This window comes from Gastrolobium bilobum, unplaced genomic scaffold, assembly GCF_033153095.1.
Source record: "Gastrolobium bilobum isolate Gb01-03AN ecotype WA unplaced genomic scaffold, APGP_CSIRO_Gbil_v1 utg13825, whole genome shotgun sequence".
Taxonomy (NCBI): Eukaryota; Viridiplantae; Streptophyta; class Magnoliopsida; order Fabales; family Fabaceae; genus Gastrolobium; species Gastrolobium bilobum.
Genome location: NW_026899556.1, coordinates 13,001 through 85,089, shown reverse-complemented (window position 1 = coordinate 85,089; position 72,089 = coordinate 13,001). Strand labels below are relative to the sequence as shown.

The 72,089-nt window shown below is 36.7% G+C and overlaps 3 protein-coding genes, 1 long non-coding RNA gene and 1 pseudogene across 5 annotated transcripts; 3 read left to right on the top strand and 2 right to left on the bottom strand.

Annotated features, from left to right (window-relative positions):
• The first annotated feature begins 7,150 nt into the window (after positions 1-7,150).
• Positions 7,151-8,561, top strand: LOC133291456 (serine/threonine-protein kinase PEPKR2-like). Its single transcript, XM_061489717.1, has 3 exons — positions 7,151-7,190; positions 7,791-8,087; positions 8,266-8,561. Exons 1-3 carry the CDS (start codon positions 7,151-7,153, stop codon positions 8,559-8,561), a joined length of 633 nt encoding a protein of 210 aa, XP_061345701.1.
• Positions 8,562-21,832: 13,271 nt separating this feature from the next.
• On the bottom strand, positions 21,833-23,210 carry LOC133291452 (DNA-directed RNA polymerase subunit alpha-like; annotated as a pseudogene).
• A 13,060-nt stretch (positions 23,211-36,270) lies between these two features.
• On the top strand, positions 36,271-38,547 carry LOC133291454 (uncharacterized). Its single transcript, XM_061489716.1, has one exon. It carries the CDS (start codon positions 36,271-36,273, stop codon positions 38,545-38,547), a length of 2,277 nt encoding a protein of 758 aa, XP_061345700.1.
• A 1,506-nt stretch (positions 38,548-40,053) lies between these two features.
• On the top strand, positions 40,054-41,898 carry LOC133291458 (uncharacterized). Its single transcript, XR_009748799.1, has 4 exons — positions 40,054-40,381; positions 40,830-40,916; positions 41,217-41,277; positions 41,356-41,898. It is a non-coding gene; the product is annotated as an uncharacterized LOC133291458 (long non-coding RNA).
• A 14,527-nt stretch (positions 41,899-56,425) lies between these two features.
• On the bottom strand, positions 56,426-62,441 carry LOC133291457 (uncharacterized protein At5g43822). Of its 2 annotated transcripts, XR_009748798.1 has the most exons (8): positions 62,304-62,441; positions 61,514-61,750; positions 61,264-61,382; positions 60,730-60,909; positions 60,007-60,063; positions 57,933-57,997; positions 56,890-57,102; positions 56,426-56,640 (listed from the first exon to the last, which is right to left on the bottom strand). XR_009748798.1 is itself a non-coding variant. In XM_061489718.1 (7 exons), the coding sequence occupies exons 2-7, from the start codon at positions 61,643-61,645 to the stop codon at positions 57,062-57,064; spliced, it is 594 nt and encodes a 197-aa protein (XP_061345702.1). In that variant the 5' UTR covers positions 61,646-61,750; positions 62,304-62,441; the 3' UTR covers positions 56,710-57,061. The 2 variants fall into 2 exon arrangements, 1 of the variants encoding a protein (XP_061345702.1); XM_061489718.1 differs by lacking the exon at positions 56,426-56,640 and having other exon boundaries at positions 56,710-57,102.
• Positions 62,442-72,089: the final 9,648 nt, after the last annotated feature.

The following is a 72,089-nucleotide window of genomic DNA, read 5'->3' as shown; positions in this document are numbered from 1 at the left end:
TTATGTTTAAGGAGACACATTTTGCCTCTTTGAATTGCATTGCTGCTTCTTCTTGCATGGCTTTTTAATTTGGGCCCCATTTCTTTTGCGGTGCCTTTTTATCTGAACCCGACTTCTCGTGCCTCAGCCTTTCTTTCAGCTTGGCATTTTTCGCATAAGTCTTGTATTAGACTTTATCTTTAATTGAAGCCCGAATCATTGACCATTTTTTCCGTGACTCGACTTTCTAGCCAAATCTTATTTGAGTGGATCTCCACATCATTCGTTTGAGTATTCCTTGCAATAATAAATGCAGCATAATAAAGTATGGAGAAGGAAATTAGCAATAATATTGATTCAATCAGCAATCAATAATTATCCAAGTATAATCAGATAATAATTGCAATCAACAATTAATAATAATTGACTAGCATCAATCAATAATTAATACTAGTTGACTATAATTCATTCTATCAGATTTGATTGAGCATCCATCACGAAGGATCCATGCTCCCCAATTTTGTTGATCTTCATCTATGCTCCATGAAACTTAGGGAACGCGGCCTCATGGTGAAATCTGATACTCTTTTGTCATGATAATATTCAAAATATCTGCCGACCTGCTTTTGTCGACATATAATACTAGACAAATGCATAATTATACACTTTGTATATCAATGCTTGTTGAAATTTCACATCATATAAGAATTTGGTCCAACAAGATGTTTAGTAAAATCATGATAATAAATTCTGGGATATAAAAGTAAGGAAAAGAATATTTCCCTGTTATTTTGTAACCATCATGCTTGCAATAGAGAAGGATTCCTGTAGTTGGAGGAACATAAACCAATTCGGGTCTTTTTGATTTGGGCCCATTGGCATAGTTTCAACATATTATTCTCACTCCTATTGAAATCTGATCCTGTTTTAGGTCATGATGCAGAACATATTGCTGATGTGGAATATTTGAGAATTTTAAGTGCTCCTCCACATGTTATGCAGCCGACCTATTTGCAAAGGTTTTTAGCTTTTGCTCGAGAATCTCACCCATAAATAGAATAGAATTAGAATAAGAGAAACATTGACTATAGTGCCACAAGCTGCATACTTCAACGGATCTTCCCCCGAGGTGGTTATTGATTTCGTTGCATTTAATGGTCCAGATGTTCATAAAAAATGCAATTGTATGATGACGACATATGGTTTATGTGGGCACTATCCCAATCATCATTAAATATTTATGTTAATCAAGAATCTTTTATATGGCCTAACTATTGAATCATGGGGTTATTACCAAGTGGCCATATAAAATAGAATTATGCCAATCAAACAAATTATGCCAATCAAATGAAAAAGCGAGAATATGATATATGATTACCTCATACCATTGCCATTTGGGAGTTAATTAATGAAGTTAATTAATTAATTATATGAAATTAGAAAATAATTCTATAATTGACCCTAATAATTATGTTGAGGCTCTAATAATTATAGTAAGTGAGTAAGAATGCTGAAAGTCGCTTTTCGGAAGAAAAGTGCAGATACCGGTTCTGCTAGTCGGTATAAATGTGTACCGAAAAAGTATCCCGGAAAATTATAATAAGTACATGATAATTACTAAAATAATATGTAGGACTTGTAAACCGAGTTTCAAGTCAAGATAATGAGAATTGGTGCCAGAAACTGGTACTGGCTATGAAAAGCGCGTACCAGAAAGGTGCTCCGAAAATTATAAGAAAAATATGTTAATTCTTGTAAAATTGAGTAGGTTAAGAATCCAAAGTTTGGGATTAAAAGGCTAAGCGTAGCAATTAAAGTTAATACTGTGTGTTTAAATGTTAAGTGGCTATATATAGGCTTGTTAGCACAAAACTTAGGCCATAACACATTCTCTACGTGAGTTTGGGGCTGGCCAGCTGTTGAGTACTGTTCCATTATTTTTCCTCTTCCATTTCTTGAGCTTTGAGGCAACTTCCTTCACAAATCCTTCTCCTAAACACTTGGTGTGAGTGAGAGTAGCTTTGGGGCTGTGTTGTTGACCTTGTTCTGAGTTGGGGTTGCTGTTTGTGAGAGTTGGAGGGGATGTCCTCTTGAGTGGAGGTGGTGAGAGTCTTGTTCTTGGCTTGTGAAGCTCCAAGGAGCTCCCTTTGTGTTGAAAGGGCCAAGCTTTGGTAGCATTTTCGTGTACCCTTCAAGTCAGACTTGGAGAGGCAGTGTGTTGAGCTCCAAGAGCCTTTGCTTCTCTGTTTTGAACCTTTGGTAAGTTGTACCAACCTTGGTCTTGAGTTTTCTTGCTTAAAGATGAAGTCTTGGCATGATTAATGAATTAAACAAGTAACCAACTGTCATATGAACCTCAATGAACCTTAAGATGCATGTTTAAGCTTCTGGAAGTGTTAAAAATGGAACCTTGGAAGGATATCTTCGCGAAATGCAGAAACTGCATTCTGTCGCGAAATATCCAGATATTTGCCCGTGGAATATCCAGATATTGATATCCGGATATGGGAATCTAGATATCCGGATATTGCCAGAGTGATATCCGGATATTGGATATCCGGATATTGCCTGTGAGATATCCGGATATTGCATATCCGGCCCTAGTTTGAGGAAGTTGAACTTCTGTAATTAATTGATATAAGTCAGATTCATATGATTAAGGGCTTATGGCTTGTGAGAAGCCTTAAGACGTAAAACGTAATGGAAAGGCGTGTCTTAATATTGTATGCTTGCGGTGCATGTTTATTGATATATTATTGGTCCATAACAGATTGTGAATCTGCTGTGTTTGGACTTTGAGCTGTGGACTCTTGGCTTTGGGTGTTAGCTTGCAAGGTAAGCTTTTGTGTCCTCGTTTTAGCCATGTTGTGGTTCCACCATGTCCCATGGGGTATGGTTATATGCATGTTGTGTTACATGTTTTTGATATATGAAATGTTGTTGAGCTTTATGTGATAATGGCTTTTAATATGCATGTGTTGTTCCATCTTGACGGTAAGCCTGAGTATGTGGCATACAAGACGGTGATCCGGGGTGGATGCAAGTAGCATCTTGCACTATTTGTGGGTATTAGACGTATATAAATCCTGCATTTCTCTGGCCAGTATAATAGAATTGACACACATGACATGATTATCTGCTGCTTGCACTATTTTAGAAATGATATTGATGAACTGCTTTTCAACTTATATTGCACATGTAAGTGAGCTTCGGGTGGAAGATCCTTGAGGACCCCTTGTCTTACTGAGATTTCTTGTTTAGAGATCTCACCCCACGTTTGGGGAATTCTTATTTCAGGTTTAGGTAGTATGGTGACTGATGCCTCTGGCGGCAGGAGGCCAGAGCTTAGCTGATTATGATATTTATGTTGTATTGGTGTCATAACTGGATGGGATGCAGTTTATGTTTTCTTCTCTTTATGTTTTGAGTTGAGACTTATGTTGGGCTTTGTTGCCTTATTTGGGTGAGCATGGGAGTTGTCCATGCCATTATGTTGTTAGTACTTTTGAGTCGAGTTGTATAAACTGCTAGTTGGTTCGGTTTACGTGTTGTAGTTTCGTGACTAGAGACATATATTATGTTATTTTAATTAATGAGGTGTTTCAGTTAGCTGTTTTATTGCAATTGCATACATGCGATGTTTTATTAATTGATTAATAAGCAAGTTGGTAATGATAATGACTTCATAATTGAAAAGAAAAAGATATTCCACAATTTTTAATTAAGCGCAGCTTAATACGATAGTATGATAACATTACCGGATATATACGGGGTGTTACATTTATGGTATCAGAGCAATGGGTCGAGGGGAAAGCCTGTATGTATTGCAATAGCTAGGATGTTTTGCTGTGTCTGTCTTGTGTGTTTACTCCGTCGAATTTTATTAAGATAATGCATATGTAATCACATTGCATGGGCCTGATCAACTCATAATTTGTGTAACTTGTGTAGAGTCATGGTAAGGTCCGGGAGAACACGAGAGACTTCTGAGGATCAACCCGATCCTATCCTGACTGCATTGGCTGAGATGCAGGCGGATAGGTTAGCCGATCAGGAGGCCACTAGATTGGTCAACGCGGAAATGATGGATGCTGTTCGCAAGGCGAACCGGATAGCCGCAGAAGAGGTTCGTGAAGCGAACCGGAGGACCACTGAGGATGTCCTCGAGGCGAACAAGATGGCGAACATGATGATGATGAGAGTCATGTTGGAGGAGATGAGGGCTGGTCCTGCTGTAGGCCAGTTACCACCGCCACCACCGCCGTCGCCGCCGCCTCCACCTAGTGTTCAGGATGAGAGCCTGAGTCACATTGGCAGTGCTTCTCATGTCGCTGAGACAAGGGAGACTCTTGTAGAGCTTGCTGAGGATCGTGATGTGTTAGATCGCCGGCTGAATGCTTTCAGGAAGCATAAGCCACCTGTGTTTGAAGGGTCTTTGGATCCTATTGCTGCGGCGAGATGGCTGGAATCGCTGGACAAGATATTTCGGGTCATGCAGTGTACAGACCCACATAAGCTGATGTTCTCGACTTACATGCTGGAAGGCGATGCCCATGAGTGGTGGACGAACACCTCTCGTGCTTTTGAGATGGAGGGTCGTGTTTTGACGTGGCCATTCTTCGAGGAATGCTTCTTGGGCAGATACTTTCCCTACGATGCGCAGGAGAGGAAGCAGAGGGAGTTTGATCGATTGGTTCAGGGCTCGATGTCTGTTGACGAGTACCTGGTCAAGTTCAATGAACTGGTGAAGTTTGCGCACTTCCGGATGGTTCCTCCTACTCCGATGTTTCTGGCTGCTAAGTTCCGCAGAGGACTTAGTGAGGTGATTGCTGAGCATATTGCTGGAGCTGCTTCGGGGGATTTTGGCACACTGGTTCAGCAGTGTAAGGACATTGAGGATGTCTGCATAGCGAGCAAGGCCAATAGGGCCAAGGTCGACGAGACCAAGGGGACTGTTAGTTCACTCCTGCTCCTACTTCTTGGAAGGAAAAGAAGTTTACTGGGAAGGGCAAAGGTAAACAGTTGGCGACTAGGCAGGCGCCTGGTCAGTTCAAGAGGAATGCTTCACAGCAGGGGAGCTTTGCTAGGCCTCCTTCCACTCCAAGCTGTGCGGGGTGCGGCAAGGAGCATGCTGGTCGTTGTGCTTCAGGTCAGCTGATCTGTTTCCAGTGTGGACTCTAGAGACTGTCCATCGTCGACGGCGAGAGCTGCAGTTGTTCAGGCAGTTCCTTTGCAGATGGTTCTAATGGCTTCTACTTCGGCACCTGCGGTGCCACCTTCAGTTGGGCGTGTGTACACCTTGGATAGGCAGCAGTCGGACCGCGCTCCGAACCTTGTTAGAGGTACTGTGTCTATTGGTGGTATTGCTGTTGATGAATTGTTTGACTCCGGGGCTACGCATTCGTTTGTTGCTACCCCGATTGCTTTAGGGCTTGAGTTGCCCATGTATGTGCTTTCTCCACCGTTGCGGGTGACTACCGCCACCGGAGAAATTTGCGATTCTACCACTATACATCGCGACGTAGCGTTTCAGTGGGATGGCCGTGAATTCTCGGTGGATCTGATAGGATTGCCGATGGCCAACTTGGAGATTATTCTGGGCATGGATTGGTTGTTTAGAAACTATGCACTGATTGATTGTTGTGCAAAGCGCGTGGTGATGTCTCCGTGTGATTCCACAGCTAGTTCCTCGCCATATATTGCATTGCTGCAGGCTAGGAAGGCCTTGAGAGTAGGGGCATTCGGGTATGTCATGTTGGGAGGTTTGGTGAGTGTGACACATGAGGATATCACTGGCATTCCTGTGGTGGGGGAGTTCCTCGAGGTGTTTCCTGAGGAGATTCCTGAGTTTCCGCCACAGCGGGAGATAGAGTTCTCCATTGATTTATTGCCTGGTGTGGGGCCGATTTCATTGGCTCCATATCGGATGTCGCCACCGGAGTTGGCTGAGCTTAAGAAGCATATTGAGGATCTTTCAGCGAAAGATTTCATCCGGCCGAGTGTGTCTCCTTAGGGAGCACCGGTCATCTTTGTGAAGAAGAAGGACGGGACAATGCGATTGTGCACCGACTACAGGCAGTTCAACAAAGTGACGATCAAGAACAAGTATCCCCTTCCTTGGATTGATGATCTGTTGGATCTGCTCAGGGGTGCTTGCGTGTATTCCAAGATTGATCTCTGGTCCGGATACCATCAGATTCGGGTGAAGCCGGAGGATGTCCCTAAGACCGCGTTTCGTTCGAGATACGGTCACTTTGAGTATTTGGTGATTCCTTTTGGACTCACAAATGCGCCAGCAGTGTTCATAGATTACATGAACAAGATTTTCCAGCCGTATCTGGATCAGTTTGTGATCGTCTTTATTGATGGCATTCTGATTTACTCCAAGACTGAGGAGGAGCATGTGGAGCATCTGAGGATTGTTCTGCAAGTGCTGAAGGAGAAAAAGCTTTATGCTAAGCCTTCTAAGTGTGAGTTCTGGCTCAAATCAGTCAAGTTTCTGGGGCATGTGATTTCAACGGATGGAGTTGCAGTGGATCCCAACAAGATTGAGGCCGTGCTGGATTGGGAGAGGCCCAAGATAGTTAAGGAGGTGAGGAGCTTCTTAGGTTTGGCAGGTTATTATCGGAGGTTCATCAAAGGGTTTCTCCACGATGGTTCTCCCTTTGACTCGCCTTACTTGAAAGGAGACTCCATTTGTGTGGATTCACGAGTGTGAGGCGTGCTTCCAGATTCCCTGAGTCAAAACCAAATAACCAAATCAGCACCCAAATTTGTAAACGCAAGTGATATATAACTAGCAATATTGTATAATATATAATATCAGATATATCAGCCAATGCCCCCTGTAGAATTGCAATAATAAATTATTATTATTATATATATAACTGCAATATCCTTTTTTTCCTACGTAAAGAAGTTGCCATACAAATTAACAATTATGGTATCTGTATCTCAGAAATCCTGATTTTTTTATTTATTTTTATTTATTTTGTGTGGGTGGTTTGAGTAAATGGTTATTGTTTTATTAACAGAAACGTTACTCAGTTCCAGACCTCATAAAGGCAAACTTTCGTCGCCACCATTTATTTGTCTATTACATATAGATCTCAAATAGAGAATAAAAAATACAATAATAGTATTATATATTATTATTGTCACACCCTGTTACATGTATGCAAATGAAACTATGAAAGTAACTTGCGAAACAGGTATCAAGATGAGCATCAATAGTTCACACATTTATATACACATGGAAGTAGACCGAGGGGATATGTGATCTATCAGATAATGGGAGGAGGAAAACAAAAAGAGCAGATACAGTGAAAACCAGGCACACATGTTCACCTTAATAATATCTGAGCTAGTAAGACAATGTTCATTAAGATCACATGACGCAGAGAAAAAGAAACAGAAAGAGCAGAGAGAGCATTTGACCTTAATTACCAAGTTTGAAGAAGTTCATCATGATGAGCTTTCAACTGAATTGTACTTTACTAATGTTCTGTACATAGGAGTAAAAATTGGAGAGTTCAGATGGTCATCTCCCTTAAGTTTACTATGTTCAATATTCAATTAAATTTGCTAGCGGTCTAAGAATAAGAGGTCCTAGAGAAAATGCTTATAATAGTTTGAAGCTAACCATTCCTACTCTAAGGTCACTTTGTTTAATTTTTAAGCATTTAAAAATATCAGTAATTCAATTGACATATATATAAATACACACACATAAGTAAAAGATACATACATACATACATGAGTCATTTATGTTGTTTATGCATAGCCTCATTGTCTAGAAATTTGCATTGCAGGTCAGGACTTGACGGGTTTGGCTGGGAGCCCTGCATATGTTGCACCAGAAGTGTTGTTGGGTAGATACTCAGAAAAGGCGGATATATGGAGTGCTGGAGTGCTCCTGCATGCTCTGTTGGTTGGTGTTCTTCCATTTAAAGGGGATTCACAAGAAGCAGTTTTTGAGGCTATTAAGAATTCCAAGCTAGATTTCCAAACCGGGATGTGGGAATCAATATCTAAACCTGCACGAGATCTTGTTGGGAGAATGCTGACAAGGGATATTTCAGCAAGGATAACAGCTGATGAAGTACTTAGTAAGTTTATGATAGATTATTAATGTTTTGTAGCGTGCTTTATCTCTCTTCCTCAATGATGAATACACCAAAGACTAGTTGTATTTGGTCTGATTTTTTGTTTTTTAATCTTGAAATAATTAAAATTAGAAATTTCCAAGTTTTGTTGAAAAGTATCTTTGCCTTTCACATGAATCAGGACATCCATGGATATCTTTCTACACAGAACGTACATTGAAGATCCTGCCCGTTGAATCAAAGTTGAAGCACCAAAATGGAGCTGCTTCCCACAACTTTGTTGCTGCACCTGAACCTAGGTTAGGAAAAAACAGGATGGATGATGGGTTCCTTAATGAGGTTTCAAAGTTGAAGCACCAAAATGGAGCTGCTTGCCACAACTTTGTTGCTGCACCTGAACCTAGGTTAGGAAGAAACAAGATGGATGATGGGTTCCTTAATGAGGTTTCAAGCCTTTCAATGCTTTTTCTTATATAATTTGACGATATTCATTTTTTTTTCTTACTATTATTAAAAAATAAAAGGTATGTGTAATTATGATAAATGTTTGACATGTCAAATTTTTTGCCCCAACTAAAGTTAAATTCTGGCTCCGCCATTGTGTGGAGCCATTCTTTTGGACGTTAGACGGTTTTTTTTTGTTTTCTTGCCCATCAGTGGCGGAACCACATTATGCAAAAAGTTTTTTTTTTAATATTGCTCTTAACTTTGATCAATCTGATACCGCCAATCCCATGGGAATAACAAATTACATGTTATGGAATAAAAAAATCAACATGGTCAAATTAGGTAAGAAAAATAATGAACTAGTAAGAAAAAAAAATGAATATCGTCAAATTATATAAGAAAAAGCATTGAAAGGCTTGAAACCTCATTAAGGAACCCATCATCCATCCTGTTTCTTCCTAACCTAGGTTCAGGTGCAGCAACAAAGTTGTGGGAAGCAGCTCCATTTTGGTGCTTCAACTTTGATTCAACGGGCAGGATCTTCAATGTACGTTCTGTGTAGAAAGATATCCATGGATGTCCTGAAATTGAACCACATAATATTAATTTAACATGCAAACAATCGAACAGTTCTTAAAACTTAAAAGTACTGTCATTTTATTTCCTGTTTAAAAACATTAGGGAGAAAAAGAGAGCCTCAACCACATAGAAGAACACATAATAAAAACTAACAAAAGTAAGTGAGAATTAACAGATTCCCACTGTTATCCCAACCAAAACAAGGCAATCCTTCTAATTATTAAGAATTCATGTGAAAGGCAAAGATACTTTTCAACAAAACTTGGAAATTTCTAATTTTAATTATTTCAAGATTAAAAAACAAAAAATCAGACCAAATACAACTAGTCTTTGGTGTATTCATCATTGAGGAAGAGAGATAAAGCACGCTACAAAACATTAATAATCTATCATAAACTTACTAAGTACTTCATCAGCTGTTATCCTTGCTGAAATATCCCTTGTCAGCATTCTCCCAACAAGATCTCGTGCAGGTTTAGATATTGATTCCCACATCCCGGTTTGGAAATCTAGCTTGGAATTCTTAATAGCCTCAAAAACTGCTTCTTGTGAATCCCCTTTAAATGGAAGAACACCAACCAACAGAGCATGCAGGAGCACTCCAGCACTCCATATATCCGCCTTTTCTGAGTATCTACCCAACAACACTTCTGGTGCAACATATGCAGGGCTCCCAGCCAAACCCGTCAAGTCCTGACCTGCAATGCAAATTTCTAGACAATGAGGCTATGCATAAACAACATAAATGACTCATGTATGTATGTATGTATCTTTTACTTATGTGTGTGTATTTATATATATGTCAATTGAATTACTGATATTTTTAAATGCTTAAAAATTAAACAAAGTGACCTTAGAGTAGGAATGGTTAGCTTCAAACTATTATAAGCATTTTCTCTAGGACCTCTTATTCTTAGACCGCTAGCAAATTTAATTGAATATTGAACATAGTAAACTTAAGGGAGATGACCATCTGAACTCTCCAATTTTTACTCCTATGTACAGGGTAACATTAGTAAAGTACAATTCAGTTGAAAGCTCATCATGATGAACTTCTTCAAACTTGGTAATTAAGGTCAAATGCTCTCTCTGCTCTTTCTGTTTCTTTTTCTCTGCGTCATGTGATCTTAATGAACATTGTCTTACTAGCTCAGATATTATTAAGGTGAACATGTGTGCCTGGTTTTCACTGTATCTGCTCTTTTTGTTTTCCTCCTCCCATTATCTGATAGATCACATATCCCCTCGGTCTACTTCCATGTGTATATAAATGTGTGAACTATTGATGCTCATCTTGATACCTGTTTCGCAAGTTACTTTCATAGTTTCATTTGCATACATGTAACAGGGTGTGACAATAATAATATATAATACTATTATTGTATTTTTTATTCTCTATTTGAGATCTATATGTAATAGACAAATAAATGGTGGCGACGAAAGTTTGCCTTTATGAGGTCTGGAACTGAGTAACGTTTCTGTTAATAAAACAATAACCATTTACTCAAACCACCCACACAAAATAAATAAAAATAAATAAAAAAATCAGGATTTCTGAGATACAGATACCATAATTGTTAATTTGTATGGCAACTTCTTTACGTAGGAAAAAAAGGATATTGCAGTTATATATATAATAATAATAATTTATTATTGCAATTCTACAGGGGGCATTGGCTGATATATCTGATATTATATATTATACAATATTGCTAGTTATATATCACTTGCGTTTACAAATTTGGGTGCTGATTTGGTTATTTGGTTTTGACTCAGGGAATCTGGAAGCACGCCTCACACTCGTGAATCCACACAAATGGAGTCTCCTTTCAAGTAAGGCGAGTCAAAGGGAGAACCATCGTGGAGAAACCCTTTGATGAACCTCCGATAATAACCTGCCAAACCTAAGAAGCTCCTCACCTCCTTAACTATCTTGGGCCTCTCCCAATCCAGCACGGCCTCAATCTTGTTGGGATCCACTGCAACTCCATCCGTTGAAATCACATGCCCCAGAAACTTGACTGATTTGAGCCAGAACTCACACTTAGAAGGCTTAGCATAAAGCTTTTTCTCCTTCAGCACTTGCAGAACAATCCTCAGATGCTCCACATGCTCCTCCTCAGTCTTGGAGTAAATCAGAATGCCATCAATAAAGACGATCACAAACTGATCCAGATACGGCTGGAAAATCTTGTTCATGTAATCTATGAACACTGCTGGCGCATTTGTGAGTCCAAAAGGAATCACCAAATACTCAAAGTGACCGTATCTCGAACGAAACGCGGTCTTAGGGACATCCTCCGGCTTCACCCGAATCTGATGGTATCCGGACCAGAGATCAATCTTGGAATACACGCAAGCACCCCTGAGCAGATCCAACAGATCATCAATCCAAGGAAGGGGATACTTGTTCTTGATCGTCACTTTGTTGAACTGCCTGTAGTCGGTGCACAATCGCATTGTCCCGTCCTTCTTCTTCACAAAGATGACCGGTGCTCCCTAAGGAGACACACTCGGCCGGATGAAATCTTTCGCTGAAAGATCCTCAATATGCTTCTTAAGCTCAGCCAACTCCGGTGGCGACATCCGATATGGAGCCAATGAAATCGGCCCCACACCAGGCAATAAATCAATGGAGAACTCTATCTCCCGCTGTGGCGGAAACTCAGGAATCTCCTCAGGAAACACCTCGAGGAACTCCCCCACCACAGGAATGCCAGTGATATCCTCATGTGTCACACTCACCAAACCTCCCAACATGACATACCCGAATGCCCCTACTCTCAAGGCCTTCCTAGCCTGCAGCAATGAAATATATGGCGAGGAACTAGCTGTGGAATCACACGGAGACATCACCACGCGCTTTGCACAACAATCAATCAGTGCATAGTTTCTAGACAACCAATCCATGCCCAGAATAATCTCCAAGTTGGCCATCGGCAATCCTATCAGATCCACCGAGAATTCACGGCCATCCCACTGAAACGCTACGTCGCGATGTATAGTGGTAGAATCACAATTTCTCCGGTGGCGGTAGTCACCCGCAACGGTGGAGAAAGCACATACATGGGCAACTCAAGCCCTAAAGCAATCGGGGTAGCAACAAACGAATGCGTAGCCCCGGAGTCAAACAATTCATCAACAGCAATACCACCAATAGACACAGTACCTCTAACAAGGTTCGGAGCGCGGTCCGACTGCTGCCTATCCAAGGTGTACACACGCCCAACTGAAGGTGGCACCGCAGGTGCCGAAGTAGAAGCCATCAGAACCATCTGCAAAGGAACTGCCTGAACAACTGCAGCTCTCGCCGTCGACGATGGACAGTCTCTAGAGTCCACACTGGAAACAGATCAGCTGACCTGAAGCACAACGACCAGCATGCTCCTTGCCGCACCCCGCACAGCTTGGAGTGGAAGGAGGCCTAGCAAAGCTCCCCTGCTGTGAAGCATTCCTCTTGAACTGACCAGGCGCCTGCCTAGTCGCCAACTGTTTACCTTTGCCCTTCCCAGCAAACTTCTTTTCCTTCCAAGAAGTAGGAGCAGGAGTGAACTAACAGTCCCCTTGGTCTCGTCGACCTTGGCCCTATTGGCCTTGCTCGCTATGCAGACATCCTCAATGTCCTTACACTGCTGAACCAGTGTGCCAAAATCCCCCGAAGCAGCTCCAGCAATATGCTCAGCAATCACCTCACTAAGTCCTCTGCGGAACTTAGCAGCCAGAAACATCGGAGTAGGAGGAACCATCCGGAAGTGCGCAAACTTCACCAGTTCATTGAACTTGACCAGGTACTCGTCAACAGACATCGAGCCCTGAACCAATCGATCAAACTCCCTCTGCTTCCTCTCCTGCGCATCGTAGGGAAAGTATCTGCCCAAGAAGCATTCCTCGAAGAATGGCCACGTCAAAACACGACCCTCCATCTCAAAAGCACGAGAGGTGTTCGTCCACCACTCATGGGCATCGCCTTCCAGCATGTAAGTCGAGAACATCAGCTTATGTGGGTCTGTACACTGCATGACCCGAAATATCTTGTCCAGCGATTCCAGCCATCTCGCCGCAGCAATAGGATCCAAAGACCCTTCAAACACAGGTGGCTTATGCTTCCTGAAAGCATTCAGCCGGCGATCTAACACATCACGATCCTCAGCAAGCTCTACAAGAGTCTCCCTTGTCTCAGCGACATGAGAAGCACTGCCAATGTGACTCAGGCTCTCATCCTGAACACTAGGTGGAGGCGGCGGCGACGGCGGTGGTGGCGGTGGTAACTGGCCTACAGCAGGACCAGCCCTCATCTCCTCCAACATGACTCTCATCATCATCATGTTCGCCATCTTGTTCGCCTCGAGGACATCCTCAGTGGTCCTCCGGTTCGCTTCACGAACCTCTTCTGCGGCTATCCGGTTCGCCTTGCGAACAGCATCCATCATTTCCGCGTTGACCAATCTAGTGGCCTCCTGATCGGCTAACCTAGCCGCCTGCATCTCAGCCAATGCAGTCAGGATAGGATCGGGTTGATCCTCAGAAGTCTCTCGTGTTCTCCCGGACCTTACCATGACTCTACACAAGTTACACAAATTATGAGTTGATCAGGCCCATGCAATGTGATTACATATGCATTATCTTAATAAAATTCGACGGAGTAAACACACAAGACAGACACAGCAAAACATCCTAGCTATTGCAATACATACAGGCTTTCCCCTCGACCCATTGCTCTGATACCATAAATGTAACACCCCGTATATATCCGGTAATGTTATCATACTATCGTATTAAGCTGCGCTTAATTAAAAATTGTGGAATATCTTTTTCTTTTCAATTATGAAGTCATTATCATTACCAACTTGCTTATTAATCAATTAATAAAACATCGCATGTATGCAATTGCAATAAAACAGCTAACTGAAACACCTCATTAATTAAAATAACATAATATATGTCTCTAGTCACGAAACTACAACACGTAAACCGGACCAACTAGCAGTTTATACAACTCGACTCAAAAGTACTAACAACATAATGGCATGGACAACTCCCATGCTCACCCAAATAAGGCAACAAAGCCCAACATAAGTCTCAACTCAAAACATAAAGAGAAGAAAACATAAACTGCATCCCATCCAGTTATGACACCAATACAACATAAATATCATAATCAGCTAAGCTCTGGCCTCCTGCCGCCAGAGGCATCAGTCACCATACTACCTAAACCTGAAATAAGAATTCCCCAAACGTGGGGTGAGATCTCTAAACAAGAAATCTCAGTAAGACAAGGGGTCCTCAAGGATCTTCCACCCGAAGCTCACTTACATGTGCAATATAAGTTGAAAAGCAGTTCATCAATATCATTTCTAAAATAGTGCAAGCAGCAGATAATCATGTCATGTGTGTCAATTCTATTATACTGGCCAGAGAAATGCAGGATTTATATACGTCTAATACCCACAAATAGTGCAAGATGCTACTTGCATCCACCCCGGATCACCGTCTTGTATGACGCTACATACTCAGGCTTACCGTCAAGATGGAACAACACATGCATATTAAAAGCCATTATCACATAAAGCTCAACAACATTTCATATATCAAAAACATGTAACACAACATGCATATAACCATACCCCCATGGGACATGGTGGAACCACAACATGGCTAAAACGAGGACACGAAAGCTTACCTTGCAAGCTAACACCCAAAGCCAAGAGTCCACAGCTCAAAGTCCAAACACAGCAGATTCACAATCTGTTATGGACCAATAATATATCAATAAACATGCACCGCAAGCATACAATATTAAGACACGCCTTTCCATTACGTTTTACGTCTTAAGGCTTCTCACAAGCCATAAGCCCTTAATCATATGAATCTGACTTATATCAATTAATTACAGAAGTTCAACTTCCTCAAACTAGGGTCCACAAACCCATAGATCAGTTCTGGATGAACAGTACGTTACTGTTCCTCGCAAACCCAGAATATCCGGATATTCCTCGGGGACATATCCGGATATGCAATATCCGGATATCTCACAGGCAATATCCGGATATCCAATATCCGGATATCACTCTGGCAATATCCGGATATCTAGATTCCCATATCCGGATATCAATATCTGGATATTCCACGGGCAAATATCTGGATATTTCGCGACAGAATGCAGTTTCTGCATTTCGCGAAGATATCCTTCCAAGGTTCCATTTTTAACACTTCCAGAAGCTTAAACATGCATCTTAAGGTTCATTGAGGTTCATATGACAGTTGGTTACTTGTTTAATTCATTAATCATGCCAAGACTTCATCTTTAAGCAAGAAAACTCAAGACCAAGGTTGGTACAACTTACCAAAGGTTCAAAACAGAGAAGCAAAGGCTCTTGGAGCTCAACACACTGCCTCTCCAAGTCTGACTTGAAGGGTACACGAAAATGCTACCAAAGCTTGGCCCTTTCAACACAAAGGGAGCTCCTTGGAGCTTCACAAGCCAAGAACAAGACTCTCACCACCTCCACTCAAGAGGACATCCCCTCCAACTCTCACAAACAGCAACCCCAACTCAGAACAAGGTCAACAACACAGCCCCAAAGCTACTCTCACTCACACCAAGTGTTTAGGAGAAGGATTTGTGAAGGAAGTTGCCTCAAAGCTCAAGAAATGGAAGAGGAAAAATAATGGAACAGTACTCAGCAGCTGGCCAGCCCCAAACTCACGTAGAGAATGTGTTATGGCCTAAGTTTTGTGCTAACAAGCCTATATATAGCCACTTAACATTTAAACACACAGTATTAACTTTAATTGCTACGCTTAGCCTTTTAATCCCAAACTTTGGATTCTTAACCTACTCAATTTTACAAGAATTAACATATTTTTCTTATAATTTTCGGAGCACCTTTCTGGTACGCGCTTTTCATAGCCAGTACCAGTTTCTGGCACCAGTTCTCATTATCTTGACTTGAAACTCGTTTTACAAGTCCTACATATTATTTTAGTAATTATCATGTACTTATTATAATTTTCCGGTATACTTTTTTGGTACGCATTTATACCGACTAGCAGAACCGGTATCTGCACTTTTCTTCCGAAAAGCGACTTTCAGCATTCTTACTCACTTACTATAATTATTAGAGCCTCAACATAATTATTAGGGTCAATTATAGAATTATTTTCTAATTTCACATAATTAATTAATTAACTTCATTAATTAACTCCCAAATGGCAATGGTATGAGGTAATCATATATCATATTCTCGCTTTTTCATTTGATTGGCATAATTTGTTTGATTGGCATAATTCTATTTTATATGGCCACTTGGTAATAACCCCATGATTCAATAGTTAGGCCATATAAAAGATTCTTGATTAACATAAATATTTAATGATGATTGGGATAGTGCCCACATAAACCATATGTCGTCATCATACAATTGCATTTTTTATGAACATCTGGACCATTAAATGCAACGAAATCAATAACCACCTCGGGGGAAGATCCGTTGAAGTATGCAGCTTGTGGCACTATAGTCAATTTTCTTATTCTAATTCTATTCTATTTATGGGTGAGATTCTCGAGCAAAAGCTAAAAACCTTTGCAAATAGGTCGGCTGCATAACATGTGGAGGAGCACTTAAAATTCTCAAATATTCCACATCAGCAATATGTTCTGCATCATGACCTAAAACAGGATCAGATTTCAATAGGAGTGAGAATAATATGTTGAAACTATGCCAATGGGCCCAAATCAAAAAGACCCGAATTGGTTTATGTTCCTCCAACTACAGGAATCCTTCTCTATTGCAAGCATGATGGTTACAAAATAACAGGGAAATATTCTTTTCCTTACTTTTATATCCCAGAATTTATTATCATGATTTTACTAAACATCTTGTTGGACCAAATTCTTATATGATGTGAAATTTCAACAAGCATTGATATACAAAGTGTATAATTATGCATTTGTCTAGTATTATATGTCGACAAAAGCAGGTCGGCAGATATTTTGAATATTATCATGACAAAAGAGTATCAGATTTCACCATGAGGCCGCGTTCCCTAAGTTTCATGGAGCATAGATGAAGATCAACAAAATTGGGGAGCATGGATCCTTCGTGATGGATGCTCAATCAAATCTGATAGAATGAATTATAGTCAACTAGTATTAATTATTGATTGATGCTAGTCAATTATTATTAATTGTTGATTGCAATTATTATCTGATTATACTTGGATAATTATTGATTGCTGATTGAATCAATATTATTGCTAATTTCCTTCTCCATACTTTATTATGCTGCATTTATTATTGCAAGGAATACTCAAACGAATGATGTGGAGATCCACTCAAATAAGATTTGGCTAGAAAGTCGAGTCACGGAAAAAATGGTCAATGATTCGGGCTTCAATTAAAGATAAAGTCTAATACAAGACTTATGCGAAAAATGCCAAGCTGAAAGAAAGGCTGAGGCACGAGAAGTCGGGTTCAGATAAAAAGGCACCGCAAAAGAAATGGGGCCCAAATTAAAAAGCCATTCAAGAAGAAGCAGCAATGCAATTCAAAGAGGCAAAATGTGTCTCCTTAAACATAACGCTTCAACAAAAGAAGCCAAGTCAGAATGAAGACCGGCCCTTCGGGATATAAATGGTTTATTAAATGGAGTCAATCCATCATAAAAGTTGAAGACGGATATGGCGAGATCCAATCCGGGATAGAAATAAAGATCCAAGATGCAAATTGGAAATAAAATGAAGATGGATATGGTGAGATCCAATCCGGGACAGAAATAAAGATCCGAGATGCAAATCGAAAATAAAATGAAGACGGATATGGCGAGATCCAATGCGGGATAGAAATAAAGATCCGAGATGCAAATCAAAAATAAAATGAAGACGGATATGGCGAGATCCAATCCGGGATAGATGCAAATCCAGGATATAAAATGGAAGACGGATCCAAATTCGGGTTCAAATAAAAGAATAATGCATGCATGCAACATCAAGCCTGGCTCAGGGAAAACGGGAGGACGCTTTCGTAATCCAAACCAAACTAAGATTCAAGAGGGCAGATTGAAGCAAGTCATCATGATGCCTTCGAAATTGAAACTCAGGAAAAAAGCCGAGTTGAATATTATGAAACCACGATATACAAATCTGGGTTAAAGTAAAACGAGGGAACAAGTAAATACCTTCGTAAATATGGATCCTTGTGTTTATGATGCATCAACATAAATTTTGAGATACAAGCGCAATTTGTCATGCTGACTCTGATCAAGTCGAAATGCTCCGTACTAAGGTCGAAAGACCCAAGTGGGACATGTGACAATACTGCCTTTATCTTGGATAGTACCGGGTTATGAAACCCAGGTCATGATTGAAGGCGACAATGATCACCTTCATCAATGCTGACTTAACAAAACATTAAGTTAAAACAAACATGCGGCACAGAGAGTGACAAAAAGCGAAATTCGTATAATGCTTTGACCTCGGCCAGGTCAATATACCGAAACTCGTAAAATGCACGAGTTGCGAAAATAAGAATTTATTCGAGTTATAAAAATAACCCGTCTCAGATGAGGAACAACTCGAGTAAGGTTTGATATTCCTAGATAACAAGGATACAAGCTTGTTTATCAAAATCAAGAGAATGCTAAGTCCTTAGAAGTATTTAACGAATACTTCAGGCAACTCTGGAATCTGATGAACCTCGAATACTTAGAAAAATATATCTGAGTTATCAGGGAGGCATTAAACTCAAGATGTGAGTATAAATGCAAAATCATCCAAAGGCGTGAAATGGATGGAAAGCCTTAGAAACATAAGATAAGAAGAACTAGATAAGAACCCGGCAATAGTAATTATAAAGAAAATCGACATCCCGGCCCTGCATTCAGCGGGAGTCTCACCCTGTTCTATCTGAACGTCACGACAATGTAAGCCGAACTCAAAAAGGTGAATGATGTTGATCAAGTCAAAATCTGTGAAAGACACGGTATGCACAACCGGGTTGAAATAGAAGACGATATCAATACGAGATTCTGGAAAAGTCAATCTCAAACAAATAAAGCTACAGTATATAAAACTGGGCTAATTATAGCAAGGAGAAACTTAACTCTGCAAACCAAACATGCAAAGAACCGGGAACAAAACCCCGCAACATCAGTGAAAAGGGATCTCGAATATCCTCAAATAAGCAAAAAAGGCAAATAACAAAAGCAAGTAAGTATTTCGACATAAAGATACTTTGATTTAAGTAATACAACCCGACAACCCGGATATCCCGACTAGCGAACTGGGGGGAAAGTGCAGGAATGCAACCAAAATTAAAAGAGAAAAGCAGCAATCCTCATACTTTAAGATCTCAGTAAGACAGTCAAAAAGACTGGTCAACTAGTCCGAGCTACGTACCTCGGCCAAAAAGATTGAGGGAGCAATGTTGAAACAACATACATGATACCCGGCTTATGCACCCCAGACATCCAGACTACCGGATTTGGAGAGATGTGGTCCTGAAAAAAAAAGGATCACATCCCAATCCGGGATAAAGACCCAAGATAGAAATCCGGGATAAAAAATGAAGACGGATTTGGCGAGATGGGATCCTAGTAAAAGGATCACACCCCAATCCAGGATAAAGTGAAGACGGGTTTGGAGAGATGTGGTCTTGGAAAAAAGGATCGTACCCCAAATCCGCGATTACTGACAGGAAATTGGTAAGGAGAACTGAAAACTCACATCCGGGATCCAAGAAATGGACACCTGGACACAACTATATTAAGCCGAGTTACAAGGATGATGCGCTTGGGGACAACTCGCCAGTTCGATCCGAACAACTCAAGCTCACTCATCACCCGGTTATATGGAATGTACGCAGTATCTTGTCGGGTTCAAGCTCAACCCGTCGAGATAAGGGGCAGTGAAGTACCATTCCCTGTTCCAAAAATTCAAAGCCTAAAATGCATGGGAAAGTAAAAATAAGCCAAAGTCAAAAAATGACACTCTGACAAGAAGCCGAGTTAAATATTATAAAGCCAGGGTATTGGAAACCTACGGCTAGCAACATGCAAGAACCTGGATAGAAAACGGGTTAAAAATAAAAAGCACACTGCAGGACTGTGACTTCTAGCCGAGGCATAGGAAAACGGAAGGACGCTTCTGAATCCTAAATGTTGTCAAAATAAACAACATGTGTACAAGCTGTGATAAATAAAATTTGGCTTGAAAAATAAGGGGCAGATTGGTACGACCTTGATCAAGTCACCATGACACCTCAAATTTGAAAACCTAATTAAGAAAATTGGGTTAAAAGACGGAATCCGCATGAAATACCTTTGGCTTGGTCATTCTGTTCAGTTAACACTGAAAAGCTAAATCTGAATCAATAAAGCCACAGTGCAAGAAGTTGGGCTCAAAGCGAAAATCTCAGAAGGAGAAGCCGAGCTCGAGGTTAATAGAAGGCAAACGTTGCCTCACCGAAGCACCATCTCAGCCAAAAAAGGTTGAGGGAGAAATATGGAAACAACATATTCAAATACTCGGTTCACTAAAATTGGCTGAATGAATGACAGAAATAATATCTGCAATCGCTGACCTAATTAAGTCGGCCAAAAAAAGTTCCAACCCAAAGAAAATTGCTTCAATAAAGATGCCAAGTCAAAGCAAGAATTTGAATGTTAACTTGAATAAAATATGCAAAGGAAATTCAAATGCTGAGATTACTGCTATTTCATCTTGGCAGCCTGAACAACCAAACTACCGGGCTGGGGGCAACTTTTAGCCGGGTTACATGGATGAGGCTTGTGGGCAACTCGTCAGTTGGATCCCAACAACTCAAGGTCGTCCGTTCCCCGATTACACATGTGAAGTATCTTGTCGGGCTCATGCATAATCCGCCCATGTAAGGAGCCAGGGAAAATCGTTCCCGGATTCAGAAGAAAGCTACAAACTCAGAACCGGTGCATAAGGGATTATGCTTGGGGGGAACTCACCAGTTGAATACAAACTACTTAAGCTCATCCCTAACTCGGTGTAGGGAGTACATCAGATATCTTCCCAGGTTTATCTTTAGCCCGCCGAGATAAGGGGAAATAAGGACTCCGGTTGAAAAATCCTAAAGATATAAGGAGCATATATGCAAAGAGTTATGCAAAGAGTTTAAAAAACTCAAACGCTCTCAGCTCGGCAGAAAACCTAAAGCAGAATATAAAGAAATTCACCCCAGCAACCCGGATACCCAGGTAGCCTGGATGAGGGGAAACTGTTATGGACATGACAAAGGCCTATGTTCTAGAAGGTCCAATAAAGGACAGCACAAACAGGGAGGGAATCTTCTATTAATGACGATCTTATCCGAACAACTAAGCAGCCCATATTCTAGAAGGCCCAAATAAGGCTAACTGCTAAGGGGAAATTAAGGAAATATTCCTTAATTATACTAATCCTACTACGGCAGCAATGGATCAACAATTGGACCCCCAATACTCCTAAGAGGCCAAAAAATCTGCTCCTGCCAGGTAACCCATCTATAAATAAAGGGTTAAACCAATAAGGTACACACACTCTAAACCCTTTCTCTTAGCTTGTCACTGTGCACACACCCCACGCCTTGACTATGTCATTATATTATAGTGCACAGTGATCCGCTTATCTTTAGGGTACCTCTCCTATAGGTACCTGAGGGAGGGCAAACAGATCATATATTAACATACCAATCTCTGATTGGATATATCGATCTATCATATCGTAACAACATCTATAATATAACTTTTGTCTTGAAATTTTTTTAGTGTTTTTATACGATATCCGCGATTCCTATCCATTTTTAATCCAATATACAAATGGATTGGTTCTGTTACGTTAGCTATATGTTGTGTATTATCAACGAGTTCTACAGAAGGTGGTAAAATGATATCTGAAACAAATAGACGCCTCCCGAGTTCCATAGAGCTGACTTTTTAATACAATTTCTTTCAAATTCTTTAAAATATCATGTACTGATTCTTGAATACCCGCTATGGTAGAATATTCATGTGGTATCTTCTCAGATTTTGCACTTGTGATACACGTCCCCTCTATTTCTCTGAGCAAAACTCTTCGCATCGCAATGCCTATTATATCGGCTTGGCCTTTCATAAGTGGAGACAGAATAAAACGTCCATAATAAAGACGCTTACTGTCTACTCTTGATTCAACACACTTCCACTATAGTGTCCGAGTAAATACTCTTACTTTCTCTCGAACCATAGTAATATATTTTCTTATCATCAACCCTTTCAAAAAAAAATTTCTCTTGAATTTGAAATCTCTTCGATGTTTATTTTTAGTTTTACACACCTTTTTTTTGGAGATCTACATCCATTATGTGGCATAGGGGTTACATCTCGTATAAAATTTAAGACTATACCACTTCTACGAATAGCTCTTAATGTCGCATCTCTTCTGAGACCGGGACCTTTTATCATGACTTCTGCTCATTGCATGTCTTGATCCGCTACCATTCTAATAGCATTTCCTGCTGCGATTTGAGCTGCAAATGGCGTTCCCCTCTGTGTACCTTTGAATCCACAAGTACCGGCAGAGGACCAAGAAATCACCTGACCCTGAATATCTGTAACAATCACAGTGGTATTGTTGAAACTAGCTTGAACATGAATAACCCCCTTTGGTATTTTACGAGCATGCTTATGCGAACCAATACGTCCATTTTTACGCGAACCAATTTTTTGTATAGGTTTAGCCATATTTTTTATGATTTCTTATTGAAATTTATACTATTTTTTCTTTAATCTAAATTTATTTTATTTGTGCATCTGGTTTTTAAAAATAAAAGTCCTCTTTTTGTGGAAATATTATCCTTGTCTTTGTTTATGTCTCGGATTTGAACAAGTTACTATAACGTGTCCCCGCCTGCGGATCAATCGACATTTTTCACAAATTTTATGAGCAAAGGCCCTTATTATCATATTTATCATTCCTTTACTTAATCGCAAATCTATTTAATGAAAGAAAATAATGTTTATTTATTACATTTTCCATTTTGAATTTCAAATTGTACCCCCTCCTTAAAAAAAACGAATAGAAGGTTCTCGTATAATTCGTATATCAGAAAAATTACCATATATAACATAAAATTTCTTCGCCGATTCTTTCTAATCGAGTCTCTCGATCTGTCATTATACCCCTAGAAGTAGAAAGAATTACAATCCTCATCCCTCCCAAAATTCTAAGAATTCGTTGATAATTCAAATAGATTCGTAGACTGGGTGTACTGATTCGTTTTAAATTTAAAATAGTTTTATATGACCCTTTCCTATTTCTTCTATATCGTAAAGTTAAAACTAAAAAATATTTGTTGCTTTCCCTATGTTTTCTGACGTTTTCAACAAAACCCTCCCGTAAAAGTATTTTCACAGTGTTTTCGGTAATGTTAGTAAATGGTATTTGAATCGTTCCTTTTTTATTCATGTCAGCATTTCGTACAGAGGTTATTATGTCAGCAATGATATCCTTACCCATGATAAACGAAAATTATGGTCGCCCTTGACTTTCCATATCATCAACATGCTCTTTTCTCTATGTTTTTTCTTATTCCATTTTTTATTGGGTTTTTATGAAATATTAAATAATATTAATATAGATATATCTATCTATCATAGTCTCATTTTTTTATAATACTTCGGGTGCCAGTGAAACTATTTTAGTGAAATTTAACTATTTCAATTCACGGGCGATTGCACAAAAAATTCGTGTTCCTTTAGGATTTCCCTCTTGGTCAATAACAACCGCAACATTATCATCATAGTGTATTATTATACCGTTACTACGTTTGAGTTCTTTACAAGTACGTACAATTACAGCTGCGATCACTTCTGATCTTTCTAAGGACGTATTTGGTACTGCTTCCTTTACTACAGCAACAACAATATCACCAAAAGAAGCATATCGTTTATTATTAGCTCCTATAATTCGAAGACACATCAATTCTCGGGCTCCACTATTATCCGTTACATTCAAACGGGTTTGAGGTTGAATCATATTATTTTTGGGTTTGTTCTTTCCAGTTCAAAGGTTGAAGTGACAAAAATGATAGAACCCGGTACACCGAAGTGAAAAAGAACAAATTTTAATTTTTTTTTAACCTTGAATAAAATTCATTAAACCAGTAATGAAAAAGAATTGAAGTGAGTAAACATAAACAGAAAAACCAAAATCATGGAGGATGCCAATTTCGCAAACTATGTAGTATACACACCTGGAATGGAATCTAGGTTGGTTCTGCTTATGCTGTATTTAGTGTTAAAAAGATATAAAATTATTAATATAAATCACCTAGTGCCTTAAAGTTTTGGGTTAAAAAGATTTTTTACCATTAATGTTGCATTATGTAGGTTAGGTTCTGTGTTAACAGTATTGAGCTTGGAAAATTTCACACGGCAAAATAATGTATCGATTATGTATAAATTATAATCTATATATATTTGTTAGTTGTGGTTATGATGACTGAAGTTACTGTTTAGACCATATAATTACTTCTTCATGAATCGTGATATTTTTTAATTAAAGTGGCATGGACAAACCCCATGCCACTTTAACTGATAGTTTATACAACTCAGATAACTTAAACATAACAGAAATCAAAGTGGCATGGACAAACCTCATGCTCACCCAAATAAGACAACAAGCCCAACAGAAGTCTCAACAACAGCAACATACTAAAAGTAAGCTAAAAACATAACATCAGCAGATATATCCAGCATCCAAACATGACAGCATATAAACAGCAATAATCATCAACTGAGCTCCGACCTCCCTCTGCCAGAGGCATCAGCCCCCAAGTTACCTGAACCTGAAATAAGCGTCCCCAAACGTGGGGTGAGATCTCTAAACAAGAAATCTCAGTAAGACAAGGGGTCCTCAAGGATCTTCCACCCCAAGCTCACTTACACGTGCAATATCAGTTCAAAAGCATTTAACAGTATAAGTTCCAAAACTCAATGCAGTGCAACAGATATTCATGCCATGTGTGTTATAACTATTCTCCTGGCCAGAGAAATGCAGGAATACGTCTATTACCTACAGTTAGTACAAGGAACATCGCTTGCACCTCACCCACAGCCTCACCCTCTTATATGTACCACATACTCAGGCTTACCGTATAGGTGGAACACCACATGCATATCATAAAGGCACTCGCATATGACAGCTCAACAGCATTTCAACAAATCAATATATCATGAAAACAACATCATGCATATAACCATACCCCCATGGGACATGGTGAAACCAACAATGACTAAACCGAGGACACGAAAGCTTACCTTGCAAGCTAACAATCTAAGCCAAGAGTCCAACCAATCTCAAAGCCCAAACACAGCAGAATCACAATCTGTTTTGGACCAACAATCATATCAAAATCATACTCAACAAGTATAAGACGCAAGGACAACGTCTTTCCTTTACATTTCATGTCTTAAGGCTTCTCACAAAGCCACAAGCCCTTAATCACTTAGATTCTGACTTAACTAATCAATACAGAAGCTCAACTTAACCAGTCTAGGGTCCACAAACCCCAAACATCATTCTGTATGAACAGTGCAGCTACTGTTCTTCGAAAACCCAGAATATCTGGATATTTGTCGGGGGCATATCCGGATATCAATATCCGGATATTTCGCGACAGAATGCAGTTCTGAATTTCGCGAGATATCCTTCTAAAGATTGGGTTTTTAACTTATTCCAATGTCCAAGCATGCATTTTTACACTTCTTTAGGTTCATATACTGGGTGGTTACTTGTTTAATTCATTAAACATGCTAAGACATCTCTTTTAATCATTAAAACTCAAGATCAAAGATTGGTAACACTTACCCAAGCTCAAAACAGAGCAACAATGGCTCTTGGAGCTCTCCAAACTGTCTCAAAGGTTCTGACTTAGAAGGTGCACGGAAATGGCACACCATAATGGTTCTCTCTTCACAAAGGTTGCTCCTTGAAGCTTCCACAACCAAGGAAAATGGCTCCTAAAACCCAAGCAAGGAACTCAGCCCAAAGAACCTCCCAAAACAGCAACCCCAACTCAGAATGGAGCTCACCACACACTCCTCATGATAGTTCCCACTCACCCAAGGTGTTTAAGTGAAGAAGCAACCAAGAGAATGATCAGTTGGTTGAGTTTTTGGTCAAGAAAAATGGAAGAGAGCAATGGAACAGTAGCAAACTGATCAGCCACCCCAACAAGTCACGTAGGAATGCAAGGTGCCTAGTGTTTTGGGCCAAGTTATGTATTTATAGAGGTTTAAGTCATTAAGCACACAATATTAGCATTAATTGCTACGCTTAGCATTTTAATCCCAAACTTAGGATTCTGAACCTACTCATTTTTCTAAGATTTATCATATTTTTATTTTATTTTTCGCAGCACCTTTCCGGTACGCGCTTTTCCATAGCCAGTATTAGTTCTGGCACCAGTTCTCATTATTTTCACTTGAAACTTGTTTTACAAGTCTTATATATTATTCTAGTGACATATACACACTTTTTATAATTTTTTGGGATACTTCATCGGTACGCAATTATACCGAGTAGCAGAACCGGTATCTGCATTTTTTCGTCCGAAAAGCGACTTTCAACATTCTTAATCACTTTCTATATTTATTTAAGCCTTCTTATAATTATTAAGGTCAATTATGGAATTATTTCCTAATTTCACACATTTAATTAATTATTTTCCTTAATTAACGGTGCAGGTTCTTACATTCACCCCACATTTTTAAGGATTTTGTCCTCAAAATCAGAAACATACCTGTCTCGGAAGTCGGGATACTGCCGGAGAAGCTCGTCCTCTCGCTCCCAAGTTCACTCCTCAGGAGTTCTTCCGGTCCACTGCACTTTGACCATCGGAATGATCTTGCTCCTCAGTTGCTTCTCGCCACGATCGAGAATCTTGAGTGGTCCGACGGGAGTCTTTAGGTTCTCCCGAACCTCCACATCATCCGGTTGCACCACGTGCGAAGGATCCGCTACATACTTGCGAAGCTGAGACACGTGAAACACGTCGTGGATGTTGGCCAAGTTCGGAGGCAAGGCAAGCCGGTGGACAACAGGTCCTACTCTACCAAGTATCTGGTATGGCCCAATGAACCTCGGGCTCAGCTTCCTCACTCCAAGTGCCCGACCAACACCGGTGACAGGTGAAAGTCTCACAAACACGTGCTCATCCTCACTGAACTCCAGTGGACGATGCCGCATGTAAGAACCTGCACCGTTAATTAAGGAAATTAATTAATTATATATGAGAATTAGGAAATAATTCCATAATTGACCCTAATAATTATTATGAGTCTCTAATAATTATAGTAAGTGATTAAGAATGTTGAAAGTCATTTTTCGGAAGAAAAGTGCCGATACCGGTTCCGCTAGTCGGTATAAATGCGTACCGATAAAGTATCCCAGAAAATTATAATAAGTGCATGATAATTCCTAGAATAATATATAGGACTTGTAAAACGAGTTTCAAGTTAAAATAATGAGAACTGGTGCCATAAACTGATACTGGCTATGAAAAGCGCGTACCGGAAAGGTGCTCCGAAAAATAAAATAAAAATATGATAATTCTTGTAAAATTGAGTAGGTTAAGAATCCAAAGTTTGGGATTAAAATGCTAAGCGTAGCAATTAAAGTTAATACTGTGTGTTTAAGTGTTAAACCACCTATATATACTAAGGGCACTAAACCCTAGGATGATACTCAGCCTTCCTACATGACCCTTGTGCCTCCCATTGCTGACTTGGTGCTTTCTTGACTTGTCTTCACCATTTCTTCATGAGAAACCACCAAATAATCATATTTTCTCTTGTTTCTTCCTTGAGATCACCTTGTGGTTGTGTTGGGTTGGGTGAGAAGTTTGGGTTCTGAGTTGGTGAGCTACTCTTGGGTGTTTCTTGGGCTGTCTTCTCTGGTTGTGGGGTTTAGAGCCTTGTTCTTTGGTTGTGTGGCTTCAAGAAGCAACCTCTCGGGAGAAAGAGCCAAGCCTTGTTTGGTATTTTCGTTTTCTATCCAAGGCAGAACCTTGAGGAGCTGGTTGTGAGCTCCAAGAGCAACCTTTGGTTCATCTTTAAGCCTGGTATGCATACTCAACCTTTGATCATGAGTTATTGGTTAAAAGTGGAACCTTGATGCATGTATTGAGCTAAAGATGATAACCTAACGTTCGGTAATGCTTAACACACTTAGAAATGCCTGTTTAAGCTTCTGTAATCGGTAAAAGTTGGACCTTTGGTTTGGATTTTCGCGAGATGCAGAATCTGGGTTCTGTCGCGAAACATCCGAATATTTTGTTGTGAATATCCGGATATTGATATCCGGATATAGGTATCCGGATATGCGGATCTGAATATCCGGATATGGATATCCGGATATTGGAAGAGAGATATCCGGATATTGATATCCGGATATGCCCCCGACGAATATCCGGATATTTTGGGATTTCGCAGAACAGTAGCTGCACTGTTCATACAGTAGGCTAGTGCAGCTATTGGGGGTTTGTGAACCCTAGATTGATGAAGTTGAACTTCTGTTTTAATTGAACTAAGTCAGAATCAAGTGGTTAAAGGCTTATGACTTTGCGTGAAGCCTTAAGACATAAATCGTAAGAGGAAAACGTAGTCTTTATGTTTATGCTTATAAGCTATGAGTGTTGATATGCTTACTGGTCCTAATCAGGTTGTGATCTGCTGTGTGTTGGACTTGAGCTGTGTGGACTCTTGGCATTGGATAGTGAGCTTGCAAGGTAAGCTTTTGTGTCTTCGGTTTAGCCATGTTGTGGTTCCACCATATCCCATGGGGGTATGGTTATATGCTTGCTGTGTTACATGCTTTTGATGTTTTGGAAATTCTATTGAGCTGTTATATGCTAGTGCCTTTATGATATGCATGTGGTGTTCCACCTATACGGTAAGCCTGAGTATGTGGTACATACAATATGGTGAGGCTGTGGGTGAGGTGCAAGCGGTGTTCCTTGTACTATCTGTAGGTAATAGACGTATTCCTGCATTTCTCTTGCCAGTAGAGTAGTTTAAACACACATGGCATGAATATCTGTTGCACTGCATTGAGTTTTGGAACTTATATTGAATTACTGCCTTTGGAACTTATATTGCACATGTAAGTGAGCTTGGGGTGGAAGATCCTTGAGGACCCCTTGTCTTACTGAGATTTCTGGTTTAGAGATCTCACCCCATGTTTGGGGAATGCTTATTTCAGGTTCAGGTAATGCGGGGGTTGAGACCTCTAGTGGCAGGAGGCCAGAGCTTAGCTGATAGATGTTACATGTTTATGCTGCTTATGTTGATATGCTGTTATGATTGGATGTTGAATCCTATTTACTGTCTTATGCTTTTAGCTTCAGTTTATGGATTTCTCTGTTGAGACTCTGTTGGTTATGCTGTTGATTTAGTGAGCATGGGGATTGTCCATGCCACATAGACTTGATTATGTCTTGTTTTATGTTGGAGTTGTATTAATGTATCAGGATTATTGTCCGGACTACGTGTTGTAGATCTGTGACATAGATACTCGCTTTATCTATATTATGAGGTATTTCAGTTAGATGTCTTTTTGCAATTTACATACAGGCGATATTTTATGAAATTGATTAAGTAATCAACTTGGCTAAGTATAACAACGTCATAATTGAAAAGAAAAAGATATTCCGCATTTTTAATTAAGTGCAGCTTAATACGATGATATGTTAACAAACCGGGTATACTCGGGGTGTTACACCGCACATCGTAGTAACTCTTCTGGCGATTCTGCGCCTGCTTCAACTTTTCCCTGATCAATTTGATCTGCATAGTGGTATCTTGGACAAAGTCCAAGCCAAACAGCTCCTTGTCTCCAACCTCAGACCAGCAGGTAGGAGTCCGACACCTCTTACCATACAACGCCTCGTAGGGTGCCATGCCAAGGCTAGCATGGAAACTGTTGTTGTACAAAAATTCAACCAATGGCAGGTACCTATCCCATGTTGAACCCTTCTCCAAAGTGCAAGCCCTCAACATGTCCTCGAATGTCTGGATGGTCCGCTCAGTCTGTCCGTCAGTCTGAGGGTGATAGGTGTTACTCAGTCTCAACTGCGTACCAAAAGCCTCCTGCAGCGCCTCCCAGAACCGAAAACTGTTAAAGAGAAAATTCAATGAAGATATATATATATATATATATGGAGTATGAAAATTTCCCCATTAATAAATTCTTTGTTTTTTTTGTATTTTTAAAAAAATTTAAATATTAAAATATTGATTAAATGATTTATGTGGATCCAATGTCATTTAAATGATTTTAGACATTTATCGCTGATTGTTCCATCTTTCTTTTTAATTGTGAAGTTTGCTCTGTCCCTCTATATTCATGTTCTTCACAAGTTACGACTAGGGGTGTAAATGGGACATGTTAAGCCTACAGGCTTTGGCTTTAATAGCCTAAGCTTAGGGGTGTTCATCAACCGATCCAAACCGATTCAAACCGCGAAAACCGAACCGAAAAATCGATAACCGAATAAACCAAAAACCGAAAAATCGGAAACCGAAAGCAAACCGCAAATTATAATTGGATTGGATCGGTTTTCGGATGGTTTGATGAAAACCTATCAAATCCAAACCGATCCAATATATTAATTATCCTCTACCTACTTGTCATTTCTCTAATCATAGCCCAAAAATTTCTAAACTCAAGACCCATTAACTCATCAACTAAACCAAAAAAAAAACTTAGTCACGTCTCATCAACTATAGTATTGTTTAGTGATATTTTTGTATTTCAAATTTTTTTTTTATAAAGCCAATATGTACAAAAGATGTTATTTGTACAATAATCATGAAACTAATTTTAGGATATTCAAAAAACCGAAAACCGATTGACACGAGTTGTCGAACTCACACAAATTAAAAATTAATTCTTTAGTTAGGGTTCAGAAAATTTGCAGTAAAGTGGAAACCCTATGTCGTCTCTCAAGGAAATTGTTTTGGTTAAAATCGCTTATGAGAACAGAAAATTAAAAAGGGGGGTTTTGGATTTTGATTCAATAATTAAAAAGGCAGAGTATAAATTTGGAATAAAAATTCGTAATTAAAAATTAACCAACCTAAGGTTTGGGATCCATGGACGTCTTTCCTAGGATAAGAAAATATCAGAATCGTGATTGATTTTTCAATCGGATCAGAATCCTTATTTCCAATTGACAACCCTCTCTAAGCGATCGCTTAGCATTTGATCAAAGACAATGCTTCTACTCATACAATCGCAGAGTATCAGCTCGCTTGATTTAAGGTCATAGGGTTAATCAACCTAATCATCAAATCTGATGATTAATCCCTTTCCATAATCGCAATCGCGAACCTCAGATTGAATATCCACGATCGCACGATATCAATCTGAGTTGGGAAGGGAAACAAAACTGATTTGAAATAAACGCAGATCCTCAAGACCAATCCATGGAATCCATTACCCTTAGGTTGATTAAAAGGTTCTTAGCCTCGTATGGCTAAGGTAAACATAATTGAAATAAAAAGAAGAAGAAGAAAAAAGATGAAGAACGCAATTGAATAAAAACTCAGAGAGAACTTCTCTGTTGTAAAAACTGACTACCAAGGGTTTCCTAGAGTCCCCTTTAAATAGCCGTCACGCAGGACGGCTAGGGTTTCATCGCTTCAGCCCAAACATAAAATAAAAAACCGAATAAAATAAAATGAAACAATAAAACTTGGCTTTGGGCCACTTAAGTAATTGGGTTTTAATTTAAATTACAAGCCCAATAGTCAAACAAAACTTCAGCAAAACGCGTCCAACTTGGTGTCCAAAATCGACCAGCTTCTAGTCCGAATTGGGCTTAGAGCTCTGCATAAGAATTGTAGCTCTCTGTGTTATCTGAAAAACCCAATAAGAACGGAGTCAATCCGACAACTATGGACCGAGATATGGCCAAAATACAGAAGTAACGTAAAGCTGAAAAATTCTGACGAAAATAAATTAAACCCAATTAAAAACTAAAAACCTAAATTAACTCTAACAATCATTATTTTATTCAAATAAATCCTAAAAATACTAATCAAGAGTAACAAATAAGTGTAACAAAATATGTGTTATCAAATTCCCCCACACTTATCTTTTTGCACTCCTGGGCAAAAACTAAAATTGAAAGTAAAATACTAAGATCAACCAATCCTTTCTAACAATTACCAAGCATACAGAAAATATACAAAGATCACAAGTCTTCTACAGATAAATCAATCAGGACAGAAATTCCCTAATCTCAAATCACAAGACCTGCTAACTTCAACTGCAACTGCTAACTGCATAAAAATGGTTCCTCACAAGATGCTCTCAATTTTTCTCTCAAGTGTATCAGTTAATTCAGTATATCACTCAAATCAACTCAAGAAAATCATCCTACCATAGGCTTGCTCAAGTTCTACTTCTCCACTGCTCATAACACATGCATGCACAAATCAAGAGGGCTTTATGCAGGGTTGTAATGGGGCTGAGGTAAAGGTATGGATGAATATGGAAGAGAAAGCTAAACACCCCAGAATTTTACAAAGAGCAAAAGTTAAGAACTAAACTAAGAACATAAAACAAAGATACTGAAAAGATAAACACTTTTTTTTTCTTTTTTTTTTTTTTTTTTTTTTTTTTTTTTCTTTTTTTTTTTTTTTTTTTTTTTTTTTTTTTTTTTTTTTTTTTTTTTTGTTTTTGTTTTGAAGAAGTAAAACCACATAGAAGAAATGAATCAGATGGTCACCCCCCACACTTAAACTTTTGTCCGTCTCGGGCAAACCCCCACACTTAAACACAACATCACAATGAAACCAATGCTCAGTAAAACTCCAGGGTGTGGAATTAATTGGTTTTTCACTTAGGCTTGTAATGCGGCTTAAGAAATAAAAGATATAAAGGCTCAAAGGGGCTCACCAAGGGATAATAATATAAGGGACGACTATCTGGCTAAAGTGGGTACAGAAAAGAAAGAATGCCTCAATCATGTTCATGCATGCAAGTGAAAAATACAGTTTCAAAAAGAACAAGAGCAAGTTCTAGAGGACAACAATCAAGAGCAGAAACACACAAGAAAGAAAGCATGGCCAGAAGATATGCCATGTATGCAGGCTCAAAACCTCACAAGGGTAAACCAAGTCATGCAATCAACAGCACAAAATCAATCAATAGGTAGTTGTAATCCAAGAATCGAGATCAAAGCCCAACAGATTTATGCTATCAAACACTGTGATCTATGTCTACTCTATGTACCACTCAATAATTACCAGAAAGAAAAGGAAAATCTACCTATGAAAAAATCATAAACTAAAAGAAAGAAAGGAAAAGAAAAATAAAAATGCAAATAACAGAAAGAAAAGAAAAAGTCAAAAACTAAAAGAAAGAAAGGAAAAGAAAAATAAAAATGCAAATAACAGAAAGAAAAGAAAAAGAGGGAAGAGAACTCCCTGAACTCCCTAAGGAGAATAAACAGCATCAAACAGCCTGATTTCTGCCTCACTGGTTTAACACCTTCAAGTAAAATGCGGTGCATGCACATGGAAGGGCTGATTCCCACATTATCTGCTAAAGTCCATCCAATTGCCTTTTTATTTTCTTTCAGCAATGTCAGAAGCTTTACCTCCTGCTCAGGTAGAAGGTTCTTGGCCACTATCACAGGTAACTGCTCATTTTCCTCAAGAAATGCATATTTCAAGTGGTCGGGCAGAACCTTCAACTCCAATTTCGGAGGCTGCTCACTGGATGGAAGAGGTGTAGTTGGTGGTGCAAATTCTGCAGAAAACAAGTCAGCAGCAATGCCTGTAAACAAATTCTCAGAAACAGAATTAGGATCATCAATAATATCAGCAGGCAATTCAGAAAGTGCAGATTCACACTCAGAATCAGATTCATCAATAAGTGCATCGTTAAAACCAGAAAATGTGATGCTATTTCAGCACACACAATGCACTCTTGACTATCACTACAATCACAGAAATCAGAACCATGAATAGATGAAAAATCAGTAAGGAATTCAGGAGAAAAATCCTCAACAACTTCATCTATCACATCAATGCAGAAAACAAGATGATCAGATGTATCAGTGCTCTGCTTCTTGGAGCTAGTGTCACTTCCCTTAGATGACTCAGCAGCAGTGTGGTTTGGCTCCTCCATATGCTTGCCAGACCGCAGAGTAATAGCACTCACATTTCCGCTTCCTTTTGGATTTGGAACTGTTTGGGATGGAAGGGAGCTGCCACTTGCTTGTTGATTTTGACTCATTGACGTTGCAAGCTGGCCAATCTGTGTTTGCAGATTCTGGAGGGAATACTCAGTAATCTGCTGGAACTGCAGATTGATAGTTGCCATCTGCTTCACTAAATCCTCCAAAGAAGGACCATCGCTACTGGCTTGCTGCTGCATTGGCTGTGGAGGTGCAAATTGTTGAAAATTTTGCCTCTGTTGAGAAGGTGCAAACTGCTGCCTCTGTTGGAATGGTGCACTTTGCTGGTTCTGATTCCAATTGAGATTTGGATGATTTTTCCAGCCATGATTATATGCATTAGAGAAAGGATTGTTTTGCTGCTGCTGCTGCATCTGCTGGTATTGTGGCTTTGCAGGAAAAACTGCAGCAACAGACTGATCAACTTGGAAACCGCTGTCAATTTTCAGAGCGATCAGAGCAAGTTGAACAAGTTCAGAAATACCCGATACATCCTGGAACCAATCGCTCAAACTGAAGTTTTACCGATTTCCCCAAATTTTTTTTTTTATTGGTTTTTTTTTTTTTTTTTTTGCTTTATTTTACAAAAACGAAAATTAAAGAAAAAGAATATGGAGATGAAAAAGAAAATGATCAAGAATCAGAAAACGATTTAGACCGATGCAATTTCCCCGGCAACGGCGCCAAATTTGACACGAGCTGTCGAACTCGCGCAAATTAAAAATTAATTCTTTAGTTAGGGTTCAGAAAATTTGCAGTAAAGTGGAAATCCTAAGTCGTCTCTCAAGGAAATTGTTTTGGTTAAAATCGCTTATGAGAACAGAAAATTAAAAAGGGGGGTTTTGGATTTTGATTCAATAATTAAAAAGGCAGAATATAAATTTGGAATAAAAATTCGTAATTAAAAATAACCAACCTAAGGTTTGGGTTCCATGGACGTCTTTCCTCGGATAAGAAGATATCAGAATCGTGATTGATTTGTCAATCAGATCAGAATCCTTATTTCCAATTGACAACCCTCTCTAAGCGATCGCTTAGCATTTGATCAAAGACGATGTTTCTACTCATACAATCGCAGAGTATCAGCCCGCTTGATTTAAGGTCATAGGGTCAATCAACCTAATCATCAAATCTGATGATTAATCCCTTTCCATAATCGCAATCGCGAACCTCAGATTGAATATCCACGATCGCACGATATCAATCTGAGTTGGGAAGGGAAACAAAACTGATTTGAAATAAACGCAGATCCTCAAGACCAATCCATGGAATCCATTACCCTTAGGTTGATTAAAAGGTTCTTAGCCTCGCATGGCTAAGGTAAACATAATTGAAATAAAAAGAAGAAGAAGAAAAAAGATGAAGAACGCAATTGAATAAAAACTCATAGAGAACTTCTCTGTTGTAAAAACTGACTACCAAGGGTTTCCTAGAGTCCCCTTTAAATAGCCGTCACGCAGGACGGCTAGGGTTTCATCGCTCCAGCCCAAACATAAAATAAAAAACCGAATAAAATAAAATGAAACAATAAAACTTGGCTTTGGGCCACTTAAGTAATTGGGTTTTAATTTAAATTACAAGCCCAATAGTCAAACAAAACTTCAACAAAACGCGTCCAACTTGGTGTCCGAAATCGACCAGCTTCTAGTCCGAATTGGGCTTAGAGCTATGCATAAGAATTGTAGCTCTCTGTGTTATCTGAAAAACCCAACAAGAACGGAGTCAATCCGACAACTATGGACCGAGATATGGCCAAAATACAGAAGTAACGTAAAGCTGAAAAATTCTGACGAAAATAAATTAAACCCAATTAAAAACTAAAAACCTAAATTAACTCTAACAATCATTATTTTATTCAAATAAATCCTAAAAATACTAATCAAGAGTAACAAATAAGTGTAACAAAATATGTGTTATCAGTCACCAATGGGTTCTGATGATCGAGGATCTCTGCGTTTTATGAAGATGGAGATCCCTTCCTTTGAGGGTCAAGACCCTAACAATTGGATCTTCAAATCCGAATTGTTTTTTCGTCTCCAACAGACTCCGGATCATCTCAAGGTTCAGATCGCAGGGTTGAAGATGAACAGCGCCGCCGGAGATTGGTTTCAATGGATCTTTAATAGCGGTACTGTACAGACATGGGAGGAGTTCACTACGACTGTGCGACAACGCTTTGGTTCGTCACATTACAGAGATGTCCGAGGAGTTCTTGCCAAATTGACCCAAAATGGTTCCTTGGCAGATTATATGCGTGAATTTCAACGATTGCTGAATCAGGTACATGATCTCAGTGATAATCTTTTAATGGTTCTTTTCATTTCGGGATTGCAACCTGATCTCCAGGGAGCAATTCAGTTGCATTGGCCCACTAGTTTGCATCAAGCTATGCAATTAGCATTAGCTTATGATACCCATCATTCTGATCTTCGTTCATCGTTCACAAATCATACAAATCATACCAAGAAACCATTTCATCGTCCCCACTCACCAATTAAAATTGACAAACCTACTCCTTTAGCTATTCAATCATCCCACACACTTGCTTTACCAGCACCACCTACAGTACCTGTTCGAAAGCTGTCCCCTGAGGAAATTCGACAGAAAAGAGAACTGGGTATATGCTTCACATGTGATGAAAAGTGGACGGCTAAACATCGATGCAAGGCCAAGATGATGCTTCTTATAGGTGAAGTAGAAGATTCGGGTGAAGAGCAAGAAGAAGAGATAGTTTGGGGTTTAGAAGAAACCAAGGGAACTAGAATTGATGCAACCTTGCATTCTCTGTCAGGGAGTAATAATCCGAGATCAATACAGTTGAAGGCCAGTATTGCGAATCAAGTAGTTAATGTGTTAGTAGACTCTGGAAGCTCTTATAACTTCATTAGAAGAAAGCTTGCTGAGGAACTTCAACTGCCTATGACCAAGTCTTCCAAGATGAGAGTCTTTATGGGAAGTGGAGAATTTCTTCTTTGTGACAGAAAGTGTCCTAATGTCAAACTCCAAATTCAAGGCCATGGATTCATCACTAACCTGTGGGTTATTGAGTTGAGTGACCTGAATGTAATTCTAGGAATGCATTGGTTAACTCAGCTAGGCAAGGTCACACATGACTACAATAATTTGTCTATGGTATTCATATGGCAGGGCATACCAATCAAATTGAGTGGCTGTCAACAACAAGGAGAAGAGTCATTAACAGCAAGGATGCAAGGTGATTGTCATACTCTATCACTGCAACCGATTGAGGAGGCTCAAGCAAAGGAGATAGCCTATCTGGGCCATGTAGTGACTGTTTCTGGTGTGAAGGCTGATCCAAGGAAGCTATCTGCAATAACAGACTGGCCTATACCTCATTCCATCAAGCAACTAAGGGCTTTTCTTGGTTTAACAGGATATTATAGGAGGTTTGTACAACATTATGCTTCAATAGCCCATTCACTAACTGAACTGTTGAAACAGGACAAATTTTCATGGACTCCTGAAGCTGATGTATCCTTCCAAAAGTTGAAAGTGGCCATGTCCACCACACCTGTTTTAAATCTTCCAGATTTTAGTTCTTCTTTTGTCATTGAGTCGGATGCATCAAATTCTGGAGTAGGGGCTGTTTTGTTACAAAAGGGAAAGCCTATTTCATTTTTTAGTAAGAAATTGGGGGTGAAAATAGCAGTAGCTTCTACCTATGTCCGAGAGTTATATGCACTAACTGAGGTTGTCAAGAGGTGGAGACATTACCTCCTAGGTTCTCATTTTGTGATAAGGACAGATCATCAAAGCTTGAGACAATTGCCCACCCAAACAATTCAGACTCCTGAACAACAAAAGTACATGTCTAAGCTTCTTGGTTATAGTTTCAGCATTGAGTATAAAACAGGACTTTCCAATGTGGTGGCAGACTCTTTATCAAGACAACATGATGACATGGTGCAAGGTACGGTTCTAGCTTTGGTATCTGAACCAAAATTTGATTTAATTAATCAAATTAAGTCCGAAAATTTGTCAGACCAAGACCTATTGACTATACATCAGTCATTGGTTAATGGTACAAACAAGGACCCCTTCATCACATGTAAAGATGACATTCTGTTTCACAAGGACAGATTCATGTTGGGCACACAATCCCAACTTAAGGCCATTCTGATTACTGAAGCCCATTGCACACCATTGGGAGGCCATGCAGGTGTCTTGAGGACTTTCCTTTGACTCTCAGCTTCCTTCTTTTGGAAGAACATGCGCAAGGAAGTCCAGGATTTCATCACTTTATGCACCATTTGTCAACAGGTGAAGACTTCTACCCAAGCTCCATTGGGATTGTTAAATCCATTGCCCATTCCCGAAGCTGTCTTTGATGATTTAACTTTGGATTTTATTACGACCTTACCAAAGTCACAAGGATTTACCACCATGTTAGTTGTGGTTGATAGACTCTCGAAATATGGACATTTTGGTCCATTACCTACTTCTTACACTGCTGCAACAGTGGCTCATCTGTTTTGTAACATGATTGTGAAACTTCATGGATTTCCTAGATCCGTAGTTTCTGATCGTGATCCAGTATTTTTGAGCAATTTTTGGAGGAAATTATTTCAGTTGAGTGGTACAAAACTCCACGCAACCTCAGCTTATCATCCTCAATCAGACGGCCAAACTGAGGTGACCAACAGATATATTGAACAGTACCTTAGAGCTTTTTGTTCAGAACAGAATCATGTTTGGTCTTCCTATCTTTGCTGGGAAGAGTTGCATTATAATACCTCTTTTCACTCTTCCATCAATACTTCACCATTTCAGGCTTTGTATGGGAGAGCACCAGTGATGTTCCCTATGTATCCAAGAGGCTTGATCAAAATAGAGGCTTTGGACTCTTTACTTCAGAAGAGAGATGAAGTCTTAGCAAGTCTCAAGCTCAACTTGCAACGTGCTCAACATCGCATGAAGCTTCAAGCAGATAGGCACCGTAGAGATCACACTTTTCAAGTAGGTGATCTGGTTCTAGTGCGTCTTCAACCCTATAGACAATTATCAGTCGCAAGGAGAGCAAACCACAAGCTTGCTAAGAGATATTTTGGCCCCTTTCCAATTCAGAAAGTCATTGGCTCTGTTGCTTATCAGCTGAAGTTACCTGAAGGTAGTCAAATCCATCCTACCTTCCACATTTCAAGCTTGAAACCTTTTCATGGTTCATCAACTCTTAGTGCCTCACCTCTGCCTTTTGAGAGCGTGGAGAACAAACCTGTCCAAGTTCCCATTGCAGTATTGAATTCTCGAACAGTACCCATCAGAGGCAGAAATCAGCAGCAAGTCTTGGTCCAGTGGTCTCAAACAGTTCCTGAAGATGCATCATGGGAATCCGTGAGAGAGCTTCAAAAAGTTTACCCTTCCCTACACCTTGAGGACAAGGTTACTTTTGAAGATGGGGCTGTTGTTACATGTGAAGATAGCAGGCCTATAAGGAAGAGAAAGGAACCTATATGGACAAAAGACTATGTTGTATAGAGTTAGTGAAAGGTCCATTTTAATAGTTGATTCTATTGTATACTGTTAGTTAGCATAACCTGATGTATAGTGTTTCATTCAAGTGGGTATTGACCACTATATAATACAATGACTGTACACACAATGGCCATCATGAATAAAGAATTGTTTTCTGTTTCCTGTTAATTCTCTCTCTCGGGTCAGATACAATTTCGCGTATTGTATCAAAGTCTCTCTTACTTCTCTATATATCTTTCGTTGTCCAAATCTTAAGAAACTAGACTACAAGGGTCTCTGCCACCTATCCTCTCTTACAAAATTGTGTCTTGGTTACTGCTCCAGACTCCAATGCTTACCAGAGGAGGGTTTGCCCAAATCCATTTCAAGTCTATATATTCAGGGCAATTGTGGGTCACTCAATCAGCGTTGCCAGAAACCCAATGGCAAAGATTGGGGGAAGATTTCTCACATTGAATGCATAAGGATTGGTGGTAACATAATCACATAATCCATTTCTGAAAGAGTCGTGGACAGATTCTCATATTGTCTAACTTTTGATCAGGTACCTACTCTCAGCACGTAAATTTGTTTTTGAACTTCAAATCCAATATTCTTTGAGCTTTCGAAATACTAGGCTATATATTCATCCCTATACTACAATTTTGTTTATTGGAAATATTTCACTCTCTAGTCAGCGAACAAAAGAATTTACACCTAAATTTTTTAATATTTGTTGAACAAGGATGGCTCAACGTACATAAATCAAATGACTATGAATAATACTCTATCAAGTTCCATATATGCTATTGATATATCTCAACTCAACCATAGACAGATTTAGACTAGAATAATATTTACTTTATCTTGTATCTGCATCTAGTCACACATCAATATTTTTTTTATATTTGGTTTTATATCCAACAATTTCTGTTATCCTTATGCCACTGTTCTAGTTGAATTCCAACCAAATATGTTTCTCATATTTGGTATTCATGTTTGGTGAGGATTAGGACGCCAGTAAAATGGTGAAGGTGGTGACGGGCTCTCTTCAAACAGACAAATCCTTTGTGGTTCTATAGGTCTGAGCTGTTTCGTGGGTAAGATATATCACAGTTGAATTATAACCCTTTACATGGAATTAATTGTGCCCTTGGTAACTTGTTTCAAGTATATTGTTGAACAGTTTGAAGAGTTGATTTCTTAAACAATATTTGTTGTTTGATTTCTCTCATGTTAAAAAGGTTTAATGTAGTTAAAAAATGACTTAACCTAGAATTTCACTTGCAAGTGTCCGGCTGCATTCTGAGCAAGATGGAATTTAATTTGTTGCATCATTGTGAGTTTGAACTGTGCTGTTTCATTGTTGATACATACCCCATTTGATTTTCACAATACAGGTTGGAAGGTCATTCGTGTGAAACTTTGGGATGCTAGAACAGGGTGAGAGCTTTGCTCATTGTGAGTATAAAAATAGGTGTTATTGTCTAATGTTTCATTTCCTGTTTCTGTTTATAGATTAATACTTGTGTCATGCAGCCACGGGCACAAAAATATTGTGTTGTGAGATCTTCAACATAGAAAGAAATTGTCCGTTTACATGGCGTTCCAAAGTCGATTGTTTCGGACAGAGACCATGTGTTTATGAGCATGTTTTGGAAAGTGTTATTCCGGATGTCAGGAACTAAGCTACGTTTTAGTAGTTCTTATCATCCACAAACGGACGGACAATCCGAGGTGGTGAATAGAACGGTTGAGACGTATCTGCGGTGTTTTATTAATGGTCATCCTCGTGACTGGGCTAAGTGGGTTCCTTGGGCAGAATTCTGGTTCAACACCTCTTATAATAGATCAATTGGCATGACACTATTTAAGGCTGTGTACGGGTAGGATCCCCCATCCTTGTTTTGTTTTGAAAAAGGAGGAACTCAAGTAGATGCATTGGACCAATGGCTGGCTGCTAGGGATGCAGTGGTGACTAATTTAAGACAAAATCTGAATAGGGCTCAGCAATGTATGAAATTCCAAGCCGATCAGAAAAGAAGAGATGTTCAGTTTGCCATTGGTGACAGTGTGTTCTTAAAGATTCAACCTTATAAGATGCGTTCGTTAGCTAAAAGGATGAACCAAAAATTAAGTCCACTTTTTTATGGGCCTTTTAAGGTAATAGCACGTGTGGGAGCAGTGGCTTATCGTTTAGAGCTACCTTCATATTCAAAGGTACACCCTGTATTTTATATTTCTCAACTTAAACTTGCTGTTCAGTTGGTGTTGCCTATATTGCCATTACCAAGTTGTTTGAATGATACATTGGAGCTGGATGTTCAACCTATGGCAATTCGGGATTCTAGAAGGTTGTTGAATGGGAAAACAGAAGTGTTGGTGCAATGGGAGACTCTCCCTGACTGTGACTGCACATGGGAGGACTTGGAGATACTCAAGCAACAATTTCCTTCTTTTCACCTCGAGGACAAGGTGATTTTTCCAGGGGGGGAGTATTGATGGAGCCCTAAGGCCTTTTAACAAATATTATACACGCAGGAGAACAAAGGCCCAAAGAAAAAGATAAACTCAACAGGCCCAAGTTGGTGACAAGAGCCCAAGAGAAGGAGGAAGCAATAAGGCAGAGCAAGGAAGCAACAAACACCTGCAATTGCAATCAGTTATAAACAAGGCCACGTGGAGCGCTGTGAATGGAGAGGGTCACGTGGGAGAGGGAGCTGTGGTGAATGGGAATAATATAGACGGTTAGAGGAAAGAAGGAGGTCATTCTGGATGTTGAGAGTAGTGGTAGCACCTGGACTTGGTGGTTCAGAGTGGTGAGTAAGGGTAGAAGGTTATGTAATCGGATGAGTATGAGTGAGATATGCTTGGAGTCTGTATTTGCTATTTGTTAATTGGTCCGTGTTCTAGCACTACATAAGGATGTCCATGTTCTGGTATATCTCGGGACCAGATGCAGAACTGTTGAAGATGGAAAGAAGATATTGTTATGGGATAAAGGTTTGGAGGATGTAATGGTAGTGCAAGAAGGAAGGGGTCCAAAAGGGTGTAAGATAATCATGGGTTGTGTAAGAATAACCTCTATTAAACCTTATCAGTTTAAAGGTAAGGCTAGCTTTGAACCTCTATTAACCTGCATCACAATGTTACAATAAATGAATATACAACACAAACAAGCAAGAACTCCCAATTTGCGTAGTTCAGCATAATCATCAATAAATTCTCAATTTAAACAGTTCAAAGGAGGTGATTAATGCTTGGCCCATTGGATATAAACCAACCAAAATCATCAAAATTTCAACTTTGTATTAGATGAACAAGCAACATAAAAGTAACAACCAACAAAATTGTGAAATTTTAGATAAAAGAAGCAACAGAGACAATGTAGCAGAATCTCTCGTAAAATCATGTTATTATAATCCTAAATACAACCTCATCTTAGAGAACGCAAGCCCCAAAAATTAACAAATAACATAATATGCCATGTTGATGAAACAGAAAGAGAAAGAGAGAAAAAGGGTCGTGAAAAATACAAGCTTTTTGAAAAAAGGGTCATTGTGAGCAAAAGAGTGAAAGATAAGGGAAGGGAAAAGGAGAATGAAAGCACCATTGGTCTCAACAAAGAGCACGAAGGCATGGCAAAAGTTTGGTACTCACCGAGGAAGAGGATGGTAGTTGTGTACACTGAGTTGGTGATGAACTGAAGGAGGAAGAGAAGGAGGCGTCTATGCGTGGCTCAGGCATGGAAATTTTGAAAAGAGATAGCATACTATTAAGTGGCATGGAAATTAATCACCATTGATTATAATTTTATTAAATTTATTAAAAATTAATAATTAATTAATGAGTATAATTTAATAATTTTCAATAAATTATAAATTATTATTATTAGATTGACGAAAAATCAATAGTATTAAATTGATTGTAAGAGTAGTAAACTCTTATGGTGGTAAATATATCATTTTCCTACTAGTAATTAATAAATTAAAAGAAATTAATATATTAATTATAAGGATGGTTATATTGATAAAAAAAAATTACAAACTATGGTATATCTTACCGATAAGACTCCACTAAAAAGTATTAGGGGTGTTCATCAACCGATCCAAACCGATTCAAACCGCGGTGACCGAACCAAAAAACCGAAAACTGAATAAACCGAAAATCGAAAAAAAACTGCAAATTTTAATTGGATTGGATCGTTTTTTGGATTGGCAGATGAAAATCGATCCAATATATTAATTTTCCTCTACCTACTTGGTCTTTCCCTAATCATAACCCAAAAATTTTTAAACTCAAAACTCATTAACCCATAAACTAAACTCAAGAAAAAACCTAGTCACATCTCATTATGTAGAGCTTCATATCTCATTGTCCAAAAAAAAAATTATATTATCGTTTAGTAATGTTTTTTGTCTTTAAAAAAAATTACAAAGCTAATATATACAAAAGATGTTATTTGCACAATAATCATAAAACAAATTATAAGATTTTCAAAAAACTGAAAACCGATCCAATCCAAACCGAAAAAAATTGAATTGGATCGGATCGGATTTGAAACAAAATCTAAACCGAATGGATGATTACATGATCAAACCGAAGGGATTGGATCGGATGATTTTTGCTTCCAAAACCGATCCAATCCAGACTGCGAACACCCCTAAAAAGTATCTTGCCCATAAGACATAGTGTGGTTTGTAAATAAAAATTGTAAATATAACATTTTCCATTAATTATTATTGTTATTATTATTAAATATCAAATTATTTTATTTTTGCATAGAAAAAGTACAAGAAGATAAAAAATTAATAAGTGTAAACCATAATAAAATTTATTTATCCTTATTCAACTATCACTTAAAGTACAAACTCTACTTATTCGTAATAACAAGTTCGTAGAGTTTATGCCTTTTTTTATCATCGAAGAGTTTATACTTTAAGTGGTAGTGGCTGAATCAGAAATTATTCGTAGGTTACAAGTGGTGGTGGGTGAATCAAAAATTATTTTATAGAGTTTGTACTTTAAGTGGTGGTGGCTGAATCACAAAAAAAGTTTCTTCATAATTTCACTATAATTAATTAATATTTTTGTTGTGCTTAATGCTATAATTATTGTTAATACATTGGGTGTACACAGGATGTTACACAAATCATAGTGCTTCAAGTTTTATAACCATAATTTGAGAGTGTGAACCTATTAATATACCATTCTTGTATTGAAATTGAATTATCTCTCTCTCTCTCTCTCTATATATATATATATATATATATATATATATATATATATATATATATATATATATAGAAAACCCATTTATTGGAAAGTCAGCTGATGTGTCACTCTCTGCTTAATTCTGAAATTTGTGTTCACACTACATGGCATCTCAAAACTTTCCTTCTTTGGTAAATTGGAAAAAAATATTTCTTTTAAAAATCCAAATTCTTTTTAAAATCGAAAAAAAAATTCATTTGTGGTGGCAGACAAGTTATTGAATGTCCCAATGCTGTCCACCTTGGAATTACTCAGCCCTTTTAATTGCTTTCTACCTTGGAATTGAATTGCTCAACTGATTTAAAATTCGAATTTTGAAATGATTTCAAATTTTGAATTTAAAATATGGACGGTGGGAAGAGATTTGGAAAGTTTTGGGTGGCACTCAGCTAATTTAATCTCTGACTGCTTTTCTTTTGTTGCTTGCGTTTATAAAAAGGAACGTTGTGCATTGTTATTTCGTTCTTCTGTCCAGTCTACAATTTTTGCTAATTGTTTCTTTGAGAAGAATAGCTTCTTTCTTTTCTTCTTTTTGTCTTCCAAAACGAAATGTTTTAAAAAATTTCGTCTCTGTTGTGATTTTAAATTTGTGTCTGTTGTTATGATTTTCGTTTTCGTTGTTTGAATTTTGGCTTTCACTTTTTTGTAGGGTGAAAGGATCCATGCTATTGTCAAATGATCTTTGCAGGTCCGAAAAAAATCTGTGACGGAAAGGTGTATTTTATAGGTCCAGACTCTACAATGTAATGGATGCACTGTTATGAATGACTGATATAATGTATTAAGCTCTAAAATGCTTCTACATCTCTCTTCTTTTAATTCATTTATGTTATTGACTGTAATGTGAACTGTACATATTACATAAGAGTTGTTTGATGAGGATCTATTCTCGGTGAATATAACCTTCTGACTGCTTCTTCTTCTTTGGGTGCTGTTATACAGACATATGATGCATCTTCAAATGTAACTGAGAATATAAACTAACAGAAGTGCTCTCGCTCATCTTTTGTATATTTTATCAGGATGTTGGCTTTTGGCTGGAGACTATAAATCTTGGTAATTACCGGAATTTTTTTAAAGAAAATGGTGTTAATGGAGAATACCTAGAAGGAATGTCTATGTTCACGACTGAACAGATCCTTCAATTCATTAGACGTTGCCACATGAAGTGGGGAGACTTTATCACATTGTGCAAGGAATCAAGACGAATTAAAGGTTTCTCTCTCTCCCTTAAGCAGTAAACAGATAATGACATGCCAATAAACTCTCATTTGATTTTATTTTTTTTACTATTTTGTTGTGTGCTCTTCATCCACTGAGATACGGCTTGATCATCGTTGTTGTAACAATCTGTTTCTTGCCATTTGAACAATCTAAGGAAACATGAATATACTGGATGAAAGATTAAACTGGAGGTTTAGTATTGGTGAGATATATCTTGAAATTGATATCATGCGTCTGTTTTCGGTACAGTTGTCACTTCAATACAAGCAACCATTAACAGATTCTCATCATGAGGCATAATTTTCTGACTTTGTTATGCAATATTGCAAAGACAATTTATGAATTATGAATTTGTAAAACAGCGGTATAAGTTTATGTCAATATTTATGAATTATACAATACAACACCTGCATTGCATTGCAAAACTTTGTACCAAATTTTTTTTTAATAGCAAACAATAAAAAATGCATATCAAAATATTCTATCACTATTTTGGATATAAGTTTATGTCAAATCTTGACTCTGAAAAATGTTTTCTTTTAACTAGCGGTAAAAAATTTCCATATTTTTTGAATAATAAATTATTACATTTGACAAAAATTTAGAATATCATTATATTTCTTCATAATAAATTGAACTTTCTTCAAATTATAACTGATCATTTCTAATAATTCCATTTATAAATTTCACAGTATGTTATACTTAAACTAATTTATTTATTTGTTATTATCGATATTCGTTTTATCTTTGTGATTTTTTATTTATATTTAACTATATTTGAAAATCTATTACGGTTTGGGCCTTTAATTTTAAATGTAATTTCAAAATCAGAACTGAACATCAAAAAATTAAAACTATAGGGTTTTGTGCCTTGTGTATTAGTAGTCTACATACACTTAAAAAAATCAAGTCTTTTTTTTTCTATGATGTTATATTTGTCTATTTTTTCATGGGTAATTGTTAGCCCTATTAATGTTGCATAAAAAATTATTGTCAAATAACAAAATTATTTATATTGTAAAATAAATTCGAAATTTGGAAATAAATTAAATGAAAAATTATGTGAATAATTTTTGGTGACAGACAACTCATTCAATGTCCGACTGCATTCTACATTAGAATTTCTAAAATTAATAATAACTAAACTCTTCTAAATTTTGAATTTATGTTTAAATTTGAATTTTGAATTTGAATTTTTAACTTTGTAATGGTGGAAAAACTTTTGGAAATTTTTTTGTGGCAGACAGCTCATTTAAAGTCCCACTACTTTTCTTTTGTTGTATATTATGAGTAAAAAATATCTCTACTTTTCTTTTGTTGTATATCCCATTATTTTTTCATGGGTAATTGTTAGCCCTATTAATGTTTCATAAAAAAACAAAAACATTAAAAAAAAAATTGTAAAATAATAAAACTATTTTTATTGTAAAATAAATTCGAAATTTGGAAATAAATTAAATGAAAAATTATGTGAACAATTTTTGGTGGCAGACAACTCATTCAATGTCTCACTCAATTCTACTTTGGAATTTCCAAATTAATAATAACTCAACTCTTCTAAATTTTGAATTTATGTTAAATTTGAATTTTGGATTTGAATTTTTAACTTTGTAATAGTGGAAAAAACTTTTGGAAAAATTTTTGTGGCAGACAACTCATTTAGTGTCCCACTATTTTTCTTTTGTTGTATATTATGAGTAAAAAAGATCTCTACTTTTCTTTTATTGTATATCCCACTATTTTTTCATGGGTAATTGTTAGCCCTATTAATGTTGCTTAAAAAACAAAAAAAAAATTAAAAAAACTGTAAAATAACAAAAAAAAAATTATTGTAAAATAAATTCAAAATTTAGAAATAAATTAAATGAAAAATTATGTGAACACTTTTTGGTGGCAGACAACTCATTCAATGTCTCACTCAATTCTACGTTAGAATTTTCAAATTAATAATAATTCAACTCTTCTAAATTTCGAATTTATGTTTAAATTAAAATTTTGAATTTGAAATTTTAACTTTGTAACGGTAATGTCCCACTATTTTTATTTTGTTGTATATTATGAGTAAAAAAGATCTCTACTTTTCTTTTATTGTATATCCTACTATTTTTCATGGGTAATTGTTAGCCCTATTAATGTTGCTTAAAAAAACAAAAAAAATTAAAAAAGCTGTAAAATAACAAAAAAAAATTATTGTAAAATAAATTCAAAATTTAGAAATAAATTAAATGAAAAATTATGTGAACACTTTTTGGTGGCAGACAACTCATTCAATGTCTCACTCAATTCTACGTTAGAATTTTCAAATTAATAATAATTCAACTCTTCTAAATTTTGAATTTATGTTTAAATTAAAATTTTGAATTTGAAATTTTAACTTTGTAACGGTGGGAAAACTTTTGGAAAAAATTTTGTGGCAGACAACCTTTTTAATGTCCCACTATTTTTCTTTTGTTGTATATTATGAGTAAAAAAGACCTCTACTTTTTTTTGTTGTATATCCCACTATTTTTACATGGATAATTGTTAGCCCTATTAATGCTGCATAAAAAAACAAAAACCTTAAAAAAAATATTGTAAATAACAAAATTATTTATATTGTAAAATAAATTTGAAATTTGGAAATAAATTAAATGGAAAATTATGTGAGATTGATATGTGAAAAAAGAGTTCAGCATTTAATATTTATGCAGTGGGAAAAGATATATATATATAATAAATTTGAATTTAATATGAAATTATAGATTAAACAATAAAATACTTAATATTATAATATTACATTTATAGTCGATAAAAATTATTCAAAATTTCAAATTTAAATCAAAAAATAAGAAATGACATTATTTATACTTTACAAAAAATAAATTAAAATTTTAACATAAAATTTTAAATATAAATGTATAACCAATTAAAAAAATATATATGTATTTTTTTAGAAAAATATTTATCATAAACATTTTAAATATACATGTATAACAAATTAAAAAATATATATAAAAATCATAAATTAAAATAGAAAAAATATATAAAAAATATGTATAATTAATATAAAAAAAATTTAAATTTAAATGAAAATAACTTGAAGGTTGAAAGGTTACCAAGTACTCGAAAACTTGGTAATTGTATGGTTTTCCAAACACTAAAAACGTGAAGGTTGTAAAGATTTATCAAGCACCTAAAAAGCTTTAACAATAGAGGAGGAAAATTTGAGTGATTTGGAATCTGGACGTAGGTTACAAGTGATGGTGGCTGAATCAGGATAAATAGAGTTTATTAAATATCAAATAATTTTATTTTTGCATAGAAATTAATATTATTAGCCTAAACATCAAATAAGTCATTTAAGTGCTAAAAAATAACGAGTAAGGGTTAAGGAGATTGCAAACTCTATTTGTTAAAATAATATAGTCTCATATTACATGAGTTAATTTCTTTTTATATTGCATGAGTTAATTTGTTTCATACAATATACAAAAATGTATATTGAACTCATTTATTTTATTTTATTTTTATCAGTCTCATTATCTGAAGGTGGTTCAAGAGATCAATCTGAAACTCTGTCAAAGGAAACCAGATGCCAAGTTGAGTTACGACATCTCGGTAAAAGAAAAAGAAATGGGGCTCTCCTGAGTTCCCACTAGAGAAAACCAGTTCGTCCTCTCGTGGGGGGACTATATCGTAGTTCTCTAACTTCCCAACAGGAAGACCCGCCATGTCGTCCGGACCCATCTCGGAAGCAGTATTTAAAACCTCATAAGTCACCCAAGGAAACTGGGATATTAAAAAGGTGGAGGGACGTAGGGGTATGATTCGGTAGAACTCGACTCTTCTACCACCTCCACCTCTAGAGGAGGAGAAGCCATAAAACCTAAAACAAAGAAAAGAGCCGGATCAGAAGAGAATGGGCGTACCTGAATCAAAAATGCTATCAGAAGAATCACTAGAAGATGATAAGGTCGACAAGTCGAAGATCATGATTGGGCCATCTGCCCCACCAGATGCGGAGGTAGACCCCGATATATCTCCATGCCGGCAGCTAGCCAAAGTGGACTCGGCCAAAGAGTCACATCCTTGCTCGATAAGCTTGGAACTCAAGTAGACACAAGAGTAACAAGGAATACTTCTTAGGAGAGGGGAAGAATGAAGGGAATCCCGGACGGTGGAGAAAGGATCAGGATGAATCATAGGTCTGCTAGAAGACGCAGACCCGAGTTGGGTAAGTTGATGAGAAACACGTCTGTTTAAAGTAAGATGACCCCTACCCCGGCTAAAGGAACCTCTACCCCAGGAGGGCCCTAACTCCCTACTAGACAACCCAGGCCTCCTCCGAGATTTACCACCACGGCAACCATAAAGCATGGCTTCACGTTCTTTTTCTTCGGTCCTTGAAATCCCCCAAAGCCAGAAACGGGAACAGGGGGAATCTTTTTCAAAAAATCAGAATCTTCCTCCTTCTCCCCCTTATAAAACAAAGCTAAAGAAGGAGGGTTTTTCTCCCTCATTTGGTTAAAAAAACTAAATGACGCTAAGATTTGAAATAACAAAGGGGGACGATGAAGGTAAGGTGATGAACACCAAAATGCCAGAAGGGAAGCAATACACAACCCCTTGAAAGGGAAGACTGTGGGTGTAATGAGAAAACAAAAGAAAATCAATGCAGTGGCATATATGGGGCAAAGAATTCAAAATTGAAAAAGCATACTCGGAAACAAATGATCAAACGCAAGCATCTCAAAACAGAAGCAACAAAAAACAGAGGATGAGAAAATACCTGTTGAAAAAGATGAACTACAAAGAAGATGGAGAAATGCGTTTGAGACGCTGACACTCAAAGATATGCAATTTCTGCACAATGCTCAGAAAGAAAACAAAAGCATGTAATATGAGACAGAAACTTTTATAGGTATAAGTAGTGACCACTGGGGTTACGAATGGCAAAGGTCAGGGCTATTAAAGTCATTAGACTTGTAAGTGATAATCGCAGCAATCATGGGTGGTAACCGCAATCGTCATGGGTGGTAACCACAACAGTTGCGAATGGAAAAGGTCAGGGTCACCAGTGCCATTTCACTTCAAAAGCAATGATTAGACAACTGAAACGATGCTACTAATAAATGCGCACGAAACGCGAAAATGGCATAAAATGGCTGCGGCACGCTAAAGCACGCAGGCAGTAACACGTGGTAGAAGGGAATGAGTACCACTTATAAACCAACAAATAAGACACAATACGTACATATACAACTCTCAACCGAGTTAAACGCCTGATGCTTGGGGGAAACTCGCCAGTTGGATCCCAATTGTTCAAGCACATCCGTTACCCGGTTGCCTATGTAAAAGTATATCGTCGGGTTCATGCACAAACCCGTCGTACGCATAACCAGAAGGAAAAAGCAAGACATGCGTATAAGATATGATGCTTGGGGGCAACTCGCCAGTTGGATTCCAACTACTCATGCACATCCCAAACTCGGCATAAAGATACATGATACGTTTTCCCGGGTTGATGCTCAACCTGCCGAACGAAGAAAAATTGTCCTTGAGAAGAGCTACAAACTCGGAATAGGCATAAAAGCTGACACTTGAGGGGAAACTCGTCAGTTGGACCCCAACTGCTCAAGCCCACCTCTAATCCAAAAAGAGAAATACGAAAAATATCTCACTGGGTTGATGCTCAACCCGTCGACATAAGGGGCAAGAGACACCTCGATGGAAAAAACTCCAGAATATGAGGAGCATGTAAAAAAGTTTGCAAAAACTCAAACATATTCAGCCTAACAAAAAATCTGAAGAGACGCACAAGCAAATTCACCCCGGCAACCTGGATACCCAGGTAGCCTGGCTAAGGGGCAACTGTTATGGGCCCGTATAAGGGGCCCATTAAGTGATAGGCCCAATAAGGGGCAATCCAAGATCTGAATCAGTGATAATCACGGATAGATATCCATCAAGGATACTAATCCTAATACGAAAGCATAGCAAGCAGGCCTGTGCCCCTATCAGAGGCACCAAAGGCCCATCCACACTACCCACGGGTAACCTCTATAAATACAAGGTAAACTCTAAAGGTACGTTACGCTCTCTCTCTTACTGTTATGCTGTCACAGTGCGCACACACACACCTCATTGGCTAACGCCGTTATAGTATTCTGTGCACAGTGATCTGCTTGACTCAAGGGTATCTCCTTCATAGATACCTTGGAGAGGGCACTAGATCCAATAGTAACATACCAGCCTATTGGGCTGGACATCTCTGTCCTAAGGACAGAACAAGGGTCATTATAGTCTGTATGATTTTTCAACAAATGAGCTTAAATATGAATTATTTTTTGGAAATTATCTCAAGATATGTAAATGGTAATACAAATATTGTTACACACATTTTTAGAGTCATTCGACATTTAAAACTAGTGGTTTATAGCTGTTAAACACATACTGTTAGAATTTGTCAGGATAAATCATTCATTTATACAGATAAATCATGACAAATATCCTAATAGATATTCAATTTATCCAGGTAAATCCTGGATTTATTCTGATAAATCCTTGATTTTTCCTCATCTTCAAGAAAGCTTAGAATTCAGAAATGCATTCCTTTCACTTAAAACAAGTTCCTAACATAATGAAAACATGTAATTGACTCTAGGAGTATGATTTATGATATTAAAATGTGTTGAAACATTTTCCAATTATGTTTGAGATTTTTTTTTCAAAGCTTTTATGCAATATGGAACTTTGAAAAATACTTTGAGCTCATGCAATACAATTTAACATAAACCCTTGCATTTAAATCTAAGTCCCAAAAATATAATTTAATTAGGCTTTGGACTTATGTTCATGAATTGATTATTGGACCTTGAACTTTCACTTGAAGTTAATGCTTGACTTGTTGGATTTGACAATATTTAGCTCTTTATTGAACTTAAGCCTCTTTTACCATGACTTGTTACATTAAGCTCCTCTTGAAGATAGTTCATGATTTGTTGTTTTTTAATCTTGGTTTTACTCTACTTTTTTCCTTGTTGCACTTAATTAATTTGCCGGACTCGGAATCTCAAAAGCTTATCCATCTTATTGTCATTTTGATATGTTATTATTCTTATTATGTGGCTCCATCAAGCATCTTCAATCTTCATGTATGCTTAATATTTTTTGCTCTTGATCAAAGTTATTTATTTTTTATTATTGCCTCTTTTTTTAATAATTTTATTATTGCCTATTTCTTATCATCAAAACATGCTTTCTAGTCGTGATGGTGGAGGTAATGCCGATGTCGATTGTGGCAACAATGGTGGCGGCAAAAATTGTAGTGATAATAGGATTGGATGGGGTTGAGACAAATTTGAATTTTTAAAAAGAAAAAAAATGGCTCTTTACTTTTTTTTTTAGAAGTCATAAATTTAAGCTTAAAAAAGTAATATTTGGTTTTTTTTTTTTTAGAAAAAAGCTGACATACAAACACTTAATTAAAGTGAGAAGCACGTTATTTTTAAAAAATGAAAAACAGCTTCGTGAAGAGAAAAAATCCATCCAAACACGTTCTAAACAATTTATTTTATTTTATTTTGGTGTAATTATAACTACTTTCCGACCTTACCCACTTGTAATAGATGCTTAAGGTGAGTTTCTACTCTTTGAACTTATTTCTTTTGTATCAAATCCAAAAATGTTGGTGAGTGTATTTTGGAGCTTTAGTATGTATTTAGAGATTTAGTAGTTTGGCTACTAGTAAGTTAGATGTTAGATTTATTAAGTTTTTTTTTTTCAATATTCTAAACCTTATAATTAGGGATTTTATCCAATGTTGTGAAAATCGGACCGGACCGACCAGGTTGACCCAGAACCCGGTGAACCGGTCATCTGACCGATCCGGTTATCACATTGGATCGGTCAAGTATCAGACTCGGTACAAACCCGGCCGATTTTGGTGAAAAACTGGTGACCCGACCCGGGTTTTAAAAAAAAATATTTTCAAAAAAAAAAGTTTTCCAAAAAAAATCATAATTAACATATTTGAGTGATCTGTTACTTATTGAGTTACATAAGTTATGTACCTACAATACTAATATTATCTCAGTTATGCACTATGCATGGAATTTTGATTTGATAGTTAGAGATGTCGTTTACCGAAGCTAAAACACCAATATAACAAGCATTATGTGTTTGTTTGATTCTTCATTAGGCAATAATGTATAATTTATTAATCTTTATATTAAAATATTTAGAATTTATATTATTTTTTTTTACTATTTGAGTATATTTATAATTTTTTAATATAAATTGTAGATTTATATATAATCACCGGGTCATGCGGTTGAACCAATGACCCACTCGTTAAACCAGTGACCTAGTGACCTGGTACCTCAACCGGGTCATTGACCGAGCGTGTTTTAATAACATTGATTTTATCTAATCTCGTTTCTATCTATTGGTGATGTTCCATTGGATGCTTAAACTGTTTGCTCCAACCATAGTGATTGAAAGTGATCAAGGTATAAACGTGAGTGCACAATGATCGTGGTATAATTTACAGTACGAGAAATTTTTTTTGTACTTTTTAATTAGGAAAAAGTGTTTGTCATTTTAAATGACAGAAAGTTATGTAATTTTAAAAGAGATACAGACACAGAAAATTTGAATTTTAAATTAAAAAAACCATCCATTTTCTATCTTCCATGATTTCCGTTTTTCTGTATTTATCTCTTTCTTAAAATGACATAACTTATGTCATTTAAAATGACAAACACCAAACCCTTTTAATTAAAGGATGGTTATTTTTTATTTCCAAAAAAAAAAAAGGATGGTTATTTTAATTAAAATTAGTGTTTTTTATTTAAAATTTAAATTAAAAAAATCACTCATTTTCTCGTTCTATAATTTTTATTGTGTATTTTTTTCTCTCACTTAGAAGGATATAATTCTATATCCTTTAAGAGAAAGAATATACTTACAACTTATTTTTGTTTACAATCTCTTACAATTATATCTTAACCGTTAATTTCCGCCAATCAACAGTTATTATTTATTGTGAATTAATAATTAATGAATAAATTTAATTTGTAAAAATAATAAGTATTGATTGACGGAAATCAATGGTTAAAATATAATTGTAAGAAGTTCTAAAGCAAAATAGATTATAAAAATAACCTTTCTTATCCTTTAAAAAGAACAAACACCAAAACTTTACCGTTTATATTTTCTAAAATAAGCACACTTCAGAGGGGGGAAAATGCGAATTTGTAACTATTGATTGAGAAATCAATTGTTAAATTGGCATAAATTACATATGCAAATATAACAAATTATAAGTACATCATTAAAATAACTTAAACTTCATATGTAATTATTATATATTAGTACACGTGGTGTGATGTGTATTACAAAAAATATTACACGCGCATATATATTAAATTTGGGTTTCGATAATTGTGAGAATTAAAACTCTTGCAACAATCCTCCGAATCTATCATTAACTATTAAATTTATATTCTTACAAAAAAATTATTAATCTATGTAACTTGATATTTTTTATTTATTGAATTTTAAATTGTGAATATATTTTGCCCCTGTAGAATTTTGTTTCTCTAAAAATTAATATAGCATAACAAATTAAATAATTACAATATATTATTGAGTAAAGAATATTTTTATAACAAATTAAATAATTACAATATTTTTATATTGTATAAAAAAGGAATATTTTATAAAAATTGAATTTTTTTCCTACTTAGTGTTATACAATATATCATCAAACATAAAATAATATTATATTATACAATATAATGTCTTTCAAGATGTTACATCAAATATTGATAAATATTAAAGTTTTATCAAACTTTATATAATCAAATCATATATTATCAAGCTATTATGTGTATCAAACGGCCCTAATAGCTTAAAGTTTGCTTGATACAAAAAAAAAAAAAAAAAAAAAAAAAAATTGGAAGTCGGGCAATTTTTCATTTCTCCAAAGAGGGAAAATATTGGCATATTCAACACCTGCACATACACGAGATTTGCAAAAAATGCATCATTCAATACCTGTGAATATCATCCCAGCAAAAAGCAAAATCTAGTAACCTAACAAATTAAGAATCAATCAAACCAAACCAAACCAAAAAGAAAAATAATATATAAACAATATGAGCTAAAGGACACATTCAAAAATTTGAAAAACACACATAAACTGGTCTCCAATAAAAATAGTTGGAAACTGAAAGCCAATTGAGAACAGAGTGCTCCTTTCTTTATATGAAATTAGAAGCCTAGCAACTCCTTCCCATAAGAATCAAATCCTCCCGTGCCCAAAGAATTCCAAAACATTGAATCCTCGCAAAGCAAAACACAATAATCTTATTATCAATATTAAAGTTTGAAATTTGAATAATAGAAAGTACCTAAACTCAAACCCAAATCAAATACAAAATCCTAATTAAATATTAGTTTGCTAGAACATAAAATCCTACTCAAATAAAATCAAACAGGAAATCATAATATAATAATATATTTCTAAAACTATATAATTTAATAAAGAAAAAAATCCTAAAATAAAATAAAATCCCTAAATTACATAATTACCATAAAATTCATAACTTGCAAGTAAAAGTGACATCAATTATCTTAATCCGTTCTGCATCAACAATCATGCCGCATCGACAGGTCATGCCTGTAAGATCAAAAGACTCCCTTGATGCACAAAAGCTCAAGCATTCCCAGGTACAAAGTCAATATCCATAATAGAGGATCATCATCACAGCTCTTCAGCAAATATTATATCAAATATAAATTGAACTGCAGCCAAAAGTCAGACAGGGATAAACGACATTAGTATACAAGTTTAATTTAGAGCCATAGTCGGTGGAAAAACTTTTTTAAACTATCATCAAATCATGTGTTGCCACACATCTAGATTAAAGAATATAAAAGACAACATATCTTAAAAATATTTAATTTCCAAGAGTATCCGTACATTTTATGTGCAGCCTCCCCTTTCCCCCTCTCACCCCCCGCCCTAATAATTGTATGCTTTAATTAACACACCAAAACCCAGAGACATCTTTACAAATAATCCGTTTCTTCCACTTTTATAGGGGGGCGGCACCAGACTTGTAGGCTTTTAGCCTATAGATTGTTTAAAAGAAACAAAAGTGCTTTTCAAGATTTCAATTCATCAATAACTTTGTTCTAGATGACAATTATACTTGCAGTTCAAATTATGGTTCACCGAGTGAAAATATCTTGGAAATTTTACGAACTCCAATATAATTCAATACAGTCGAATCAAATTTGATATCTTATAATATCTATAGAAAGCATCCAGATCTCTCAAATAAAGACAATGTTTAATAGAAGATTATATTCTTTGACAAAAACAGTAAATCTGAACTTCACTACTGGAGGTGCCAGATCCATACAGAGGTCAAAGTGAAGCATTCCTTATGATTATCATAAGCATTACATGAGAGTATTTCTATTAGTTGGGTCTCTAATAAGATGATTACTTTCTGAATATCTGATACTGAATGCATTGAAGCAATGGTGTGGATGTGCATGCATGCATACATTTTTTTTATTGCTAACCATCAAGACATCACTTCTACCCCACAATAATTCTTGCATACCTTCCTCAGTAGGGAGATTGGGTTGATCAACCAAGAGTTGCTGAAGTGCACCAAGATCGCTGGCACTGCAATGTGATTAATACAAAGTGAATACAAAACCCATACAGGACAGAATAAGATGATGGACACCACCAGCATAAACTTGAAAAAAATTAGAAACATAGGCATAAGTAAGCATTGTGAATAAAGTACATGATAGATCTTGCTATTTCTGTACATATAGAAAGGGATGCAAGTGCCACTGAGTACACAGATAACCAGTTTGCATCTTGGTTTTACTTTTTTCTCCCTCCTTTTCAGTGCTTATTTTGAATCAGATCCTTCTAAAGACCAGAAAACCAGAGTGCTTTTATTGCAGGTAGACAGTTCAGATGCTGCTCTAATAGAAAATCAGGGAGCAGAAGATGTCAAAAATAGAAGAAATGTGGCTTGGTTTTTGAGTTGGACTATGAGAAAGTTTATGATCATCAGCGTTGGGTTTCCTAGATAAGGTTATTGAGAGAGAGGGTTTTGATGCTAGATGAAGAATGTCGATTTCCTACTAATTTTTCTGTGGTTATGGATAACAAAAGTATACCATGATAAAAAGGAAATTAGAAAATGAAGTAGGCAAGGGGAACATTATTTATTTTCAATAACTGCAGTAGGGAGCTCAATAAAGGTATTAAAGTTGGTTAAGAGGAAATTAAGGTTTCACATCTTCAGTTTGCCAATGATTCAGCTCTCTTTTTGAAGGAGGATAACGATGCCTTTGTAAATGTACTACTTCTGACTATAAAGTTTATGGAGGCTTATTCTATTTAAAGGTAAATTTGATTACGAGAGAACCAGCAGGTTTGAATGTGGAGGACAAAATTCTTTCTTTACATGCTCTTGTGGCTGGTTCTCAAGGTTCAGCAGCCTGTATTTACTTGGGAGTTTTTCTAGGTTGTTATCATCAAGCATCTTCTTGGTATCTTATGTTTCACAAGATCTCTAAACACCTAAACAGTTGGAAGGATAATTTTTACTCTTGGGTGGTCAGGTTACCCTCATCCAAACTTGTTTTTTATTCATGGGATCCTGGTTTCACAAGATCTCATCATACAAATTATTTGTTGCAAATTCGTAGGACTCAAACTTCTCTTTTTCCAAATAAGTGCATTATGTGCAGATCTAGATCAAAGGTAGTAGGCCACTTAATTTTGTACTGTAAGGTGGCTACAAAATGGTTTTTGATTTTGGGGAGCACTAGGGATGTCCCTTTACCCTAGAGCAGCTTTTATGGTTGGCTATGAAAATCTTGGCAGAAACAAATAGGCAGCTTGCAAGTTTCACAATCCTTTGGCGAGTGTGGTTAGAGAGTAATGCTTATATCTTTAACCGCTTTTCTCCTTTCTAGGCCCCCAAACTTGAGAAGGGATAGAATTAAGTTTTTGGCTACTCTTTGGTGTTGTGGTCGTAGCGGCTTAACTGCTTTAAGAGAGTAAGCTAACTTGGATATGCAAAAGATAGGGCAGCAATGTTACATTCTTAGTTTTTCATGTTCTCCATTTGTATTTAAACTTTCATGTGTTGGAGGATCTCTTGTCCTTCTCCTGATTGTGCTTCCCCTCTAATAAATTTCTTTTTCAATAAATAAAAAGAGATTTAGAGTATATTTCAATCCCTATAGTTTCCACTAATTTGGGTTTTTATCCCTATAAAATTTTTTTGTAGTCCCTCTATTTTCATTTATTTAGTCTTAGGTCCCAATCCCATTGAGTATCTGTCCCTATATTTTTCACTTTTTTGGGTTTTAAATTAATCCCTATAGTTTGTATTCATCAAAAGTAAATGGTCCCTATTTTCCATAAAGAATTGGTACCTATACATCAACTTATTAAGGTATTGATCCGTTAGGGACTAAAACCTTAATGGTATGAACCTATAGGGTCCTATACAGAGAAAAAAAATTATAAGGACCAAAACCCAAATTAGTGAAAATTATAAAGACCAAAGTCTACCTTAAACAGAAAATTGCGTAAAGGGGAAGTGAAAATATACACAATTACGATGTTTTAATTGTTCGAGTATAGCATTGGTATCATCATACCTGGGTTTTAAGGCCATTGCTGATAGTGCTGAGACCACTGATGATTTTAACAAATACCTGTTTCAAAAGAAAAAACTAGTAACTTTTTTTTTTAATAAAAAGGAAACTATTAAGTTGATCAAAATGGCTTTATCTCAAAGTAAAATCAATGAAAAAGGCACTTCTGCATAAAGATTTTAAAGCAGAAAGTTACATTCCAATATCAATAATCATTTTAAGAGTTTAGCAGCAGTTCCACACAACAAATAATAGAGACTGATGATAAAAAAGGTTGATCTTTCCTACCAAAAAAAAAAATAATAATGAAAGAACAATTGCATTTTTAAATTTTCAAAAACCTCTTCGCCAGCAATGACACTGATTTTAATTTAGAGCATAGAAGCCTAGAGTTTTTTTCCCCTTTTTCTTTATCTTCTTTTGATAAAACAAAACCTTAAGATGCTATATGCCTATTACAAATCTATATATTGGTTTGCTCTTGAAAGGGAGTTAAAGTGGAGCTAATGCAGTGTTAAAAAGACGAAGTATCTAAGCACCATACAATATTTAGAGAAAACGTAATTCAATTGTTACCAAGTTCAATAAACTCTCTGTCATTCATTCAAGTTCTTGTATCATATCATTTGATGTATTAAAAATTAAGTTCATATTACTGCATTGCTTGACGGTCTAAAAGCACAAAATAAAAGAAATTAAGAAAAACTCCAAAGGCTTATCACTCACTCTGCATTGTGCATCTCATGTAGAAACAACAGGCCATCCAAGCAATCAATAAGTCTAGGTTTGATGCCAACTCGCTGCTGTAATTGTTTCATGGTCGGTTGAGAAGAACTGCCTTTCACTAGTTGTCTACCATCACGATGAATTTTCTCAAGAGATAAGACAATACAATGAAATTCTTCCCTGAAAGTTCAATTTAAAATTTAAATACATAAATCACTAAAACAAACAAATCATCATCATCAAGGTTCATAAGCTTGATTATAAAAGATGAACAAAGAAACATTTCATTTCTGATTTTCATTAAGAACACCTGAAGAAGGACAAAACCTCAATAAGTCATAAACTAAAAGAAAATTTAAACAAGTCAATGTTAAATATTACCATTTAGTCAACATCATGAAAAACATCTACTCTTTTTCATTGATCTGACCTTTATAATTTGTGTATATAAAATTATATGTGACTTATAACTTGTGTACATAATTTTTCTACCATTCCCAAGTTGAAAGATTGGAGACCTAAATAGAAACTTACAGAGTCCTTCTCATGGAAACCAAAATGTTCTCCAATGATTCAATCTGCTTTGCCAAAAGAGCATCTTTCATTCCGCTGACACAATTTAGAATACCATAATTGTTGGAATTTTGAAGCACCTGCATACAACCATACCTGTTACTTCAAGCCCTCAAGTAATTTTAGAACAACAACATTGCAAATATCAATGTCAAAGCAGTAAATAGATTGAAAATTTATATGTAGACAGTAAAAGAAGAAGTTAAATTACCTGCAACCTATCAACAATATGGGAAGCATTCCTAAACTGTGAAAGTAACCGAGATTGAAGCTCCTCCCATTTATTCATTTCTTCCCTAACTTTTCTGAATTTTGATTGAAATTTTTTCACCATTGCTTCCATTTTCAATGCTTAAATGACCAGTTGTAAGGCAGCAACGAGCCTCGGATTCAACCAAATGATACATGGTGGATTATCAACCCATTGATTCATGCATATAATATATACCTTGATGAAGGTAAAAAAAAAATCTTATTGATATATCCTAAAACAGAAAGCATAGATTCAACCAAATGATACATGGTGGATTATCAACCCGTCTTTCAACAAAGACTTCATCATATAGTTTCTAATTAGTTCATAATTGTCATTAAAATTAAAATACATACAAATATATTATCAATCTTCAAGAAATTCATAGCCCTTGTATGATAAACATGAAATACAATTCTGAACTCTGAAATATTTACACATAGACATAAGTCATAAAACAAATTAAAGGTTCTGTGTGCAAGGTATCAAGAGATGTGTATATACATGCTAAAATGTCAAAGAAACAAGACAGAGGAAACCAAATCATAGCGAAATTTCAAAAATATAATAATGGGGACTAAACATTAATGTCATGCACACGTAATACAATACATGATACACAGAATCACTAATCGAATTGAGTTAGCATTTTATCAAGCACAAAATAGGCATTTAAAATCCAAACAAATAGTACACACAACAGTCACAAACTTTCAAATAATTCGAAATAAAAGAAGAAGAAAAATACCAAAATGGGTTTACGAGTTACTCTGATAATGCTTTCTGTACGATAAACGTCTATGAGAGCTTCCTTCCCCGTTTCTCAACCTGGGTCTCTTCTTTTCAAAACCACGACTCTCTAATTTTTCTTTTTTTTCCTCTTTCCTTTTCCTGAAAATTGGATGGGAAGGTTGAAATGAGTCTGATATGGACAAAATTAATTCAGATTTAATTATGTTTCTTTGCTCATTGATTTTTATTTTTTTTTTATCTTATTTCTTTAGTTTTTAAATGTTCAAATAAAATTGAGGGTTTACAATAGGAAAATAAGATATTCATCAACCGATCCAAATCGATTCAAACTGGCAAACCGCAGTGATCGAACCGAAAAACAAAAACCGAATTAACCAAAAAATCGAAAAAAAAAACCGCAAAATTTAATTGGATTGAATCGATTTTTGGATGGGTTGGTGAAAACTGATCCAATCTAAACCGATCCAATAATTCCTTAACCATACCATCTACCCTACTTGGGTCTTTTCCTAATTATAGCCCAAAAATCATATAGCAAAATTCTAAATTCAAAACTCATTAACTCATCATGTTGGAGAAAAGTGGGTTGTGTTTGATCTATGTTATGCTTCTTCTTTTTTGGGAAAACTTAAAAAAAAAACCCGTAAGTTTTTTCAGAATCACTTACCCCATCTCCAAATTTTTTAATCATTTACACCCATATTTAAAACTTTTTTATCATTTATTTCCGTAACTTGATTTTCCATCCAAAGTTAAAGTTAACAGAGTTAGTCTTTTTAAAAAATACCAAAATTACCCTTAAAGAAAAGTAACACACAGCACAGCACTGGAACTTATTGCTAGCAAGAGATAGTCATTGAGGAGTGGAGCCCTAATCGTTCTGACGCTCCACCGCCCCTACTTCTGATTAGCCGGTAGGTGCTTATATAATTCGGGTTATGAAAGAAAAACACAACACTCAAAGATTTGGATCGGTAAATCTCCATTCTGTTCGGTTGTATTTGAGTGATTTGTATTCTCTCTCTTTTTTTTTGGAAATATTTCAATCAGTTCATTGCTTCGCAACTAATCCGATTCGGGGCGGGTCCAGGATTAAGGTTTTAAACCCCTCCCAAAGGTGTTTGCATTTATTATAGAGAAAAATATTTCTGCAGTTAATGCAGATAAGTTATTTGCATTTACTTCCAAACCAATGTCGTTTTGGGATTGAATGATTAAAAAATTATAATTATAAAGACTATAATAACCTTGAAATAAATTCAAATTACAAAAATACCATGATTTTAGTCCCAAAACGACGTCGTATTGGGCTTACTGCAGCTAACTTATCTGCAATAACTGCAGAAAAACTGAACTTATATATAATGGGTTCATTTTTTCTGTTGTTAATGCAGATAAGTTATCTGCATTGAGCCCAAAATAACGTCGTTTTGGGGCGAAAATCAAGTTGTTTTTATAATTTTAATTTATTGTAGGGTTATAATAGTCTTTTTAAATATTTCAACACCAAAACGACATCGTTTTGGGAGTAAATGCAGATAACTTATCTGCAATAACTGCAAAAATATTTTTCTGATATATATATATATATATATGGGTTCGAATTTTCTGCAGTCACTGCAGATAAGTTATTTGCAGTAATGTAACAGCTCGTTGTACACCGGTATTGTTAACATTGATTATGATATTAAGCGCAGTTGCAATCACAGCAATTCATTTATAAAGATGCGAGCAAACTTTTTTCCTTTTTATTACGCGAGCATTTAAAACAATAAAAAGCGTAATAAATAAAAGTTGTGACCGTAACTGAAAACTCTTTGCGGAATAATTATTTAAACTGCCTAATAATCATATAACAATTCTCTCAAGTCACTGATAAGGGGTTTCTATAAACCTACTTAGCCTAAATCTCACTTTTATGTTTTCTACCTATCCGAACACGGTTCGGTAATTTAATTACTGCGGGTAAACCGCATGCCGTGAACCGTTCATATTTTAGTATGTTATTCTAGACTTAATTACCTTTCTAACAAGCTATCACACGAGTCATAAAGTTCTCGTTTGCTCCGGATATCATCGTTTGAAGTTGGACAAGCAAATCTGTCAGCCAACCTCAAACAGGGCTTCAAATAGCCTTCACTCTCTCAACGATTCTGGAAAATCCACTAAACCAATTGCTCTAAACTTTTTATACAGTAAACTAGACACCTCAAGCTTCAATTTGACATATACCTAATTTGACCAAGAAACGAAGCGGGAATAAAATTCCCAAAATATGCCAGAAACAGCCCCTGCACAGGGGCGTCCAGAGCAGTCCATGCTCTCTGGCTTCTACAGGGCAGCGCACACCTCCTATTGATCTCAAATTTTGACACAAGGTAGTTGACACCTCATGCTTTAAATCGGTGTATGGAACATCCCTATTGGGCCTTTGTGGAGGGAGATATGCTCTCCCAAAGTTCACCCAAATTCTGCCAATTCCTAGAAATTTCGCCAGAGTTTCCTTTGTTTTTCCAATAAATCCCACCTATGAAGGTATAATACCCCTCATAATTAAATTACACTAATAGGGGGATTAATGCATAATTAGAAGGTTAGATTCGGTAGAAAGCCTAATTATAAACTTAATTACTTGCATGTAAAAGTGTAATTAATAAGAGTGAGGAGTTAATGCTCATTGGTGCAAAGTGAGTAAGGCCCAAAATAAACTAAATAAATATGTCATGGGCCTAAAAGACTAACTAAATCAAAAACAAGGCCTAACTTGATTGTTGAGATTTGATTGTGTAAATAAATAATGAACCAGAGGGCAAAGGAGTAAAATCACACTTTAGATATTTTAAAAATATACCAAATCACTCCCTCTTTATTCTCTACCTCCCTCACGCCTCTCATTCCCCTTTTCTTTCAAGCTCCTTGACGTTTTCATGAATGGAGGGAGGAAATAAAGCTTGCATAATCTCTTCCTCTTGATTAATGTTCAGAAACAAGAAACCATAACCCATCCCTACCTCACTCATCTTATTACCACCATTAGAGCAACCAAGAAGAATCTTCTTCCTCTCTTGTTGGGTCGCCACTTCCTAGGGCTGGAAAATTGGAGGAATCCTCCATTCATGGAGCTTGGGTTTCATATACCATTTGGGTTGAGTGTTTGGAGGTAAGCCATGAACTCTTTGTGGGGTTTTGATTAATTTTCATGATGATGGAGATTAGGGTTTCATAAAAATTAGGGATTTTTGGGGCCAATGTATGGATTTCGAAATTTCACATTAATATAGTGTCATTGATGGTTGGATTGTGAAGTTACCTTGTAGGAACATTGTTGTGGAAGGAAGGGGTTGGGCATTCTTAAAACTTCAAGGATTGTGGTAAGTTCCTAAGCCTTAAGTGTGTGGAAATTAATGAATAGCTATTGATTTTGAAGTAATAGTCATGAATTGTATATAATTGATGATGCAAACCCAACTTGTGTATAGGTTGGATTATTATGGATTGTTGATATCGTGAGGATTGAGCCAAGAAAAGCTAAAGGAAAGCTTGAAAAGTAAACTCTTGGATTTTGGGGACTTTGTCCCTTGTTGTTCCGCCACACCCATGTGGGTAGTTGTGGCTTGTATAGCATGTGTGTACATTGGTGTGAAATTGGGTGTATATGCATGTTCTTGTATTGGGGTTGGTCTTGCGCTTATGCTTAACTGGAGTAGTTCGTCTCGTGCTTATGCTTGACTGGATTGGATGGTCTTGTGCTTATGCTTGACTGGATTGGTTGGTCTTGCACTTATGCTTGACTGGATTGGTTGGTCTTGCGCTTATGCTAGACTGGATTGGTTGGTCTTGCGCTTATGCTTGACTGGATGGTTCTTTGGCCAGTAGAATCGTTATGTGTTGTATGCTATATGCCATTTTGATGCCTGTATAACATGTAAGTGAGCTCAGGGTTGGAGGGGTCTCCAAAGCCATTGAGTTTACTGAGATTGTCTCTCACCCCTTGTGGGATTTATTTTTAGGATCCATAGATAGTACAAGAGAGGAACCTCAAGGCAGGAGGCCCGAGCAGTGATGCATACTTTCGCTTACATTTTGAATATTTTGACATGCTTGCATACTTGTATCATTTGATGGAGGCTCTAGCTAGTATTTTGATTATGCATGCACTTATGTCAAGATGAATATATTTGTGGAAAAGCATGGTGAAACTTGAGTTGTAATTGAGTTATCATGGATATGTATTTTGAGTACCTTATGGATATGTCATTGAGACTATGGGAAATTATATAATTTCATGAGTTCTTGTACAATTGAATAGCTTTTATGTTAAACTTTGATAAATGATATGTTGGATAGATATATGATCAATTAGGTGTTAGGGGAATTGTGAAAGAGGAAGGAGTTTTCCCCATGTAGTTATATAAAAACAGAGGAGGGCATGTTTGGCCCTGCTGGAGAGCGTTTTAGCGCTGGGAAGGGCGCTAAAACGCGAAGGGTTCGCAAAATGGAGGAAAGGTCTCTGCCCTTGGGCGTTTTAACGCACAAGTGGATGCTAAAACACTAAAGTGGGTGTTTTAACGCTCAAATTGAGTGCCAAAACGCTCTGAAGACCTGGAGAAGGCCAAATTTTCTGCCTATGGGCGTTTAAACGTTCAGTCGGGCGCCAAAACGCTCTGCCCGAAATCAACACAAACATGATTTAGTAAAAACTGAATAACTTGAGCTACGGTACTCCGATTTGAGCGCGGTTTGAACCCAGGCGTAGCTATCCAAGAGATCTACAATATACTAGTAGATAAGAACCATAGAGGAAGTAAAAAATTCATTTAATAATAAAATAGATAAAGACACTCAACAACGTGCGATCTAATAGAATAAGAATATGATGTTAAGCTTAGTTTATTTTATTCCGCAACGACATATGGTTATGATCACGCAATTGGGTATTTTAAATTTGGCTTTGTTCAAAAAGAAAATTTATCCGAATTTCTAATTGAACCAATGTGATTGTAACTGCGCTTAATATCATAATGCAATGTTAACAAACCGGTTCTAGAACGAGGTGTTACAGAAGGTGTGTTATCTATCCTCAATTTGTACCTAATAAACATGGGTGGCACTCGAGGACCAACAATGCCTTGGTGCTCTTACAACCCTTCACAATTTATATCATTTGGCTTACTTTACAATTCAATACTTTCATTATAAAACCTTAAACCATTTCAATCATATTAATTCCTTTGCATGCAATTACTTGACATAAAACATAAATCAAATCCTAGAATAGGCCTATTGCCCTTTCATCATATACATGCTCCAATATTACACAAGGTCTCGAGAATACAATCTACAATGCTTCCTTACAATATTACAACAACCTTAAAGAAACAACATCAATATACAACATAAATCCTCCAAAATAAAATGTGGTAAACATAAGCTAAACTTAGACAAAATATGGCATGAACATCGATGATACAATACATAATACTAACTCTACATACAGTGATCATGCCCTAAGTCTAGCCTAAGCCCAATGGCCGCGAAATGCAGAATGGCTCTATGTCCAAGCTCATCCTACGGGCCTCTTGCCCGCCGCTCCAACACCACTGACACTACTTGAAATAAAGTCCCCAAAGCGGGATGAGATATACGGATATATCTCAGTAACCCAGAGGTTCTGGAGAATACTCCACCCAATGGCTCACTTCGATGCATATCAATAACATAATACAACATTTAAAACGGGATAAAGCAAGAGATTTAGTGAAGTATGGAAACATAGGGAGCAAAATACGACGAAGCTGGAATGGTCAATGCCTAAGCCACGCAACGTCCGGCCTATTGGCCTCGACATATAGCCTACGGGTTTCAAACCAAGGAGTGTTCCCAGAACATCAACCAAGGCACCCTCCTTCCATATCCACCTGAGACTTCCTTGTGTGCTCCTCTACGGATGACACACCATGACCCCAGGTCAACTGGAACTCCCTCATGGAGACCTATCCAGTGGAAGTCCGTAACGCCCGAAGGCAACTGTCTACTGGCCAGAGACTCGGTACATCCTATGTACCACTAAACATACAACAATGCATGAACATGTTATACTACATTACTAACATACACCTCCAACCACTACCCTCAACGGACATGGTGGAGCACACACGAGGATCAAACCCTAGTACCAAGGGATTACCTGAATAATCTCTTTCTTACAGCTCCAATTCAATATGTTCCCGAGCTTGGTACAAATAGAAATGCCTACACATAGGACATTCCCCAATTCAATTTCCATTCACCAATGCGTATACATGATTATAAAGGAACACATGCATAGGTTCAAGACCACTCACCAAAATCCCTTTGGTCCGGGACCAAAGGCAACCCACCAAGCTCACGGTTCCGAGTTCAATTTCGCGGGAGGCAACTTACAATGATCACACAAGGATCATCAATACAAGGTGCAACCAACCAAGATTACAAAGCACCAAAATCCCTCCCCCACTTATGCTTGGTTCGGCCATTATAGGCTTAAATCACAAAATATTTTTCTTTAGCATCCCAAGACTACGACAACACCATTTTAGGTCCCACTTTCCATCCTACACCATCACAACATCATTTTTCCCATTTATTTCCTTATAGGTCCAATGTACGCTCTAATACAATCCAAGTATTTTTTCCTTTAATTTTCCATGCATCCACTCATCACACAACACCTCTAAATACCATTTAACAACACAACACATCCATCACATAATTTCACAACATCCAAGGGGTATTCAACTCAGTTCAACAACTCCACACATCATACAATCCTACTATTAACTCATACAAACACTCAACAATTCAATTACACAATCCTACAACACATCAACTTCACAAAGTCATGAACCACAACCAAAAATTTACTAAGTTAAAACTCAATTTTCATCAATAATTTTTATGACACCAATCGCTCTAAAACATCATTCTAAGCCACAATTGTCTAATACACAATTTCAATTTGAGCTCTCTAACTACATCAATCAAACAACTCATGCTCTAGGTTTTCAAATTTAAAGTTCACGAATCATCCATGAAATGTGTTGAAATATACTCACAAACTTGGCCTAGAACCCCTCCAAGTGATCCCCAAGCAATGGCTTGAATACACAACTCCAAAAACCTCAAATTTCCTCCAAGGGGCACGGATGATTTTGCGTCTTTTCTCCCAAATGAGTGAGCTTCAAGGAAAACTAATCAGTGGGATGTGTTTGGATGATGATTTCCAACAACTTTGGTGACAAACTTTGTTGGATTTGAGTGAGTATGGAGGAAGTTAGGAGGGGGAGAAGATTTGGAAGAAAAATCTCCCTTCCATGGAGTAGGGCGCGAGTTTCTTGAAGGAGGGAGGAGAGAGAAGGAGCTGGTTGGTGGTGTGGTCCAAGTGGCAAGGTCCACTTAAGTGAGGTGGGCCCCACCGCCACCTCATTCGATTTCAAACTAATTCGAATCTCCCTCCTTTTCCGCTAAACGATTGTAATTTCATAAACTAATTAGAAACTCTAATTTTAACATAAACCATTGTCCTTTAATTTCCCTTGATCAGATGAATCCGGAGTTTTCCGGTCGTTCGAAGAAATTGCAGTTTTTAGCTGTTATGCGCGCCGTGGGCACGCTTCCTCAAACACACTAATTTCCATCAATTTTCACCAGAAATCATATTTCCTAGTCCTATGTACCATTTATAACTTATATTCAAACTTATAGCTCAAAATTCATTCGACACATTTTACGGTGCAACTGTACCGCGGTATTTTTACCAGGTAAAAACACTATTCACCGAATTTTCAGAAACTTGCCTAACCACTCAATATTTTGTTCTGAATCTATTTCCAGCGTTAGTTTTCTCATTTGAGACCTCCCACTCAATTTTACTGTCAAGGATTACGTGTTTGGCTAATTACGGTTTTACCCTTCTTTTGAATTTTGACCTTAATTTCAGGATTTTCACTAATCCTATCATTTTATTCATATTTAATATATTAATATATGTTTTAGAAATGTGAGGTGTTATAAGTAAGCCCAATACAACATCGTTTTGGGGCAAAAATTATGGTGTTTTTGTAATTTTAATTTATTTCGGGGTTATTATAGTCTTTATAATTATAAATTTTTAATCTTTCAATCCCAAAACGACGTCGCTTTGGGTGTAAATGCAGATAACTTATCTGCAGTAACTACAGAAACATTTTTCTGTATATATATATAGGGAAAAAACATTTCTCCGACAACTTGAGATTAGTTTATCTCCGGTCGTCCTAAAACTACGCCGTTTTGTTTATTTATTTCCTTATATTAATTGATTCACCTTTGAATGGTTATGATTCCCTTTTTATCTCTCTTCCTTTATCACAATTGATCCATCTTTGTACGGTTATGATTTAGTACCCGGATTATCTCAAGCAGCTTGAGAAACTATAAGCCCATATATGTGTGTGTGTGTGTGTGTGTGTAAAAGACAATAACTGACTCCAATCAACAATTCAAATGAAAGTGTATTACAAACACGTAAATCGAGACGCAAATGATAAATGGTTAACGAGTTGCAAATGCCAGCACTGGACCTTACTGCTGGCAAGAGATAGTCATTGAGGAGTGGAGCCCCAATCGTTCTAACGCTCCACCGCCCTTGCTTTTGATTAGCCTGTAGATGCTTATATAATTCGAGTTATGAAAGAAACACACAACACTCAAAGATTTGGACTGGTAAATCTCCATTCTATTTGGTTGTATTTGAGTGATTTGTATTCTCCCTCTATAACAAAGAATAAAATGAAGTTTCATATCACAATGCGATCAATGTTATATATAGAAAAATATTTCTGCAATTAATGCAGATAAGTTATCTGCATTTACTTTCAAAACTATGTCGTTTTGGGATTGAATGATAAAATTATTATAATTATAAAGATTATAATAACCTTGAAATAAATTAAAATTACAAAAATACCTTGATTTTCGCCCCAAAACGACGTCGTTTTGGGGCGAAAATCAAGGTATTTTTGTAATTTTAATTTATTTCAGGGTTATAATAGTCTTTATAATTATAGTTTATTAATATTTTAACACCAAAATGACGTCCTTTTGGGAGTAAATGCAGATAACTTATCTGCAGTAATTGCAGAAATATTTTTCTGATATATATATATGGGTTCGCTTTTCTACATTCAATGTAGATAACTTATCTACATTGAGATCAAAACAACGTCGTTTTGAGGCGGAAATCATATTATTTTTGTAATTATAATGTATTTTAGGTTTATAATACTCTTTTTCGTTATAATTTTTCAATTTTAAACCCAAAATGACGTCATTTTGGAAGCGAATGTAGATAACTTATCTACATTCATTGTAGAAACATTAAAGCCTATATATATATAGGGAAAAAATATTTCTACGGCAATTTAAGATAAGTTTATCTTCGGTCTTCCCAAAACTATGTCGTTTTGTTTATTTATTTCCTTATATTAATTGATTCACCTTTAAATGGTTATGATTTTCTTTTTCTCTCTCATCCTTTATCACCATTGATCCATCTTTGTACGGTTATGATTTAGTAGCCGAATTATCTCAAGCAGCTTGAGAAACGATAAGCTCGTATATATATATATATATATATATATATATATATATATATGGTTGTATGTTTTTTTGAACTATTCACTCATTTTATCTTATTTTTTGGTGTGGTATTCACTCATTTTTTACAGGTTGCAATGGATGAATATGATGTTGGTCTTCCATC

Coding starts and splice junctions, on each gene's coding strand:
- LOC133291456 (XM_061489717.1), top strand. CDS start 7,151: ATGTATGCAAATGAAACTATGAAAGTAACTTGCGAAACAG. Junction 7,191..7,790: donor GAAAGTAACTTGCGAAACAG/GTATCAAGATGA, acceptor TTTGCATTGCAG/GTCAGGACTTGACGGGTTTG. Junction 8,088..8,265: donor AACAGCTGATGAAGTACTTA/GTAAGTTTATGA, acceptor CACATGAATCAG/GACATCCATGGATATCTTTC.
- LOC133291454 (XM_061489716.1), top strand. CDS start 36,271: ATGGGTTCTGATGATCGAGGATCTCTGCGTTTTATGAAGATGGAGATC.
- LOC133291457 (XM_061489718.1), bottom strand. CDS start 61,645: ATGGAAGCAATGGTGAAAAAATTTCAATCAAAATTCAGAAAAGTTAGG. Junction 60,064..60,729: donor CATGAGATGCACAATGCAGA/GTGAGTGATAAG, acceptor CTTTTGAAACAG/GTATTTGTTAAAATCATCAG. Junction 57,998..60,006: donor GCAATGGCCTTAAAACCCAG/GTATGATGATAC, acceptor ATCACATTGCAG/TGCCAGCGATCTTGGTGCAC.